At 38.4% G+C, this 72,089-nt stretch overlaps 1 protein-coding gene across 1 annotated transcript; it reads left to right on the top strand.

Moving 5' to 3' along the window:
- The first annotated feature begins 33,778 nt into the window (after positions 1-33,778).
- Positions 33,779-52,908, top strand: LOC145991183 (uncharacterized). The gene is made up of 2 exons (XM_083127050.1): positions 33,779-34,176; positions 51,151-52,908. The coding sequence occupies exons 1-2, from the start codon at positions 33,843-33,845 to the stop codon at positions 51,207-51,209; spliced, it is 393 nt and encodes a 130-aa protein (XP_082983176.1). The 5' UTR covers positions 33,779-33,842; the 3' UTR covers positions 51,210-52,908.
- Positions 52,909-72,089: the final 19,181 nt, after the last annotated feature.

The raw sequence follows: 72,089 nt of genomic DNA, 5'->3' as shown, positions 1-72,089 counted from the left end.
GAAGAGAACATCATCTTGCAATGTTCAAGCCTCTAGATATTTTCCATTAATAATGTCTAACCTAACCACAATAATAAGTTAGAAGAAATATCTCATTTTAACAACAACCAATATTCTCGTTTTTCTTCATCGCTTCGAAAATTATTTCTGGAAGATAGCTGCTATAAAAAAGTGGAACCACAAACAAGAAAACCTGCACAGAATCAAATCGCGCCGGCGGTTGTGGGAAAGAGCAGGGGGGAACGAACATTCAGCGCTGCTCACGTCAGTGTTGCCAGGTCTATTGATTTCTCGGGAGAATTCCTTAATAAACTATTGCTATGGAACCTCCAGCGGCCTGCTCAAAAACACGTTTCCTGCTCATCTTACTTGAACATGGAGGGGAGAGGTAGAGTGGAACTCCACTCAGCCATGAAAAGTGCTGTTTGAACTGTGAAATTATGCCAAACGCTACTCAATTATTGTGCTAGGGCATAATTATTATTATTATTATTATTATTATTATTTTATTACTTTTACTACATTACTATTTTTTAGATGGCTGTATTTTATCCCGCCCCAAAATCTATATATATTTTAGTTATTTTACGTCGCTTTTGTGCCTCTACGGGTAAGTACGACAACAAGGATGAATGAAGAAGTGATGAAATGGATGAAGTGACACAAACAGAGTGAAACGTCTATGCCTTACTAGGTAGAACCTCTGACTTCATAGCGTGGGCAAATTATTTTATACATATATAAGTGTGTGTGTGTGGGGGGAGGATAGATTGTTATCTTCAATTATTGAGGAAAACATGATGTATAATTCACCAATATATTTCACATACGTAATTCATTATCTCATTATGGTGCAGGACGCTTGCCAACCCCTAACGATACCTGTACGTGTACACCGAACACCAGCAGAAGGCAAATTCATTTGTTATTGTTAGCATTCGACTTGAAAGATTGTGGAAAATCGCCGACAAAGAAGGACGGCATGTTAGCTTCATTTGTGAACACAACTTTCTACGATTTACTGCCATAAATATTCTTTGCGAAAATAGAGCCATGGCAGACCCCTTGTGTCGGTGCTGAGAAAGGGCAAACTTGAGGGTTTTTTCCATGCAACGTTTTAGATTTTACCACCGGAAGATGCGGAAGAGATGAAAGACGTTGGTCGGGTTCCTCGGACGGTTTACTTTCTTTTGTTTGAAACACGTCCACTCCTGAAATGGAGATGTTCGTTCGGTTTCTTTTCGCCAAACACAGGGTGCTGGGTTTAGCACCATTGTTACAAAAGTATATGTGACGTTTACACTGTAAACAACGCCCGCCACTGCAGCAGGGGGCTTTTATTGTGACCCTTTGCTTGGCGACTCTAGGTTATTCACAACCTATATAGTTCACTTCCCTTCTGGAAAATGAATGTTGACATAAAAGTACCTATTATTTGAGACATATGAGTTGATTTCAGTCACATTAATTTACATCCATTATTATAATAGGAACGTGATAATTTCAAACTCACGTGGTGTTTTCTGAGAGGGCAACGCTATTACGGGTTAATATGCCTCATTTACCAGCCTGATAAAAAAGAAAAAAACATTGTTTCCCCCTCGCTGGAAAAAATCTGCGGACGTTCTCTTGCCCCCAGTGTGCACGCCTATGCCCCCCCCAAGGAAAGTTGTTCATCCGCTACTATTAGATCATTGGATTTTGTAGCAGATCTTCTGGTTTCCCAAGGAACAATCTTCCGATTTTTCAAGTCTGACCTGGCAACACTGCCCCGAGCACCGACAACGGCGGGAAGATGCGCGAACGCTTTTGACGGAAGGTTATTTCCTTGTGGTCGAACTATATACTACAAGAAAGCAATTCAAAACTAAAGTAACAGTTCAACTACATGTATACCCAACGACAGTTACAATATTTGAGGGATAGAATACTTAAAAATTGTTGTTACAACGGAAGGAAAGGGCGTGGTGTAGTGGTTAGAGTTCTCGATAGGGCTGCTAATGGTCCCAGGTTTGATTCTCCTTTCGAGGTGTTCTCTTTTTATTAATGAAGACCATGGTGACATTATTTGTAATAGCAGAGTAAAGTGGTTACATTGTTCTGCATTTATATATATATATATATATACATATAATTGAAACACGTTCAAAGAGATAAAGAGATATTTTTATATTTAAGATCGTGAATAATTATGATACTCTAACGATAATTGTGTACTTCTTTAAAGACACTGACAAATATTAATAAAATGGCTATTTATATTTGTGGCAATTCAGGACATACTAATTTTACCCATATTCTCACTCGAGTTCAATGCAAAGATTCCTCCACAAATATCGACTGAAAAGTTTTCATCATGTGTAATTTCTCCATTAAATGTTTTCGCCGATTCATACTACGCGTGCCTTCGTTTTCTTTGTTACAAACAAATAAGTATTCTTTGCATATTACATGTAGGAGGAGAGTTGCATCTACATTTCACATTAGGCAGCTCCTTCTACATGCTTTTAGGAGCGAAATCTTGTAGAGGAGTGGTTACCGTTATGGATTGTCAACCTGATGGTCGTATGTTCAAACCCCTCACGTGTCAGAAAATTTTCGTAAGTTTTAGACACATCTCATTTTGTCCATTGTCCACGCCGTGTGAAACGGAATAATTCAGTTTGAAATTTACGATGGGGGGGATATTAAATTACAAAATCTCCATTCAACTAACCTAGAAGTTTACAAAAATTGGATAATTATTATAATTAGTTAAATTACATTCATGTTTTTAGTGATATAATCGCAGGTAAAATCAAAGATCTTAAAAGCAAAATTTTTCTTGTTCTGAACTCAACCAAAAGGCATTTCGCACCAATCTAATACATTCTCTAATAAATTTCAAAATGTAATTGAATGTTTCATGTCGATAATTTGATCAATGCATCAATTCTTGACGCCGAGACGATATATTCTGCAACTACCTCTTCTCTTCTCTCGTCTCCAGCTCCTTCTGTTCTTCTCTTCTCTTTCTTCTTTCCCCTCCTTCTCCTCTGCTTTTATCTCATATCGCCTTCCCTAATTTTCTCGCATCTTGACTCCATCCCACTCTTCTACACTCCTCTTATCTCCTCTCCTGTCTTCGATTTCTAACTCCACTGCACTCTTCTCATCTTCTTCAATTTTCATAATCTCTCCTCGAATTTTTTCCTTTCTTCTCACTACTTCTCCTCTCCTCGTCCATCCTCTCTATTTCTTCTCACCTCTACTTTTCCTCTTCTCCTTTCGCTTTCTCTTTCTCCTTTCCTTTGTCACCTTTCATTTATTCTCACCTCTTTTCCTTTCTGTAGACTCACCAGCGATGAAATACTAGAAAACCTATTTTTTTTCTTTGAGAAAGAATTTTGTCATTTGCGATATAATAGTGATATTTTTATAATATTATACAATAATACTCGTTTTTATTTCTATCTCGCGTATTTCGTAAATATCTATTGTGCATGTGGCAACCCTGAAATTGAGCCTAACTCTACACACAACCCACTCACGCCTTGCGTAAATTGGGTTGCCTAGTTTAAAATGTCGTTGTCCTAAGACTTTTGAGAGACACTGTACAATGTTCTTCAGATGGACTAAACTGGACTGAAGCACTGAGCCCACAGTTTCAAAAGTGGGATCCGAACCTCTGTGCGGCAATGTGCCTCTACCAGGGATCGAACCAGGTACAAGGTAATAGCGAAATCACCACCCCATCGAGAGACCCTTTAAGGTCCACTTAGGAAACCATCTAAAAAATCATACTCATATTTTTGTCCTTTTGTTTAATGTTTATAAAAACTTACTACGTACATATTTTTGTGAGTAGCCAATGATATCGTAGATAAGCGTATTGTACGTTTATCTGTGATGATATGGTTTCCTATTCTTGATCTACGCCTCTATTTTAACACTTTTCCCTATTATAATTAGTGGGTAAGACATCTATTTTTTCCACCTTGTAAAAATGGTTGAGTAGAAGAAAAGGCTTATGTCTTTACTCCGCCATTATAAATAAGGAAATAAATGGAATCGTATAATTTGAATTCCATTTTTCGAAACACAAACAATAAATAAAACTATGAACTATCATAAATCTGATGCTAGGTATTGGGAGGAAATATTTTTCCCGGTATTTTGAAAACGCCTAATCTCCGTTGCGCAAGAACCCTTTGAAATACAGGGTCTTCCAAGCGGGTTTTCGTTGGGTGACGCATGGTCACCGCATCGAGTCCCGTTGCCGCTGTTTTGTTGCTTTTGAGAGTGGAGTCCGCTACTTTTGCGTTCAAGTAGTTCTCTCTACTGTCCTCAGAATGCTGTGTAAACACAGAAACTTTGGAGTTCCAACCGGGGATCGAACCCGGGACCGGTCGCACCAAAATCTAGAGCGTTATCCACTTTTTTTAATAAGGAAAATCTATAAGCGGCAGTTTCCCCTATCATTTTCTCTCTCATGTTTTCACATCAATTAGACTTATCTCCTTCTTCATTCAGGACAGACAAAGAGAAATATCCATGCCTTACAGGAGCTCCGGCATTTTGAACAAATTGTACATGAGCACAATAACAAGTATTACCCTTGCTATTAATCTCTTGGCCTGTCTAACTGAAAGATTTAACTGCTTATTTGATGAGATAACGTTATGTGCGAGAATCACGCATTGGTTGCCCTAAAATCCTCTGCAACGCTCTAGAGGTTCATCTTGATCACGAAATATGCAGGCTTCTGTGAACAGAGCGGTAAGTTAGCAAAGGAATAACACACTACACTTCTTCCCACGGAGACGTTTTCATGCCTCCGCGCATGCCTCTGCGCACAGGCCAGACTATGCTGGCCCAGAACAAGTGAGAGAACAGTTGGGGATGCGACGCAGGAATTGAGGCGGCAGTAAGCTCGAACGCTTACGAGATTCGAATCTCCTCGTTCGTGAATGTATTAATTTAACTTTATTTTGGCAAAGCAAGTGCTTTTTCTTTTTCTGAGGGTAGAGACATGGCACGGCGGCTCTCCCCGTAGAGCCGCCGCTGATACCACATGTACGCCACTGCTTCACGATTCATATAAATAACAAAGTCACAGAATGTACAGTCACTAGCAATAAAAATGGGGTACCTATATCCTGAAATACTCGCTTCCCTGCTAAGCCTTATGTGTGTTGCCTAACTGTAAGGCGATAAGTGGATTTTAATAGAAAATGTTCAATGGCAACTTCTACCAACGCCGTAGAGTTAGGCAACACACATAACACATTGTAAAGGAGCCAGTATGTGTCCCATTTTTATTGCCTGTGACTGTACCTCTTTGTTGAATTTTGGCCTCGCTTCCTAGATCATGTAGATAACTTTAATCCTGACAAAATCAAGCAGAAGACTTCTCTGGAATGAGGTCAAGTTGACTCAGCAACTTCAACAATTGACAAACGACCCTATTCCCATATTTTATGCGACTTCTGTTACCATTTTTTGGCATATTTCCATGGCACGTATCCTACTTTAAACTAGATTTGAAGCAGGAAAAATGTACTGTGACCATAAATATGGATTTGAACTCTACCAGTGGTGTTATCGTTCTCCACTTCCAGTGTTATTTGCTTTGAAAAGTCATTTACATTTGCTTTGCTTCAGCAAACACAACGAGGGTAGAAGGTTAATCTGTCTTACGTCACTGGCGCAGGGCAGCATGGGAATTCTTCGCCGAACAACACGAGAGCAAATATTAGTATAAACCTACATGACGTACATGTAATTCCATTTGAAAGAGAATGCATTTCTATGACAGGGGAACTGATAATTAAAAAGTAACTCTCTTCTCTGGAGAAAAGTGTTTAAACAATGTTGTTCTACACTACGAAGGACTACATTGTAAGAAATAACACACTCCATGTGCACTTTTGATACACTTTCTAGAAACTACTTTTATCACTTCTCGTATACTTTTCGAACAATTACAAACATTTACTGTGTACCAGAAGTGTTTATTTGATTTGGTGTTTCTTAAGTCCACTTTATGCACAGTAAGGCTAATCGGGACTGGACCTACAGTTTAAAGTGGGATCCGAACCACTTGTGCCTCCACCAGAAGTGTTTAAAAGAGCAATTTGTGTACACGTAGTGTGCAAAAGAAGTGCGCCAAGTGATTAAAGGAAGTGATAAAAAAATTGTGCAAAAATATTACTAATATAGATGTAGTCCAAAAAGGTGTGGAAAGTGCGCTTTACATTTTGTACAATTTCTGAACAGTTTTGAAGGATATTTGGGTCGTTTTGAAACCGAGGCATAGAAAAGAAATTACTTTTTCCAAGATTGTAAATAGCGTAGTAGCATTTTTTCCATATTTCCCATAACCACGTTACATTATTATTTAGTTTAGAATTTTGATTGAATTGATTTTTTTTCTATTAAGACAATTTTTTTGTACAGAGAGGTTAGTCGGGAATAGATACAGTTTAAAATATTTTTATGCACGAATTTTGCCAAACAATTTTCAACGAAAAGCTTTCCTCTATCATTAAGTTATTCGCAAGAAGGATCAATGATGGAAATAATTTCATAATAACTACAGTCCATACCAGCTAACTGTAGACCAGGCGAACGAGAAGAAGTCTCTGCGCAAGTAGTGACGCGAGACGGCTCCACCAATGAACAGTGAGAGAAACGGGATTGTGTAATGGGCGACGGGAGATACCCGATTTCTTTCCGATTTCCTCGTTCGCTATGCAGCGTTGCAAACTTTTGAAAAGGATAATACCGAACGGATATTGCAAACGGACCGTATTTTTGTCTCCAGGCCCGTACGATTCGTTTAAGAATTTCTTAGGGAAATATTAGGGATAAAACTGCAAGAGCAAATTCTGACAAGCCGTGCATTTAGCTTACGGACTAAGGTCTGGACCGTACGTCCGTACATGCCATGAAATTTCCTTACATGTACGGTTGGCAACGCTGCGCTTTCACCAGTCGATTTTCCTCCTCCTCCTCTGCTACTATGCGCGGCCCTGCTCTACAGTTAGCTGGGACGGGGTATATGTCAAGGTTGGTAGTCGATTACAGAAGACTCAGTCAGAACAGGATTCAGTTATTCATAAAATGCTTTGGATTGAGTTGAAAGCAAACATGTTTCTGGATTAAAGAGCATAAGTTTTTAAAACTAATACAGGACTTCAATTACAGTTTCTAGGAATTTCATTTTTCAAATTTAAATTTATCTTGTTGTGTGTAGAAAACGGGCTAATAAGGGAAATACAGGTCACAATCTTAAATTTATTAAGATAAGGTTTTCATGTTCTGTTTGTTAATGTTTCAGAATATTTAACATAATATGAATTTATTAACTAAAAATGTTGATCTTGTTACTGTAGTTTACTTCCAAACGTTGATCTCGTTAGGGCGTCTGAATATCATGCGAGAGATCCGGGTTCGATCCCCGGCGAGTGAGAACACCCACCTACGGCCGTGATCAAGAAAGTGTGGGGCCCTAACTAAACACCCCCTATACACCTTCATGGCGTGCTGCAAAGCACAGGGGAGCACTTTTTTATTTGCGTTGTTCTCGTGTATTACACTTTTAAATTAAGAAAGCTAATGGTTATGTGTGTGTGTATATTGTTACTTTCCAAACAATGAAATTTCAGAAAAAACACCGCAAGACAATGTCACTAGCTAAAGAGTATGAAACGGAAAAATGGTGAAAATATTTTGTTTTTTGTATGTGGTGCGGAGTGCTTTTCTCCTGATCACGTCAACGGTGCCTAGAATCTGCCCATATGGAACTGTGTATTCACCTGGAATAGTGTACACCACGAATGTGAACTTGTATCGTTGTTATTTAGTGTCACTTTTCTGCAACCTTTTCCTAATCGCGACGATGAGTGATTATTAGTGCTGGGACATTCCCACAGAACACCAATGGTCAGCCCGAGACCCGAACCCACGACTTCGGACTTCGGAGATGAGTGCGAGAGTCGGCTACCGAGTTGGCCACGAATGAAACTTCGAATTCATTTGCAAAAGTTGTCGATGAACGCATTCGCTCTTGATGTAGCATGAAGTCACTCTTCCAGGATGTACGCACCAAGGCTTTTCTAGACCCCACCCTCAGAGGTTGGCTTCGCTTTGCACGGCTTAGTCAATTTAGTCTGCTTCAGTGGCGTCCCATGGAGATCTGGTGGGGGGGGGGGGGTGAGGATAATTGATGTAGTAATTACAATCACATATTTGAAAGATAGGTTTTGTTTTCTAGATGAAATGTGTTTTAGAGGAACAGGGTCACAGATATTGAATTTAAGGAAGAGTTCTTTTATTGGACTAATTTCCGCAATCGGCCTCCCATTCAATATGTTCTTCCTCCTCTCTCAATTTTATGTTCCACTGTCTATTCCTTTCATCAGGCCTGGTTAACTCGCAGTATTTGTGGTACAGTGTTCTCCAATGCACGTGTGAACTGCAGAGCAAGCGTTGTAAGAGGGATGGAAAGAATGGATTGAGCTAGGCAGGAGGCTTCGTCGGTCGCGTTCGTGCAGTGGGAAACCTCTCGTCTGATTCGCGAGTAACAGTGCAGCGTGGAATTCTAATCCTCACAGAATGAACAGGAACAAGTGACTACATGAAATGGAGGGAAAGCGACAGAGAAACGAAGTAAAATAAATCAAGTCAAATTAAATGAAATGGAGGGAAAGTGGCAGAAAAAACTAAGTAAAATAAATCAAGTCAAATTAAATGAAATGGAAGGAAAGTGGCAGAAATAGTAAGTAAAATAAATCAAGACAATCCAAATGAAATGGAGGGAAAGTGGCAGAGAAACGAAGTAAAATAAATCAAGTCAAATTAAATGAAATGGAGGGAAAGTGGCAAAGAAACGAAGTAAAATAAATCAAGTCAAATTAAATTAAATGGAGGGAAAGTGGCAGAGAAACGAAGTAACATAAATCAAGTCAAACAAAATGAAATGGAGGGAAAGTGGCAGAAAAACGAAGTAAAATAAATCAAGTCAAACAAAATGAAATGGAGGGAAAGCGGAAGAGAAACGAAGTAAAATAAATGAAGTCAATCTAAATGAAATGGAGGGAAAGTGGCAGAAAAAACTAAGTAAAATAAATCAAGTCAAATTAAATGAAACGGAGGGAAAGTGGCAGAAATAGTAAGTAAAATAAATCAAGTCAAACTAAATGAAATGGAGGAAAAGTGGCAAAGAAACGAAGTAAAATAAATCAAGTCTATCGAAATGAAATGGAGGGCGTCATCCCCTGATATACTTTTTGCCTCTGCTCCCTGCCTTCAATTACAAATATTTCATATTTTTCCGAGAGAAAAATTAAAACCAGTGCATCGATCACCTTGAATTTGTGTCGTAAATTTAGTTACATACAGGATAAAGAATGCCATTTTGCCTATATATATATATATATATATATATATATATATGTATGTATGTATGTATGTATGTATGTGTGTGTATATATATATATATATATATATATACGTATATATATTATGCTGCCATGAGGTGCGGTGTACAGACGGGAAGCCTAAAATTCTCCTCACACCAACCTGTTGAATTATATTAGCTCTTGAGTAACCAAATGGATAGATCTCTTCTTGCCTTTTGGTGTTAGTGGTCTCGGTTTCGAACCTCGGGGGAGGCCCTTTGCACATGGGTTCGGTTCTTGCTTTAAACAGCAGGCCCATTCCGGATAAGCTTATATGAGAAGGAAATTGTATCTAAAAAGGAATTTTTCAGAACAAATGTTGCCGAAGAAATTTTGCTGGCGAATATTCAAAAAAGACCAGTGACATCTATGTTAAAACTTTTTCCCCATGCTACAGTGTGTTGTTGTTGGGTTTGTTGCTGAGTTGAGTTGTTGTTTAAAGTCCACGATATGTACTGATAGGCTAATCGAGACTAGACCTACAGTTTTTCATTTATATTAAAAGTGAGTTCTTCTTCAATCTTGTTTTTTCTGTTCATGAAATAATAACCCGTGGTGCAACAGCCCCTGAGGGCCAGGGATTACCATCCAACTGCCGGCCTCACTCTCACTAGAGATGGGACATCATCCAACCTGTTACGGGGTGACGTGTGGTCAGCACGACGAACCCTCACTTGGTGTTGTAGGTTTCCATAACCGGTTTACGCTACTCATTGGTAGCTCACCAATTTCCTCACAATGGTGGGTGGACACCGGTCCCATACACAGTCCGAAACCTCAGAAGGAAAGTTGTTACGCTTCCCATAGGAGACTCGAACCTGCGCTCGTTCCGTAGCTGGAGCCCGAAGTAGACCGCACAGCCACGGTGTGGGACTTCGGTTCATGTACATTGTGCAATTATATGAAGTAGCATGTCCCCTGAGTATTTGACAAAAGTATTACTTCGGTAAGTTCCGTTGCAAAATTTTACGAAGTGCATCAAATCACGTTTGATCCATTAACTGACACGGTTAAACTTGTAATTTTAGTTCCTTTGAAATAGTCGTGTCCGATCTTCTCAATCGATGCATTTTGAGTGCATCTCACAAAACAGCAGCTGACAAAAGTAAACTTTGATGCATTTCTTTGTGTATTTTGATGCGCCAAAAGTGAATTGTTAGCAAATTATGCACTGTATCCTGTTACTGGCCCATTTTGGATTGTTTGTGCATCTTCCGTGTGCCATCAGGTCATGCAAGCCTTCTTGTTCGCTTTCTTGGGCTCAGGAAATCCCCACATATACCAAACAAAGGTAATAGAAGTTCAGCAATTTTACGCGAAGCTTGTAAATTGTAGTGTTTCGTGTGTCCTTCCTCGGTCAGCACTTAGTAATGCTTTGGTCAGCAAACAGAATACCTTTAATAACACCTTCCGGTACAATGTTAATTTTTAGCTGACAATGCTGTAATTCTATGGAATTACAGGAAAGACCTTCACAAGTTTTAAAAACAAAATCTTACACGTTTTCAATGATTCTCGACGAAATATTTTCCACGCATGTTTCAGGCACCCATTGATAAACTAACTGCTGGTCACACCGTGAAATTAAGTCATAAAACTGTTGGGGGAAGTAGAGCTCCATATAATCTCAATCTCGGCAGTACTGGAGGTGTGATCGTCACCACGCTCTGCTCTCCTATCCCTCCCAGACCGGGGCTTCTGACTGGCCCGAACGTGTTCGTTAAATTTATTAGTTGCTTTTAACTTTTGCATTAGACATTTGTCATTAATTTCAATTTTTATTGTACGTATTTTGCGGAAATATTATGTTGATATAATTATGACCACATTCTGTTATAATTTCTGAATATTACAAAAAATATTTTAGATAATTAATAATAATAAAAATAATAACCCGTTGCTCTACAGCCCTAAAAGGGCCTTCGCCTATTACCCTACTGCCAGTTTCCCTTCCACAATCCAACCTATATGTGTGATCTTCAACCAGTAATGGGGTGACGTGGTGTCAGCACTCGAACGCTCAGCCGTTATAGATTTCCCAGACCGTGTTACGCTACTCACTCGTAGCTCCCCAATAATTTCCTCACAATAGTGGGTTGGCACCGGTCCCATACACAGGCCGAAGACCCAGAGACTGAACCCAGGCGGATTCGAACCCATGTCGCCCCGCAGTCGGAATCCAAAGCACGGTGCCTTAGAGCGCACGGCCACGGAGGAGGTCTGTAGATAAATAAGGTTATTTAATTAATGAAGTTTTATAATATTGGCATCTGAGGTTTTCAATTCAGGTAGCCTAATCACCCATGCCTGTAGCTAGCATGAAGTAGAAGGAACTTTTGAAAACTTGGGATTTGAACAGAGCTAACGAACATCTGTTTGATAAAGTTGAGGCAACGGTCGATGAGGATCCCCTTGTGTTTTTTTCAAAGGAATTCAAGCGTTGACGTCGGTTGTAATCCTTGTTTGCAGAGACCGTTGGCGGTGGGGGCGGTGGGATGTGCGATATGCTCGTCCGATACGCTTCGAATGGAAACCGTTGCAGGTGGCTGTGGTAGAGCGTGCACCTGTTTCTTCGGAGGATCGTTGGATTCACCTTCAAAAGAGATAAGCTTAATTGCTGGAGTGTGGAACGCTTCACGCCTGTTGCTATGTCGTTTCGGGATTTCGGTGCGCTAATTCTATTCTCCCAGTCTGATAGTTTATTTTTCGTAATCATTACGTAATAAGTTCGTAATAACAATAACCAGTGGTGTTTTTACGGCCTGCTTTTGGAAGCCTTCATGAAGAAATCTGAACCCTGAACCAGTGGTAGAAAAATTCAGAGTGCCCGGTCTCCATGGCGCCTGAATTTTCAATTCAATTCTAAATTATTATTTATTTAAATATTTCCTATTCGCTTATGCAAATTTCTCTTACTTTTTTTTCTTAAATAGAAAGTACAGTATGTGTTCTTCAATGTTTGAGTCTCTTCTGTATCAATGTGTTTCATGATGATAAACATGCCAATTTTTTAACTATTGGTAGCCGAATTTTGAAATCTGCGGCGATATGGTAGTGTTGCATAGTCAATCATGATGTTACGGTTTGATCCTCCTTTAGGAAGGCCACTCCGGTGCAAGAATTAATTACTTTTAATCCAATCTTGTATTAATTAACTAATTTGATGTTGTAAGATCATATTTCATATATGTAGCTTTATCTTCGTTGATTTTGTGACTTTCTTCTTAGCTCGTACAGGTGTGTTTCATCTACGTCACAAACTGCTGCATTGTGGCTTCGGGCAACCATGATGGAGGCCAGTTCTTTCAAACACACTGAATTCAAGCGAGCGAGCAGGAGATGTGAACATAGGCGTGCGCACGGGAGGGCAAGGGCGGCAGTTGCCCCTCCCTCACTTTGAAATTTAGTGTAGAGAAATCTTATTGCCGTTATTGAACAATATTATTATCTTTTCTTAAAAAAATAAAGTGTTTTAAAACGGAAGAAAGTTCCAAGCAACTATGGCGGGTTCATTTCCTATGTAATTGTACTATCTCACTTCGTTCTCCAGCAAATTACTTGTTATTAAGACTCACGCGTTTTATTAGTGGTGTTACACCTATGTGGTCGCAGAATAAATTGGTCACACATTGGAAATGAATAAATTATGTTTTGACTCTGCTACACGAAATCATGTTTACATATAAAGTAGTCTGAACAGCAGAGAAGGAAAAAAAAAGGGGGAATGGAACAGAGATAACTTATGTTACGGAAGCTGGAATTCTTCTAATAGAGTGATTTTCGGTGGATATGGACACACACTATATACGCCCCTGTTTAGTACACATCAATACAATAAAACAGTGAGATGGAATGAGGGTTTTCTTTCTCCGACTAAACTTTCATCAAAGCTTTTGTTGCGCACGCCTTTGGATATGGACCTTGTTTACGATGACACATTGTGCATATTCTGTTGTTAAAACAGAAGCTCACGTTATTTCACGATATTTCCGTGCACAAGACAAACAAAATTGGTCGCGAACATGGCGGGTGTGAGAATCCTGACGTCACTTGTAACCCACCTATTCGGGAAAAACAAAGCAAGCTGGCTCCTGAGAAAAAGGGGCTTGCCCCTGAATTACTTTTAGTTTTTTCTACCTCTACCCTGAACCATACCTTATGACTACTATGGGGGTGCCTTGAGGACATTTTTCAAAATATGCTTTATATATTTCAAAAATCACCAAAAACATAAAGAGAAATATTCAAAATCAAGGTAAAAAGTATTAAAAAAATAAAATAAAAATTTTGTTATATTTTGTCACTTTCTAGAGCAGTACAAAAAATAACCAAAAACATAAAGAGAAATATCCAAAATCAGGACAAAAATTTAAAAAAAAAAACAAGCTAAAAATTCTGGCCGATGAGGACACTTTTCAAAATATGTCTTATATAAGATAAAATTCACCAAAAACATAAAGAGAAATATGCAATATCGGGGTAAAAGTGTTAAAAAAACAAGGTGAAAATTCTGCTATATTTATGTCATTTTCTAGAGCAGGCGCCAATAAACGTAAAGTAAAAACCCAAAATCAGGGCAAAAAGTGTTAAAAAAACAAGGTAAAAATTCTGCTATATTTTTGTTATTTTCTAGAGAATTTTTATTTTTGGAGGAAACCGAAATATAAATGGCGTTGTTTATTATTGTATATTATCTGATTCCGTTTTGATCTTATTATGCATACAGCCATTTGTTACACATATCCGATAAAAAAGTAATTAATCATGGCTATATGTCCATCATATTTTATATAGTGTTTTTCAATTTCTGAGACAGGGTGTGACGAAGTAATTACAATTACACTCTCTATGTGCTCTTCATCATATCCACCAGTAATCTTATAAGGGATACGATGCTGTTTTAGATATTTTCTGTTAATTGGTTGTAATTTTGAGGATGTAATATGTTAACGCCTTAACGCGTGTTTGTGTTGGTGTTTGTGTTTGTGTTGGTGTTTGTGTTGGTGTTTGTGTTTGTGTTTGTGTTTGTGTTGGTGTTTGTGTTTGTGTTTGTGCAAGCTTTGCATCTGCAAGCTTCGCTTCTGCAAGCTTCGCATCTGCAAGCTTCGCTTCTGCATGCTTCGCTTCTGCATGCTTCGCATCTGTTACTGGAACAAGTGATGTGTTATCAACAACTTTTTTCAATTTTGATGGGAAATACAGAAATAAAATAAAGATTTTATCGATGTAAAAAAATCAAAGATGATTTTATCAATGTAGAAAAATCAAAGATGATTTATCACTTATATAAATAGAGTACATGGATTTTTCTAAAGCCTACTATGTAACAACCGCAAAAATACCTATTTATTGTTTTCGTTTTCCAATTTTATTTACTTCCTTTATGTAGTTACTCATACAGATAGAGATGGCCTATAAGACATAGTGTATTATTATATTTACGATTGCATCCGTCCATATTTTATGTTTGGAAAATATTATGTTTACAACTATATATAATAAACACTATCCAAAATATTATTTTAATTCCAAAAACATTCGATGTTGTATGTTTAAGCAACAAATACTAATCTTTCCTTATTTTTATTTGGAGTTGTTTAATTATATCCAATTTAATTTTTATCTTGTAATTTAAGTTCAATTTTCTTTCCTGTATTTCTTTTTCTAGCCAATAATTAGAAGCAAAACAGTTGGATAGATTTTCGAACATTAGTATATATCTTTCTTTACCTCTATAATTTACTGTAGATATTTTAGATATTACTAATTCTAAACCATCTTCTAAAGTTTCCAGTCTATTGCATTCTATAAATTTTACCTTCCCAACTATTTCTCCTATTTCTAAATTATTCAATTCTTCTTTAATCTCTTCCATATATTCTAAATCTTCTTTATTTTTAATAGCATCCAATACTACTAAAGGTTCTACTTTTGGAAATGTATGACCATTATATGCAGTTGTACCATTAGTTTTAAATTCCATAAATGGTTTGTCCATCGGGTAATATATAATATCTAAATTATCTCGATAAGTTAAAATTACAAATCCTTTTTTTCTTAACAACTCTCTATCCTTATTAAGAGAAATAAATATATTTTTGTTATATCCTTTAATAAAATAAACATTCTTAATTCCATTTTTTTCGGCTAATACCCCCACATAGATATATTTCCCCAAGTTATTAACAACAAACGCACACAATTTATAATGTCCACTTATATCCAATTCTAACCAACGATTACTAAAATACTTAATCAACTTCTTTTCTCTCTGTTTTATTTTTTGCTCTTTTTCTAACCAAATTTTATATTCCTCTTTTATTGCCGTAGTTTTACTTATGTAATCTAATCTTCTTTCTTCTGTTTTTAATGCTATTATCTCTTGTTCTCTTTTTTTGGCAGATTGCATATAAACAGGATTAATTGGTTTTATTTTTTTGACAGCATAAGGAACTAAATTATTAGTCTTATTTGTTCGTTTTCGCAAAACTTCTGGAATTATATTATTAGTATCTACTAAACCCAATTCTCCTAAATTAATTTCTTTAGTAATTGTAGAAAAAAGAGTATTGGATTTAGAGAAATAAGTTTTTCCAGTCTTAATATAACATTTTTGAGTTATACATAACTTATCTTTATTTTCTGTTTTCTCGTAAACTTCTACATAATTAATTGGTAAATAATTAAAACTAAAAGCAGACAAAACATAATTTATAAGTTTTTCTCTTGATTCTTTTTGTACTGGTAACTTAATTTGTAATCCAGTTAATTTTGTAGTATTTTTATTTCCCCAATATATATACTGTAATAAATCGTTAAATACAACACAACAACTATTTTGTAAATTTCCTGTCAACTTGGTCCACATTTTACTAAAGGAAACAGAATAAAACGGTGCATTTTCAAAATAAAAACTATTACTTTGTATTAATTCTAAACAATTTTTTAATGGATCAAACTTTTTTTTGTTCTGGAAATCTTCATTAACATAATTATAAATTGTTGCTTCCAATCTAGTAATACCATTCTCGTTAGCCAAAATGGATTTAAAAGTTTCCTTTAATCTCTTATCTGGACAATTTAAGAAATCTATAATGTGGTTTCCAAGTTGTTTATTAACACCTGGACTAGTTAACTGGCATATAAATTTGTTATATATTTTAACTCTAGAATTTTTATTAATCCAAGTTAGACAATCTTTTCCAACAGTTTTGTCATTATCCACAATAATATTATTACAATCTTTCTTATTCGCATTTTGTAGACAGAAATCAAAATTATCCACTAAATAACTAGACATTGCTGTTTTATTAAATATTCCTGCAAAATCTTGTGTTATGTCAAAATCCAATAAATAGTAATGTTCTTTAGAAAGTTGCATTAATAGCTCTGGTAATTCCTGTAGCAATGTTTCCAAGTTTACATCTGCAAGTTCTATTTTATAAGGAATGGCAATAGGATTTCTATATTTTTTATTAATAATGTCTAAATCCTTGTTTATAACTTGTTTTATACCATTTGTTGTATTGGTATTAGAATAAAGTAAGGTTGGTAATTTTGCCTTTACACCATGTCTTGCCAAACCAAAGTTAGAAAATTTACCTCTTAGATAACTATTAAAAGCTCCGCATATTTCTTTTTTTATTAATTTGCCTTCGCAATCTGTAATATCTGTTATTTTAACAACCATAATATTATCGCAGAATGGTTTAGTAATTTCTCTAAAACCTTTTAAAGTTTGTTCCCCATCTGTATAATCTATATCTCCAATATTTGTTACAAGATTATTATTATCCATATTTTCTTTAAGTAACCATAGTCCAAATCTTTCGTTAGTTGGTTTAACTTTATTACCAAGTAATTCTGTTATAGTATAGGTAGTAGTAGGAATATTATTTTCAACTTCCATTTATTTGGAAAAAAATTATTAAGGTTTTAAAAATAAATAAACAGAATAGGCGGGTCGGGGTTTACTATGCTTTTTCTTGCAAATTTGTCCAAAAAAGTGAAATTAAAAAACTTTGTTTTTAGCCTGTTTTCTTAAGTAAATAACAAATTTTGGGCAAAAAAAAGGGTGTTTTCGAAGGTAGTTGAAACTGGGTGGTTGAAAGCAAAGCAAGGTTCCAATCTTACCTATATGAATATTATGGAGAGAGCACTATGAAAAAATGCAGTAAATGCAACCCAGATGCGACTTGTAAACATTGGCATACAAGAAATCACTTTTTACAGTGGCATGATGAACGAGTAGAAGAGAATTACAAATTTGACTTTCAAAAAGAAATAAGTGAGTATTGTGAGTCAGATGTAGACATACTTACTCAAGCAGTTAGAAAACTTAGACAAACATTTCTAGATACGTGTAACATCGATCCATTTCAATATATAACAATCTCAAGTGTGGCAATGGCTGAGTTTAGATACCATCATATAAAATCCGATACCATAGCTGTATTAAAAGATAGCAACCATGAAACGTATAGTAGAAAGTCTATATCATGGTTAAGAACATTAGGTGATAATGTAAAACACGCTTTAAACGGTGGGGAAGAAGCTATACTAGGACGGAAGGTTGATGGCTTTGATAAAACAACCAACACAGTTTATCAGTTCCATGGGTGCTTCTGGCATGGTTGTCCCAACTGTTACAAAGATGATATAATTAACAACAAGAAGCAAGAAAGCATGGGTGACCTTCATGAAAAAACAAAACGGTTTACTCAGCAATTAAAAGATAAAAAGTACAATGTTATAGAAATGTGGGAGTGTGATTGGGAACCTACATACAAAAAACGTAAACATGAAATAAAAGATATAGTAACACCAATCACCCCTAGGGATGCTTATTTCGGTGGACGAACAAATGCAAGTAAATTACACGTTCGTGGAAAAAAATTAAAATATATAGATATTTGTAGTTTGTATCCAACAGTTATGTTCTATGACAAGTTTCCTGTTGGCCATCCAGTAAAAATATTACATCCTCAAAATTACAACCCGAATTGGTTTGGATTAATTAAATGCAAAATACAGCCACCAAGAAAGTTATATCATCCTGTACTACCTATTAAAGAAGAAAAATTAATATTTCCATTATGCGGTATATGTTCTCATTCAAAAAATCGTGAATGCAATCACTCAGACATTGAAAAAAGATTTACTGGTACATGGAGCACACCTGAAATTAATAAAGCACTTGAAATGGGGTACAAAATAACAAAGATATATGAAGTTTGGCATTTTGAAGAAACTAGCACCAACATGTTTAAAAGCTATATTTCTAAATTTTTAAAAATAAAATTAGAAACAAGTGAATGGGAAAATGATTACAACACTAAAGAATTGTATGTCGAAGATGTAAAAAATAGATTAGGTATCGAATTGGATATTAATAACATTAAACCTAATCCAGTTTTACGTGCAATGGCTAAACTACTTTTGAACGCATTCTACGGTAAGTTTGGTCAACGTAGAAAAATGGAAACAACAGATTATATCAACTCAGCAAAAGATCTGTATGATATATTATTGAATCCTAAACTGGAATGTATTAACCTTTCATTAATCAACGATGACATGATTGAGGTTAGGTATCAAACAAAAGATGAGTGGTTGGAAGATCCTACAAAAACAAACATATTGATTGCATTATTTACAACCTCATATTCTAGATTGAGATTATATGATATGCTTCACAAACTAGGTGACAAAGTAGTTTATTACGATACTGACTCTATTATATACATTGATGATGGTACAAACACTGTAAAAACTGGTTGCATGCTTGGAGAATGGACAGATGAGTTAAGCGGTGATTACATAATAGAATTCATATCTACAGGACCAAAGAGCTATGCATATAAAACATCAAAAGGTAAAATTGTGTGCAAAATTAAAGGATTCACATTAAACTACATAAACTCTCAGAAATTAAATATGGCTGAAATGATAAAGATTTTAAATAAAGAAATTGATAAAATTATTTTAGAATATAACCAAATTACAAAAAGCAGAAAAACCCATACTTTGGTTAACAAAACAATTCAAAAAAAATTTAAATTGGAATACGATAAACGGGTGATCTTACCGGAAAAAGATGGTGTTATTGACACGATTCCTTATGGTTATTAAATAAAATAAACTTGTACATTTATTATTTATAATTTTTTTATCTTATAAATGAATCAGTCATCACACAAATACCTAGGCGCTAAATCATTAGAAAAATGTTAAATTCGTCGTTCGAGTATATCAAGATGCAAAATTTAGAAATAGGTAAACCGTATGAAATCACCAATGGTGAAATTGTAAATACAGTGCATGGTCTAAAAGCACGCGTTACATTAGATAACAAAAACAAATTGTTTTTACCAGATCGATATGGCAAAACCTTAACTAATGAATTGATGCAAGAACTTGTTGACGATAAATTTAAAATTATATATAAAGGTAAAAAAAAGCTCTTTGATAAGCAAACAAAGCATGACATTGAATTTGTTAAACCATGAACTAACAGAAAATATCTAAAACAGCATCGTATCCCTTATAAGATTACTGGTGGATATGATGAAGAAAATAAAATTCACGTAGAAAGTGTAATTGTAATATCCCCGTCACACCCTGTCTCAGAAATTGAAAAACACTATATAAAATATGATGGAATGCTCTTGTTGTGACTGTAAGCATGAATTAATTACTTTTTTATCGGATATGTGTAACAAATGGCTGTATGCATAATAAGATCAAAACGGAATCAGATAATATACAATAATAAACAACGCCATTTATATTTCGGTTTCCTCCAAAAATAAAAATTCTCTAGAAAATAACAAAAATATAGCAGAATTTTTACCTTGTATTTCTTAACACTTTTTGCCCTGATTTTGGGTTTTTACTTTACGTTTATTGGTGCCTGCTCTAGAAAATAACAAAAATATAGCAGAATTTTCACCTTGTTTTTTTAACACTTTTACCCCGATATTGCATATTTCTCTTTATGTTTTTGGTGAATTTTATCTTATATAAGACATATTTTGAAAAGTGTCCTCATCGGCCAGAATTTTTAGCTTGTTTTTTTTTAAAATTTTTGTCCTGATTTTGGATATTTCTCTTTATGTTTTTGGTTATTTTTTGTACTGCTCTAGAAAGTGACAAAATATAACAAAATTTTTATTTTATTTTTTTAATACTTTTTACCTTGATTTTGAATATTTCTCTTTATGTTTTTGGTGATTTTTGAAATATATAAAGCATATTTTGAAAAGTGTCCACAAGTACCCCCTATAGTAGTCTTATGCATCCTATGTAGAGCAGCTCAACTTTCGTGAAACCATTCATTGAGAACCAGGGGCGCCGACTTGTCAAAATTATTGGGGGGGCTCTGATCACTGAAATAAATGAATGAATGGCTCTCTCCCTCCCTTTTTCAAAAATAAAAATTACGTCTTCGTATAGCAGTTTTTAAGCAGCTATTATATTCCTCATGCAAATGAAATGTAACATGAAAAACGTGTGTCTGCTCATTTGTTTTTAAGATAACAATTAACATTTTTATTTAAAAGTAGGCTATGTATTTACATTAAGAGGCCAACATAACAGTTTTATGCCGGCCTCGGTAGCCGAGCGTGTTGGGTGGTCGTCTCAACTCGCTTTGATCAGGAGGTCTCTGGTTCGAGTCCCGGAGAGGGGATGGGTGTATTTTAATGTCTGCAACAGACTTGTAGAGAAAGGATATGTGACGGATACAAAGAACCTTAGTGTTGACGTACCCATACAAATAACAAATATTTACAATATTTAACAGTTTTATTTAATTATTTACATAAATGCTAACACAAATCGCAGGCAAATAGTTTTACTTTTTTGTTCTTGCTACAATACAGGGTGTATATAAACATGTGTCAGAAACTTTAGGGATTTATTCGTGACATCAAAACATAACAAAAAGTTCATGTGAACATGGGTCCGCAAATCCTTCGTTAGGGAGGTATGAAAGGAATTCCCTGTAGTGACTCCTGGTTGTGTAATGTACCTCAAATGTGCATTTGTACTCACTTTCTTGTGTACAGTTGGGCATGGCATTTGTTTTTGTTTTTTTTTGGTCTGATTGTCTGGTTCTGTTTTACAGTAACTTCCATCACAACACATCACAACGATGTATTCAGTGTCTAAAATGATAGATATGCACTACATGTACGGCCTAGCAGATGGGAATGCGGACGCAGCACGTCAGCGTTATGCTGAATGTTACCTTGGGAGGCAGTTACCTTGTGCACGAACATTTGTACGACTACACCAACGCTTGCGAAAGACAGGCACATTTGAGAAGAGAGTTGCAGATGGTGGGAGACCACTCGATGTACGAACGAACGCCTGAGCTTGAAGAACGGGTTCTTCGGACTGCGGATGAAACTCCATCAACCAGTACAAGGAGAATTGCGAGAAGGGAAAGCTGACGATTCTGGAACATTCTGCATGAAAATCTTCTCTAACCGTATCACCTTCAACGGGTGCAAGGATTAAATGAGGCAGACTTTCAGCCACAAATAAATTTCTGTCAATGCATGTTAGGACAGTGTGCTGTGTTTCTGCAGTTCTTAGCATGTACCTTATTCACTGATGAGACAGGTTTTTCATGTGATGGGATCTTCAATTATCATAACAATCACATCTGGGCTTATGAAAACCCTCATGCAGTGCGACAAGACAAACATCAACAGAGATTCAGCCTCAACGTGTGGGGTGGAATCATACATGATCATCTCATTGGCCCCTACTTCTTTCCGCAACGCCTGACTGGACAAACGTATCTACAGTTTCTCAGACATGAGTTGCTGCATTTACTTGATGATGTAGGCTACCTCTAGACGTCATCCAACGAATGTGGTTTGTTCACGATGGTGCTCCACCGCATTTTACACGGATAGTTCGCCAGTTTCTCGATAACCAGTTTCCGAACAGATGGATTGGTCGCGGGGGATCCATTGCATGGCCTGCCCGATCGCCAGATTTAAACCCCATGGATTTTTTCCTTTGGGGGACATTTATAATCCTTGGTGTATTCAATTCTCGTACCCAATGTTGATGTTCTGAGGGAGCGTGTCCAACATGGATTTAACCAAATACGGAACACACCAGGAGTTTTCCACAACGTACGGCAAAGTATGGAATGCAGGCTCAGGGGATGCATGAAAGCAGGAGGTGGTCACTTCCAGCAATTTTTGTAAATGGCAATGCGTTTAGTAAATGTATCATTTTTATGTCATGAATATTAAATCCTTTCATACATGTAAATGTGTTTGGTCAATGTCTCATTTTTGTGCCATGAATATTATTTCCATTCATACCTCCCTAACGAAGGATTTTCGTTCTACATATGGACTTTTTGTTATGTTTTGATGTCAAGAATAAATCCCTAAAATTTCTGACACATGTTTTTATACACACTGTATTTTACTTTTTAAATTTAATTTTGCAATAATAAAAGAACACACAGCACGCCGTGCTTTAGCAATAATGCCTTTGATCATAGCCGTTTCCGCTTTCCAATACAGACTTTTCATAAGCTTTCCTTACGTACTTTACTGCAAGCCAGTGTTAAATAAACTCAAAGACTTTAGAATTATTTTCCCCTTATTCTTTGAACCAGAGGAAGAGATTTCGAGGATAACTAAATATCGTACATATCAATATTGTCTGAAAGTCGTGTTTACGACCTCAAATTGTTCAGAATTCACTAAACAACATACTGGTATAATTGTTATATCACCTCGTTATTTTGAAACTCTTTTTAGCACAAAAGTTACCAATACTCATAATTATATAGGTACTTAGTATATAGTAATAAGTCATGTGTTTTGCTGTCTCCCTTCATAGCCCCCCCCCCCAAAGTTGATGGTTTAGCGGTCTCAGCCCCCCAAATTTGATGGTCTAGAACATTTCAAATGTGTATTTAAAGTTAAGTTCATGTTGCACAATTCAGAGTAAACTTTACAAGAGAAGCAAAATAATACATTAGATCCTCTTAAGCAAAATTATTTGAGGGACTCTGCCCCCACATGATTAACATTGGGGGGCTCGAGTCCCGCCAAGCCCCATGGAGTCGGCGCCTATGTTGAGAACATTTCTTATCATGAAAATACAATAAATTAAAGGAAGGTACTAAGGATATAACATAAATCCTGGAGGGAGAGAATACGAGGTCACAATTAAGGCAACACTGTTCTACTACAGTATCGAACTCTGCGTCTGGGAGGGAGTGGAAACATTAAACTCCATACAATCTACGTTTCTGAGACAAAGAGGTTTGGCGAAGTGTAGGGAAAATGAGAAAATTTACAAAGGACATGGAGCATTAAGTACTGGGCAAAATTTTGGAAAGGAAAAGGAGTATGGTATAGAGACTTAATGTAGAATCTCAGATAAATCGGAGAATGATGGGTAATAGGTAGCAAAAGTAAAGAAAACATTATGTAGCGTAAGGCTCGTGTGGATCTGGAAGGGGAAATTGATATGCAGAGTATAGGAGTTATACGTGGCATAATGTGGCGAAAAAATATATTTAACATAGGCAAAGATATGGAGCGGGAATGGAGAAGGAGGAACATTGTGGACCTATGTGAGGAAAAGCGTAGACCAGGATTGGCCTGGTTCAGACCGGGGGATGGTCGCAATTCAAATGCAAACGAGAGGACCGCAGCTCAGAATGCCCGTTATGCTTGAAAAAGAGACGAAATTTCACACTCTTCTCCAGTGCAAATAATCAGGGATGGCAAGACGCAAATTTATTAGGGAAATAAAATAATATATCATGGAGAAGATAAAGAAAACTGTTACGATGGAGAGGGGGACGAGACGCAAACCTGGGAACTTTCTCTCATGAGGTATGTCTGGACAAAGGGGGGAGGGGGAAGTTGGAACCAGAATGAAAAGGAATGGAAGGGGTTCATGATACTTTCTAGGATCGTCTTAATTTATAAATTAATGGTGATAGTAAAATGTGGTGAAAGGGAGGAAAGTATAAAACGGTAGTTACCAAAGCACAATAAACGAAGAAGGGAAAATGGGAAATAGTTGTATTTTCATGATAAGAAATTTTCTCAGTGAATAGCAAAATACATTGCTTTCGTACGATATGTACAGCTGAAAAGGTTCGCACTTGAAATAAATTCAATTCTATGGGGAAAGTTAAACCGAACGAAGGACACAAGTTGGCGGTTCTTGTCAAACAACTGCGCAGTGTTGCCAAGTTTATGCTTTAACCCTCCCTTGAAAAGAAAATAGACTGTTGTCATCCCTGGTCTTGCCAACAAATATTAATACCATTTTTGCATTGTCGTGACGTGTGTGACAAAGCTGTATGAAAAGCTGAAACATGCATAGTTGCTAACCTCAGGCAAATGAATTAATGTTGAAACATTTAGCAACGGCTCAAATTCTGTCAGCCGCCATATTTTGTTGTCCCAGAGTGTAGGCAGCAGCGTGTGGCGTACCCCGGTAGGGTACATTTGTTTTTAGTGTGTTATAAGATCATTAATTAATTTAAAATTGTACATCACCTTCCTAATCGGTGTTTACCTAGTTTATTTCAGGTGAAGCATTTAGAACAGCAATGAGGTTGCAGAAGTACTGTGAGTCGGTGCCTGACGATTTCTATGGCAAGTAAGTACACACTTCATCAATTCTGTTCTCACACTTTGCTAACAAATTTGTCCGCTGCGTTGGAAAAATATCACTCAACACCTATAGATAATTTTTTTTTAAATTTAGGGAGCGTCTTATCCTAGCTACCGCATGCAAACGTAATTTAATTCAAAGACATTTTGCAATTATATTCTGTTGTTTTGTGTTGTGCATAAACCGAAAAGAATGAAGAAAATTCTGTTACAAACTTTATTGAATGTTGAGGTTATTTTGTCTTATTCGTTAGTATGGTGATTGTAGTTAAAAGTTTGTCTCATACTGGGGACAGTTGTGCATATCCCACATAATTCACACTAATTGGGTTACTTTTGACTTCTCTTCCCGTAATTGGCAGCCCTCCGCGGGGGAGTGGTTATCACACTGTGCTACGACGCCAGAGGTTTCGGGTTCGAATCCCGTCTTGGGTATTGGTGTTCTTTGTGTATCCCTTCATTAATTCCACCACATGATCACTCATCGTCACGATTAGCCAAAAGTGGAAGAAATGCGAGGAAAATAAACCAAATCAATCATGGTCTTCTGACAATTCCAGCACAAACATGGTAATTTCCTGGCACTTCTTTTTTACAGTCTGATATTGTAATTTCGATAATATTTAAGAATATTTACACCACAGGAGCATCAAAGCAGTATGTCTTACATTATTTGCAAACATATGTGTTTACTTTGTACCAGGGTGGCTGCTCAGGACGCTACGGACGCCATACTGCCGTGTTTAACAGCAAGTGAACAAACATTACATTAACATCTGTACATTCTTTTCACATTGAATTGCAAATATTTCGTTGCTTACAGACCCTTGGTTAGTCGGTTTTATAATTTCTCTTCCCCAATAATTTTGAAGTTTGTAGGCCACGGTGCAGGAAAACGAAATTTGGCTTTAACAGAGAGAGAAGTCTGGCAGAAGTGTTTGCAAGCATTCTTTGACGAGGAATATAGGAAGAATAACACGCATGGTAGAGCGAACGGTTTTGTCGTCCGAAATCCAAACCTCTAGCCGAAGCTGGCAGGGGGTCCGGACCCCCCCCCCCCGAAAGGCTTATCAAATACTAAGATTAAATAATTAAAAATATATTCGTTTAGCCTTTGTTGTATAATTTCCTCTGAACTTATTGGAAAACAAAGGTTCTTATAGTGGGATCATACGGCTTTGAATGACATTATAAAGAAGATTTATGTACACTACTACTCAAAATAATATGCATAAGATATTAACCAGAAACTTACTTTTCTCCAACTACATTTAACATCATATTTGTTATTCGATAAATATTCAATTATTCATCTATTTGACATACATTTCATTGCCAGGGCATTGGTTTTTATGTAAATTATTCCGTATTTATGTATTTATGTACTCTAATTAGCATTAATTGATTTAATATAATTATTTTAATGTAAACATTATTATTATTATTATTCCTGAGACACTTGGTTCGGAACCCCCCGGAAACATATTTCTACGCGTAGATACGTGCCTGCTTATGACAAACGTAGAGCAATAAATAACGTAATTTTCAATGAGGAAGAAATAATCGGTAACTGGAAAAATATAGACTCTTGTTACTTTCAAAGTTATCACACTGTTTTTATTGTGTGTGTGTGTGTGTCAAGTAGAAAGTACAGTCTCGGACACTTCTGAGTTGTAACGACCCTATTGAGAGAGCATTGAAGTAAGCCCTGGATGTCTAACCAGTAAGCGCCTTGTGAATAGACAACCCAACCAATATTGAAATTTTGCTGCTTGTATACCATTCACGGGTATACATCTCGGTAGATTGAGCAGATTGCCAAAGAGAAATGCCAGATGGACATTGTCGGACGTAAATTATCGCGTTCTCGACATAGAGTAATACTCGGTCAACGGTGTGTTTGTGCATTTAATCCTGCCTGATGAATTTCCTTTATAGTATTTACACTCCACATATTAGTGCAAACTTACAATTGTATTAATGTATTGAAGGAAAATAATTCCCAGAGCAATGTCCAACACACCTGCACACTACTCCTTTCTCTACACACGTACATGAAAACGATTACGTGTTGCGAGCGCACGGTATTTGGAGCGCACACAGAAGAGAAGCCGTTCATCGAGCGCACGTGAAGGTTACATAACTAAGTCACCAAGGTGCAGGTAGTGCAGGCGAGGAGGAGATTGAAATTTGTAAAGTGGGTTCATTGTTGCACAGTATTTGTAGTGAGAAAGTCGTGGTTCAGAACGCTTTGTTTTTGTGTAGTTTTTCAAATGGAAGTAATCAGCACTTACAAGAGTAAACCTAGTCTTCTGTTCGACGGATATCGGTGTCATTGTTGGCCGTCAAACTGAGAACATTATCCACTGGCGGTGTGTGAAGGAGCGTCAACTCAAGTGCAAGGGTTCAGTGAAAATGTAATCGAACAACGATGTTTTGGAATCGACACCTCATCAATGTGTGCTCACATTGATCAAGACTTGGTGGGAATCCAAAGCAGGAAGAGGAGACGCAATTACATTGAAACGGACGGACGTATACAAGCCATTCTAGAAAAAAACATGCTGAAACTGAAGACTTGCTTCACTGCCTGAGAGCTCTATCGTATGTGTCCAAGTTTGGTTGAAAGCCGTTAACCTTATGTGACGAGGCTATTGCCGATTGAAAATATTATTGTGAAAGGGTTTGACGAAGCTTACTGCTGAATCAAAAAGTATTAATCCTAAAAAATCTGACGAAGCCGTTGCTAATAGACAACAACCTTTAAACCACAATTGTGTATTAGATTACACATCGTCCAGTCCCAAGTCTGGAAAAAAGTGTGAGAGAATGTTGACATTTAATCATAAGGGTAGAAAAATATGTGTGCGCTCGTTATACGGTCCTTTAAAGGTCAGCAGGAATTGTGCGCTCGATGCAAAATATTTCCTTTTGCGCTAGTCGCACGACACCCATGAAAACAAACACACACAACTAAGTTTTAATTTTCCAAATGAATGTCCCTTGATCATTAAATGGAAAGCACGATGTGTAAAATATGGGATGATTCCTGTTAATAGACAATGACCTAGTTATGAGGGAATTGAAGATACATTTTGATCTCCAGGTATTTAGGACAAATTCAGTAAGGAAATAAACTGGCTAGAACTGTACCCTTTAGTCGTAACTAAACGTCTAATGTTGTACCCCCACCATAGATTTTCTCTGAATAGTGGGTTTTGGCGACTTTTTTGGCTGCCGTTGTGGCGTTTTTGATATGTTGGAGGCTTGTATCTCCAATAGAGCAAAATGGCATTCCGGGTGTATGTGAAAGATGGTAAACAAATAAAATAAGCATTTGAATCCTCTTATTATTATATTGGGTGTACCTAAGTTTTCAATCTTTATGATTGAAAATGTGAAACACGTGTATGCTAAGAAGTACGTAAAAAACTTTAATTTTCATATATTTTTCCAGAGTTATTGAAAAAAAGCAAAGAACAAAAATAAGTTTGTAGAGAAACTGTCGAGCACAATTTTGGAGTTTTTATTGTAAATCCTCAGAGTTTCTAGTGAGATGGATATGCCTGCATAGCCTGACACGGTTTCATGATGTCTGAAACTTTCAAGCGGACATTCAAAACATATAACACAAAGATAAGTGTGTCAGTGGCAAAAACAGCCTCATTTTCCTGTTGAGTGTTAAAGCTATGAAGTCTGCTCTACACACCTGCAGCAAAAATGTTGTTTTGTCGGTATTCTCGCCATTTCTCTTCCGAGCTGATCGCGTCGTTGATTTACCCCTGGAGGTACACGTACCACAGTTTGAGAACCACTGGACTAGAAGATGGAGAATGTAGTGTTATTAGTAAAGTGTTGGTTAGCGTACAGAGATTTTATCAGCGAGACCTAGTTTCGATCCCGAACAAGAGCAATGTTTTTTTTCCTCTTTTCCAAAAAAAAGTTTGTAACACTGATCTTTTAAACTGCCTTTTTATTTTTCTAATAGGTTTTGTATCATAAGAGGATATACAGATTTTCTAGCGGAAAGAAGTATATCTTCTCAAGAGGTCCCATAGCTATACTTCTCCACTCCCTTCCATCCGTCTGCTTTATTTACTTTGTCCGTTCAAATAAACAGACGAAACAGCATGATCTAAAGAAAACACACTCGCAAAGGGGAACATTATCTCTCTGATAGTGAGAACAAGAAACATACCTCACACCTCGCCCCAGTCTCAAGTTCTGTACTTTTTGAGTGGATGTTTATTTTTGTAAATCACTTCATCATCTTTATCTAAACAGCATTCATCATCTTCATCGAGTTAACCTAAGAAGAAACCAAAGTAACTTAAAAGACAAAAATGCATAAAATGCAAGACAATCCCATTCTTACATGTTGCCTCAAATAGAGGGAATTGCCAATAAATATCAACAGCACCAAATACACTGTAGAGAAGTATTATTACATTTACGAGGCAAAGAAACAAACATAGACTGCCAAACAAAGACCTCAATCAAGGAACAGCTAAGAGTAAGAGAATGGGGGAAAGCGAAATATATCCAGGTTGTGGGAAAACAATTAAAGAGGCGCGCTGATGTGGTTCAGATTGGGGGATGGAAACAACTAAGAAAGCGAAACGAAGTGAGGGAAACGATATGTCCTTTGTTCGATGGGGAGGAGACGGACAAGCATATCCTACTGAACTGCCATCTACACGTGACCTAAGGGACAAATGGATGAAAAACTTAACAGGGAGGGAGGTGATAGAAGTGGTTGACGACAGAATAAAGATTAAAAAAACGGGGCAGCAAGTGGGGTAATACCTGGGGGAAGTAAGAGAACGGCGGGGTAAAGCTATTGGAGAAGGCAGCGAAATGAGTGATCATGCTTCAGTCAAGCCATCTTTATAGTGTAAGTGTGTGTAAAGTAAAATGTATGCGTTTTTTGGTGAGAGTGCAGGAAAAGAGAAGTGGGGCGAGGAAGAAGGAAGAAAGACTGGAAGAAGAACTGTTGAGGGAGGAGAGGAATGTGTATATAGGGGACAAAGTAAGAGACAGCTTAAAAAAAAACTAAATGTAACAAAATATTGTAGAAAAATCAAAACTGTGTAGTGCGTACAGTCTATGGCTCGCACAATAAAGAAAATAAATCTAAATCTAAAATGAGGACATAAGTACAATTCTACGTTGACAATGCATTTCTGTAAATGTTAAAACAACACAATAATTTGGTAGCGACAATTATGCTAGCATGATTGGAAACCCCTTCCTAGCTGTTGGTTCTAACATCAAAGCGAAAACGTCATCATTAATGACGTCACTTCACTTTGAGAATTACGGTAGATACATTCATTTTTCAACTTAAGCCTGAATCACACCGAACTGGATTTCCAGTAGGAATGCCCTAGTTGGCGCTGGACTGGCTACCCATTTGCTAGTTTTCGCCTCACGCAATACTTGTTACCGAACTTGTCGATAGACTTTTGTTCCCATGAGACATTGCGCACAGCAGACAATCTGTATTGTAACGATGGACGAGCAATTTGAAGAATGTTGTAGGACAATTACTGCTTTGTGCTTTTATTAAAAACTAAAAAAGAAAAGTGTGGACTAGAGATTGGCTCTAAACAATATGGTAATCAATGCGTACCGAACAAGCTTTTTAATTAACTCGGGTATGCAAATTCATACAGGAGTTTCGCAGGATTCGTTCACAATTTTTTTAAAAAAATCAAACATTTAATTTAATACACTTGTAATAATAGATAAGGATTTTCATTTTCGGCAAATTTTATTTGTCACGTACACACATCTCATCACTTTGCATAAGTACCTAAATATTAATGAACTGAACACGAATGCACTGCACGTCATCTCTCTACTTCTTTTTTTTTTATCGAGAAACTAACAAAAACAGCCAAAACTCGGAAACCACAGACAAAAATCTCCCCTTCGCAAACTCACAGATTATCTTTACATGGCCAAACTTTGCTCTGATTGGCTGTTCCACAGAATCCAGTCGAGGAAAGTCAGTAGTAGAACATGCCTATTCCTCCAAACCAGTCAAGCAATCAGCCAGGCTACCATCACATCCCGACAGGTAGCCAGTTCAGCGCCAACTAACTGGAAATCCAGTTCAGTGTGATTCGGCCTTTACACCAAATTTCACACACGTTCCCGAGAACTGGACAGGAATTTTGAATTCGAGACCAGACCAAGAATGGGACAGTCATTTTCAACCCCAGACGAGACCTAGACTTCCAACTCTCATCTCGTCTCAATAATATCTCTAATTTTGACCCCTCTCTCCAATGTAGAAAATTATATCCGGCTGTCCATGGAGTAATAGGCGTCCATTGTTTCATCTGCCTTGTTTGAAATCAAGAAGTAATATTTACCCCCACACACACATTGTTGTTTCGGACAAGCCAGTTATTAATCATATCACGTTAGTAATCGATTTAACACAAAATAAATATGCACGGTGCATTACGAAGGAAAAGTTTACTATGCATACACTGTAAAGCAAGGAAACGCATAGGCTATGTATTTTAATTCAAATTCGAACTTGATGGTCCAGAAAACGCGTGAATTTCGCGAGACAAAATTTGCACTCTCGGAATAAATACACGTGCAATATCATGAGCAGATTATGTTTGCTGTTTGGGAAGGTAGACAAAGCAGGGCTGCTTACGTCATCAAACATGTAGCCAATCAGATCGTTTAGAGCAGCGTATTGGTCGTCAAAGAACCGAGAAGTTCGAGAGGAAGGGAAAATCAGTGTTGTCAACCTAGCAAAATATTGCTGAGCATGTCACAATTTCTTGGTTTGCCAGAAAGCGAACCACGCCTGTAGTGTACCATAAATTCAACACATCGCGGCCATCCGGATCATCGTACCAGTTATACACGAAGTAACGAAAATATAATTATTTTTATTAACAGGGAAGCAGAACACGTCACGTAGTGTCACTGATCCAAGTATGAGCCAGTGCTGGTCATAAAATGGACTGATGTTCGCTCCTGAGAGTAGTACATTTGTATTCTGATAGTTGGTTCGCATCGGAATTGTACCTTCAAAATCAAAACAGTTAGTTGCATAATTGTTTTTCTCTAACCAGGGGAACCTGTTACGGTATGCATTTTAATAATTTCTTGTCCAATCATTCTCTTTCCATTTCCCTAGTCATTGATATAACCAATACATAGAATAATAACTAATGTACATGGACGTCCGGAAGGGGGGCAAGGGGAGGCCGTGGCCCCCCTGGAAAATAAAAGTCAACCAAAAATTATATATTTTTGACATATCATTTAATTTCAGCCACAACAATATTTATTAATTATTGTATGAATATGATAAATTCAAATTTAAGCAAAGTTTTTTGAGGGAACAATACTATTGCCCCCTTGAAAAAAATACCTTCCTTGCCCCTCCCTGGAAAAAATCCTGTGGACGTCCATGCTAATGTATTGAAAATTAAGGTTAAAAATAACCATTTGTATTTTAGATCAGATTGATTGGTGATGTAAAATTAATTCTGAGTGGTTTTATTAGCTACATAGGAGGAATCGTGCACTTCTTAAATGCTTGTTGACACTCGAACTATTCGTGATGAAAAAGATCTAAAAAGGACCTAGGCGCTTATACAAGATTTTTCAGGAATGGAATGTTGTAGTTTTGAGTTATAACGTCCTATGAAAACGGATGGTTTGCTACTTACTTCCTCGCATACTTGGGGGGGGGGGTTGCTACCCCCGCATCCCGTCTATGCTCAGCCGCTTTAGCCTGCTTGTGTCACCATTATAATTCAAATGTTCAGAATTTATTTAACATGTAGATACCATTTTCGTGCCTAGGATTTTCGAAAAAGGGGGGGGGGGTGGCACACATACTTTTCTTTAGCAGTCTGCCCTCATTTTGCAATATTTTCCTAGCTTTGCCATTCATTTTTTAGGAATAGGGCCAAAGAGGGGTTATAACCCCAACCACTCCTCCTGGCACGCCACTTTCAGAAACATGCTTCGATGCGTTATTTTAAACTTATACATGTAAAGTTGCACTGGAAACATATGTGATACTTGTGAAATCAGTCATTCAAAAGCGGTAGTGGATCTATATACAGGGTGTGCACAAAGTCGCTTTCCCCAATAAATGAAGAAATCAAATATTTGGGGAAAGCGACTTTGTGCCCACCCTGTATATTGTTGTATGACAAAATATTGGGAACGTCATAAACATAACTTGGTGGGTATAAGGGGAGGGCATTTGCTCTCCAAAATTTTCGGGTTGTAGCCTACTTTTGGTAGCCTCCCGGAACCTGAGGAGCCAAGTAAAAAATGGTAATATTTATTTCGCAAATGTAACAGTAGCAACTAATGGTAGACGTTATTTTTATGAAATAAGAAACTTTTCGATTCTTGTCTGAAGTTCGATTCTGCTCCCCAAAGTTAGATCTCAAGTCACGCCCATGGGTAGCATGTTACTTTTCTTTAGTGACTTTCCTAACTCTGCTTACAAAGCACGCTCACCGTTGGGCTGCCATCAGTAACTTTTTCACCTCCGACGCCACTTTTTAGTTACTTTCAGTTGGCAACACTGGGCGGCATGGCCTTGTGGAGAAATCGTACAGCACCAAGCCGCCGCGACCAGGCGGCACGCACGCGGAACTTCATCAGTTCACCATCTGGCCTTCGGGAGAGAACACCGCATTTCAGTTGTCTGCCGGATAGACCGCTCGCCATGTACTCCAACGGTCCGGACGCCGAGTCCACCCCGAAACCCCGCCGCATCAACCGGTGCCTCTTCGGCAGGCCCGACCCAAACGAAATCCGCACTTTATGCGACGAGGAACAAAATACGAAATGGGACAATTTCTGGGGCAGTTACGTCGTCATCGGAGCGAGGTTGTGCGACGAACTCCACCAGTCGAGAGATCTTGGTTCGATGCTCGATCGACTCGACGTGACGGAGACTCAACCGCTCAGCAGGACGGAAGTGTCAACGTCACGCAGTTCAACGCACAGAAGAGGTTCCAAACTTCGCCCAACTCCCTACGCATCACGCTTGATTACAGGTAAGTCTGATTATTAATTTATTAACTAATTTAAGTGTGATTTTTTAAAATTTATTTACTTATTTAAGTATGATTGTTGCTTTAAAATTCCCACTGGTTTTTGCACAGTGTGAGCAGAAGGTTTTCAAGAAAAGCATCGTTTCGAAGTTTCGTAGATTTTCTAAGCTTCAAAAAATAACCATGTTTTTAAGTAATTGTCATGGCATATCCAAGAGAAGATTAGTTTCGTGGTGCCGTTTCCTTAGTGATTGCTACCACATGATTTTCCACACTGCTGTAGCATAAATTCTAATCATTTTTCTTCAAAATAAAACATTTTCGAAAAACAATAACAAAGTGATTGCAATCTACATGATTTTCCACACTGTTGTAGCATAAATTCTAATCATTTTTCCTGAAAAATGAAGCATTTTCAAAAAACAATAATTTTGAGAATAGTGGTTGCCAGCCAACCACGTGAATTTCCACACTGCTGTAGCAGAAATCCTAATTAGTTAAGTTCGGTTTTCTTAAAAAATGAAGCATTTTTGAAACAATAATAATTTGAAGAATGTTGAGCTGTGCTATCCTGAATTCTGCAATACTTTTGTCGGAAAAGTTTCTGTTAGAGAGCTACCACGGGGACATTATACATGTTCTTTTCTTCTTACAACTTTCATGATCGATTCATCACGATACGATATAACAGTGGGAGGCATTCAAATTTGCCATCTATAGATGTCATCACCACACTACAGATAAATCCACCAGTAACACTATTAGCATTTGAATTTCATTGGCACGAAGAGATGCATTAAACCATCACTGAATTTCTTCCATTCTTTGTGGCCCTTGTAACATAGTTTGAACTTGAAGATTCGTTTTTTCATTTTGAAATGTTCGCAGGCTGATACTTAGTGACGTGCAGTCAAAAATTGAAGTAATTGTTAATGTTATTGAACTTACTGATTATTTGGCGATTGTTGTGAAGTTTCGTTTCCTTGACATCTATTGGTGCTGACTGGTTCACTGGTGTTTTTCATACAGTTCTCTGGGATCCCTGATCCTATCGTTTGAGTCCGCTTTGCGTTAATTTAATGGAATAAAGAAGAAGTCAGTAATTTTGATAAATCTAGATTGTGTATATTGAAGAAATGTATGAAAGACGTAACGTACTATGCAACAAATTTCCATTATCTTTTTAACTTTTATTAAGCTCTCATAAATAGATTGAAAATGATATCTTAAAATATTTACATAAATTTATTCGTTTCTTGTACAGAGAGGAAACGCACTAGCTCCATCTTTGTTTATACTTTTCATTTTTCATACTAACATGGGCAGAGCAAAATATATTCCAAAGCTTTTGCTCTGAACTTGGATAAACTTTAAAAATGTGTTATCATGTTTTTAGTTCATAGAAGGATAAGTAGGACTAAGCAATTTTTCCATATTCTTCAATGCAAGCAAGGCTTCTCCAAGTTTCTTCCTTCACTTCAATGGTGATTGTTGCCTGTTTTACCAGACAAAATATCTCCTACGTTTCACCGAGATACTAAATTTCTGGAATTGCTGTCAATTCATGTTTTTAATCCTCCTTGAGATGCTTTGAAGCTGCTAACTTGTTTCAGTGATAAATTATATTAGGAGAATCTGATGTACATCGTAACACACGAACTAACACACTCTGAGGTTTTCTTATGCGCATAGATTCGACTCCAAAATCTATAAATTTATATCTCGCATATTTCTTCTATTGACAAAACTTTTGAGATGTAATTCGTCTTTCGATTTGATGTTTTAAGTCCACTTTATACACAGTAAGGTTAATCGGGACCGGACCTACAATTTAAAGTAGGATCCGAACCACTTGTGCCTCCACCAGGTATCGAACCCGAGACCCCTTAATTACAAGGCAATGATGCTACCACAGCCCCATCGGGGAGGCCCGTAATTCGTCTTTCGTTTGCCAGATTGACCCAGAAATATATCTTTGTTGTGCGACTGTTAGCAAAACCAGAGCTATTGCAATATTATTTGACAGCGGTGTTCGTAACCAAGTTTATGCAGAATTTTCATCTGGGGGTTCATTTAGCAACAAATGTTTGAAAAGATTTTGGGATAAAATTTAGGGGAGGGGTGTTGAGGGTGTGAGGGTGCCCGAACTGTCAACTCACGAAGTCGCGACTAATGTTTCCAGGTTCGAATCCTGTTCTGGGCATTTGTGAATGTCCCTTCATGAATTTAATCTAATCATTATTCATTCTCATTGTTGCGATTACCCAAAAGTGTCATATAAGGGACGTGATTAATAAGACGTATAAGTGCCAGCCTTTGTGGCGAATGGTTAGCGTATCGCGCTACGACGTTAGCGGTCCTGTTCCGAAATGTGGCTAAGACATCGATAAGCTAATCATCATCCAAGTCACGTGAGACAACCAAAAATAGTATGCAATATATGCGCAGCTAAATACACTCAAAGAGTTTTAAAGAAACTTCCCTTCCGAACTGCTGTAAAGAAACTGACAAATATTCAGTGGGACAATAAAATATAAAAGTATCCTGAGTTTTTATTTTCTGAAATAGTCAGTTTTCAGGACATTGACTATGTATAACACACGAAAAATAAATATATTTTCACATTTTCATCGCCTAAAATTCTGGGCCACTGATATAAGGAGGTCATAGGATTTACAAAATAACCATACTCACTTTGCAACTTATTCTTGTTTCTTGATTTAAATCCACACCCTTGATTTCATTTTAATGAAGGCAGTCTGTTTCATGGTTTGCAATCGTGTGAGTAGTCATAGACTGACCTGTTACTACAAAATTCAGGACAAAAATATATATACACCCTCCCTCCCTACACAAATGTTTAGAATAACTAAAAAAAAAAGTTTCTCGTGACCAAATATTTGTTCACCAGTTCCAAATTATTTTAGTAATCGTCCACCCCACATTTACTTAGATTTACCAAAATATTTAGTCAAAATTATCAATTTTAGTAAAGGCTATCAATTTGTTTCTTTACAATTACCAAAATCTTAGCCAAATGTGTTTTGTTCATTCAAATGAATCCGTTTTTTACTGTGAATCTATTTAAAAAAAACAGTAATGATACTTCTCAAAATTTAATTCTCTCAAAAATTCGTTTCTTGGAAAACTTGCAACTAGTGTTGCCCACGAGACGAGACTTTGGCCTGTCTCGTCTCGTGGAAGTCTCGTATCGAAAATATTCGTTTGTCTCATGACACATGGTCAATCTCGTCTCGTCTCGAATTTTTAAAAGCCTGTCCCGTCTCGTCCCGTGGACAACACTACTTGCGACCCACTTTATTGTTATTAAAGGGAAGTTGCTGTATGTAATTATACATTTTTATACAGGGTTTAACGAAAATACGTGCCAAAACTTGAGAAGTGTATTCGTCACGTATGCAGGAAACAACAATAATGTTTTCAATATGTGTCCGGGCCCATGAGAAAGGCAGAGAAAATAAATACACTTGTGTTCATAATATTTATTGTGCATGCAATTGAGAGAGGGGGTGATTGTCAAATAAGGGGGCCGCGTCAAGGGTACATTGCAAAGACTCGGCTCCCACTTGATGCTCTGCCTCTGACCAAGTTTGCTTATGTCCTCCTTCCACTTTTGAACTCTTGGGCAACTTTTTCTCCTATTTTTCTTCCGAATTCTTATCTTTCTCTTCCCTCTCCCGGTTTTTCTAGCAATGTTTCTTCGCATTAACCGATGTGGTCACTATTCGTTCCTGCTCTCGAGTCTATTTCTATAGCTGACTGACGCCTAATTTATAAAATAAGGGTTTAATGCTTCATATATGGAAATAATTAATATGTACGAACATTCGGGAATGTATTCGAACTACATACGACAGACAATCCTGAGAATATACTTCCAGAGGAATATCTCTGCAGAAAGTAGAGCATATGCGAGCCACGTCAGACGAGGTTGCATAATCCATATCATCCTATTCGAACGTTGGAATGTCAACGTTAAAAAAAATAGCACCAGCGAATGTATCTCGTCAGATAGAACGACTCGCAGCCTCCGATGTGGAGCCAAGGTCAAGCGCTGTCATCGCGGTCTGCCAAAATCCCCTCAGCCCCCCACCACCTCCCCCTCTGCCACAAGAAGGCTCGATATTACTGGCCAACCTTTTTTTCTTCTATCCCCCTGACCTCCAAGATAAGCTGCTTCTGAAGGTTTTCGAATAAGGCACGTGATTTTACTCCCATTACGAAGCGAATTGTAATTGGTTGGGAGGATCTTTCGTTTTCCCGCCTTCTGCCTTTCACCATTTCTAGGAAGTGCCGCCTTACCCGTACACCAGAGGAATGGAGCGGGGGGGGGAAGTCTTAAAGAGGAAAAATGTTAATTATGCCTGGCGGCCTGGTAAGGTGTTCGCAGAGCCGCATTTTCGAGAATGGTTGGAATCCTCGAATCTCGATTCTTGCTAATTATGACTGCAAATCAATACGTGTTGCAATGAAATTTTGCCAATATTAGCGCAATATCGCGAAACAATTTACCAAACTTCATATGCCAGTCTTCTGTCTGTAAATTACACGGTATCCAGGTTTTGTATTGTTGACTAGATTTGTTCGGTTTAGGTTTGTAGTAAACAGTGGACGTTACTCCAGAATTTCACTACCAAATAAACACATACAGTGCTTATTATCTTCGGAGCATTTTCAGTATGAATGATGTTTCATATTCAGTTTCATGTATGCATAACTAGAAACTAGTTTTCCAGACATAGAAATTTAATTTTCACTTTGTCATTTCCGTTTTCTCGATCAAAGTGACGATTTGAATCTTTCACCGTAAGGTTTAGTTCTATTATTTTATTTTATTTTTCATTTTTCCGTTCAAGTGTTTACGAAGTCGATCTTGGCGGGAAAATAAATTAAATTCTCTATGATGACTACCCTATTCTCCGCCATGTTCCCCATCCCATTTCATCAGCGTACTCGAAACTTGCAGACTTAGAAGAGCACTGTACGAACTAAACTAAACTTCATGCGCAACAGGGCTGCTAGGTAGCTTTATATTGAGTGACGCGTAGTCAGCGCATGTAATCCCATCGGCGCTATTTTCTGACTTTCGAGACAGTATAAAGACAGGGGTCTTAAACCTATGGCCCGTGCCTGTTTGAAAAATTAAGCACTTACCATTAAAAACCGTATTAAGTAAGTGGCAGAATCGTACAGTTCCGTCATTGAAATTGTTAATGTGGGCCGCACTGTGTGACGAGTTGAAGATCCCTGCGGGTAGGGTATCTGAATGGCACCCCGGAGACCTAGATTCGAATCGTCGGGTGGGTGATTTCAGGCGGGAATCGTTTCCAGCAAAGTTCCTGAATTGACTGGCTCTGGGGCTTATCCAGCCTCTAACAACTGCGTAGCGGAGCGTAACGCTGGGTGTGAAGGTGGCGGGAACATAGTGTTGAGCCCATTACCTCCACATCTGGACGATATTGTGAATATGTGGGACCCTATTCCACATCCACCTATCCCAACATAGAGTGTTACCGCACGACACGACAAATCAAGGCAAATAACTTTTCTTGTCTTGATGACCATTCTTTGGCCACCCTGTACTGTGTGCCCCAAGGTGCCGACCTCCATTGCGTAGTGGTTACCAAAGCGCGCAAACGGCGCCAGGGATCCCGGGTTCGAATCCCAGCCTGTGCATGTGAGTATCCCTTCATCAATTTCCTCATATCATCATCACTCATCCTCATATTCGCGATTAGCCGAAAGTGGTAGAACGAGGAAGTAAAATAAAGGAAATCAGTCAATCAATGCTTATGGACAAAACTTAAACGATACCCCTCCTTAAAATTTCGAGACTGGAGTGACATAAATTTGCAGGAAACAAAATAGCTCCTTCACAGAAATCAGGAATTATTTGAGCAGGTTCCGTCCAAAGCTCTTCTACCCCTTCACTCCCAGAACACAGCGGTCGGCATCGTTTGCGTGAGCCAGCATCCCAAGACCTCAAAATACGAGATCTCCAGCGCCACGTAAACGCCGCTGTTGAATATGTAAAAGCTCATTACTAACTATAGAGGAAAATGAAAATAGGTTAAAGATATGTGACCTTCCATTTGGCGGGCGCGGAACTCAAACAAACACATTACGTAAGCCTGTGTGAGACGCACACGAAGCTATGCGTGAGTCGAGGCTTGTTTCTGCTATTAGGCTCTTGACATAGGGACCCAGAGGGGACGGGGATGCGCACCGACAATGTTGCCATGGCTTAGTTTCGGAAAATGAGGAGTAATGCTGCAGTTTTGTTATTGAGAAGAATGCATGGGAAAACAAGGCAACGTCTAAATCATATGTAGGATTGTAACGTAGTATCTCTCGCTTCCTATCCTTATGTTGGCCATTCCTCCAAGGAGGTGAGTTGATTATAATAATCGGTGCCTTCTCTTTCCACGTCTTTCTATAATTTTGCAAATACGATGTCATACTTCTAACATCGTCGTGTTGTAATCAAGTGTCCCTTCATTACTTTCGTCTTCATAGTCAAAATTAGCCTAATTACGGCGAGAAATGAGATTAGAAATTAAAATAAAATGCAAATACCATACACAGTTTCAAATGCAATTGATCGAGAAATGTATACGTATTAATAGGATTGCGACAATTTACATTGTACGTCGGTTACTGTATACTCTATCCCCGGAGTCTGTGGACCAGGGCTGCACATAGCGACAGAGAAGGGGGGAAATCGAGTGGGCAGAGCGAAGCAGTACTCGCTGCTGCAAGGCTGATAACTGCAGTCGCTTTCCCCCTCCACGCAATCCCATTCCCACTCACGTATTAATTGGCGGAGCAGTTTCGCGTCACAGAGACTTGTTTCCGTTCGCTTGCTCCAGACAGAGTATAGATATCTCCACTCTGTTGATTTTGTGATTGATTAATTGGTGATTGATTTGGTGTTTTAAGTCCACTTTATGCACAGTAAGGCTAATCGGGACCGGACCTACAGTTTAAAGTGAGATCCGAACCACTTGTGCCTCCACCGGGTATCGAACCCGGGACTGTTGATTTGGTTGAAAAGACTTTTTTACGTCGCTTGTCTTCCACTTTCGGCTAATCGCGACTTGAGGGTGATTAGATGAAATTGATGAAATTACACAAAGAACACCCAAGGCCAGGTCGAGACTCGAACCCAGGAACTTGGCTGGTTGTGTACATATAGGCTAATCGGGACTGCGCCTACAGTTTGAAGTAGGATCTTCCGCCGGGTATCGAGCCCTGGACCCCTTGATTACAAGGCGAGGACGTTTCCACTACGTCATCGGGGAGGCCAGGAATTTACGGTGCTTAGAGATCGAAATCACGAAGATCACAAAACTGCCCCAACCATGATTTGTCTGTTTAGTACCTTTATGTTGTTTATTTACACTAGCTTTTCACCTCTCAAGATTAATCGCGACGATAAGGGTGAAGGATGGACTGATGAAATTGATGATACCAATATTGAGACATGATTAGTATTCATTCATGGCACTTAAGATTAACAAGATGTCTACGAACAACATAACAATACTGTTTCTCCACTGTCGCAAACTGAACTCGCTAGAGGTAGCACGAATATATATAAATAATTCAAAAATCAAAATCGTGAAACTAGCGGTTAAATTTCAAGAGCTGGCAACGCTGCTAGAGTTTACTTTTGGCAACGCAGCCGTGGCGTGGGTGCCCGTAAGCTTCCTGCTTCTCTCTCTGCGAAATCTCTGTTGTGAAGGTCAGTCGTACACGATGCACTTCCTGGAGAGAGGAATGCGTGCAGCAGAGACGCTACTCTTTCGTTTTTTCGGCAGCTGCGCTCGATTATATGCACATGCACTTTCTAATTACTTTTTTAACGATACTTTTGATTTGACTATGTCATTTAACATGAAGAAATGAACACATTTTCTGGGGTAATGTTCGACCATGGAAGAAGTGCTTAGCTCGGGCGAACGAATCCAGATACCAAAGGGAGAAGCAGGGCCATAAGTTTTAGGTCAGTGTTTCATTTGTGTGCGTCCAGTTGTTGTTTACTGTCCCTCTATTTTTATGCTGACGATTTGTGATACTTGTAACTGCTCTCAACAAAGTGAAACAAATGCGAATTTAGCGTTGCATCAGCAGCCACCCCTATTTTGCCAGTGGACTCTTCCAGCTAGCGCATGCGCACTTGCGTCGATGGTCTCGATCAACGCAGACGGACTGTAGAATAAACGGGCACAAGAGGAAACAGTGGGTTAACCTGGAAGCTGATTGAAATTATACCACCGCCCAGTAGGGTCAACTTCCCTAACAAAACACAATGTAAAACACGGATTGGGTCGCTTTGAATTTAGCCCATTACCGATCAGCCTGTCTATATCAAAACGAAAGTAAAACTACAACTCCAAGGCACAACAGCCCTCTGATTGCCAGAGCCACATCACCGCTGCTTTCTGGCGTTCCAGATCGGAGTTCCCTAATTATTCTTATTCGAGCCCAGTTATCCTTATGATGTTTGATCAACACAAAAATTGTGAACCCGGTACCGCTCGCACCAAATGCGAGGAGATTAACAACTTCGCTATTCGGGATCCCCCCCACCCATGGTCAAACCGGCATACGGATCTACACTCCGTCCCATCTATCTCCGGAACAAGCGAACGAAAACAAATCTGCAGAAGTAGTGACGCGAGGCGGCTCCACCAATGAACACGTGCGAGAGGGAATTGCATTGCGTGGAGGGGAGAAAGTGACTGCAGTTACCAGCCTTCGAAGCTAAACACTGTACCGCCGCAGCCGACAATAACAGAAGCTTGGATCTCGTAATAGTCCAATAAATATATCATAATTATTTTACAAAAGTCTAATCACTTTGTCCGTATCAGTAGCGTACGCAGGATTTCGTCAAGGGGGGTGTTATTTCTAAAACTTTTTTCCAAATTCACATTACCATTGTTTTATTATACTTTAATTAAATAATAATAATCACAATTAGTTAATAATACTTATAATTAATTAATTAGCTAAATTAATACTAATGATACTACTAATACCACTACTACTACTTTTAAGTAGTAGAGATCTACATAAATATAGTACTTATTTATGAAAACATTAAAACCAAATTACTTTCTAGTCATTCGATTTTTATCAAATCCTGGGAGCATTTTTTTGTTTCTTTGTTACGAAATAATTGTCTGGTCAACGAGGTGAGACATTTCAAGGGTGAAGATCCATAAATACAAGAAAATATATTAAAATAAATTGAAATAATCAAAGTATGGAACTCATCCAAGGAGTGGCGGTGATCTAGTCGGTAGAGCGTCTATAAGTGACAATCACGCGGGAGATCCGGATTCGATTCCCGGAATTGGTTGGAATTTTTCCGGCTTCTTACCCGCATAAATGTCCCCAATAATTCACATCTGGATTGTCTCCCTGTTCTTACCAATAAATCATTTTACAATAGTTAAGCTTATTGTCGTTTGAATGATTGTCTGTCTAGTCAACAAGGTGACACATTTTAAAGAGAGCAAATTTGTGACTGTATTCTTGTCCGCCTAGCCTTTGTCTATACATTAGCCTCTTTCAACGTACCAACAACTTTATTTAGTTAATTCTCATTGTTCACACACAAAAATAAATACATGTTCGTTGAACACTGGAGTACGTAGAGGGGTGGCCGATGGTGTTCCAGCTCCTACCGAAATTTTGAGAAAATCAGAATTTTCAAATAAAAATCCGCTAAGAACTTTAAAATATCAAAATGTGTAAATGTGAAACCGCATTTAAAGTGAATCCCGATGACCATTTTTCTGTTTGAATACAATTTTAATAGACTGAAAAGCTCCAAAAATACGAAATATTTTATTCTGCATCCTGCCCTACAAAACGAAGCCATGTGCTATCCACATTTACTATTCCAGCCCCTCCCGGAAAAAAAAAGTCCTGCGTACGGCAGTGCAACTGAGATACAAAACAACTTTTTTTCTCTTTTAAATCATAGTTACTCTAACCTAACCTCATAAACTCGTGTTTATTTTCAAGGCATCACTCTGAAAGACGCGTGTGTTTGGAATGCGGTGCTTTTCTCCATGCTGCATGGAAATAATAATTAAAATTATTATTATTATTATTATTAGTAGTAGTAGTAGTAGTAGAAGTAGTAATAGTAATATTATTGTCCCAGATCCTTGACTGTAAAAAATTGGCCATTTCATTTTTTTTCACATCATTTTTCATATTTCACAAGCTCAAGGGAGGGGTTTAAACCCCGTAACACCCCCCTTGCGTACGCCACTGGTCCGTATACGCAAAGTTGAAATTCGTACTACTTTGAGACAGTTTCCTTTGTAATTAATGACTACCTAAGTATAGTTAGCATATTTTTATTCTGGCTAAAATAGTCCTATAGAATCTAGCACTGTTTCCAGCTTGAAGAAATACACGAATTTTGTGGGCGGAAGAAATTATCAATTGTTTTTGCCTTCTGCGACTACCGCCAAGTCACTCTAAGTTATCTCTGTTCCCCTTCCCTCTCTCCTAACTGCCAAGGCGTTATGACTAAATAAACGTCAGGGTCACAGCTCAATGTTTCGACCAATGACGTTTCGCCTCCACGTCCTTGAGGTTTTCGCGCCCAATTTCTTCTGGGACTTGACTCATGGGCTGTGCGTAAACGTGGAAGCACACACAACCTTCAAGAGCACGCGAGTGGAAGGGGGGGACACTTCGTGTAAAATGGCGGGAAAATGCTGTCGCTGTGAGCAGGGTTGGCACTGTGCTTGTATATATCTGACCTTTACCAAGGACATGCTGGTGTAGTGGCGTGAGTGCATTGACGATTACATGGCTTAAGAAGCATGGGGCAAAGAATACTTCCATAACAAGACCAGACTATCAGAACTAAAACTTGCCTCCTATTAGAACAATAAATAAAATTTGTTGCTATGAGAACGTGAAAATAAGACTTGCCTGCCTGGAGAACGATGATAAGACTTTCGTGCTCTTATGTTGTGTTGCCATGAACACAAGAAAAGAAAATTTTGGCTGCTATTAGATCGAAAAAAAATAGAATTATACGTTCTATTATATTGAAAACGAAATGGTGTCAACACATCGGATTGGATGCAGGAGGCTCCTTCCCCCCCCCCCACATAAAAATAAGAGTAAATCGTAAGAGTATAAAAAGTCGACTTTGACTTCTAGAATTATTCGATTCTCCCTCCCCTCCTGTTTAATCAAACGCGCACGGAGACAACGTCTTTAACATCCATCTCCTACAGCCACGGGCGAAGGTTGTTAATCCATCGCCCAGACAATGTTTAATCAGGTTTTATGGGTTAATAAAAGTCACGAGGCCAGTGTCACACCGTGCATCATATGCTCAGCAATGTTTTTTTTTCTTTCGGCAATCTCCCTCGCTTTGAACATTCAATTGCATTCACCATTTATCTACATATTAGTGACAAAATCAGGGCCTCCCCGATGGCGCAGTGGTAACGTCGTCGCCTTGTAATCAATGGGTCCCGAGTTCGATAGCGTTGGAGGTACATAGTGGTTCGGATCCCACTTTAAACTGTAGGGCCAGTCCCGATTAGCCTTACTGTGTACAAAGTGAACTTATAACACCAAATCAATCAATCAATCGTGACAAAATCAGGCTTACGCTGCCACAAAAGTATTGCACATATGTAAGAACAGCCAATGAAATCTGCATTTAGATTCCATAAATTGCAAGATTTTTAAATATGTTTTTATTTAGATAAATTAGAATATAGTAGTGGATCTTCGAAAGTACATTTCTGAAATTGTAAAATGCTTTTGTTGCTGTCGAGAACGTCATTAGGGCACTGATGTTGCTAAATGTCAGGACTAGTCCGTGTTTTCAACTTCGATATGGAAAAAATAGATGTGGAAAAAATAATTAGATTGGAGGAGAAATATTTGGAACGATTATCGAACTGCATGTGAAAGCCAATGAAAAGAACAGCAACAGGGAGAAGGCACGGCTTCAGTCAATAGACTTGTCGGAGAAAACATTACGACCAAACCATGTTTCAACTCTAGTTGATAACTTTCTCTCTCTCTCTCTCTCTCTCTCTCTCTATCTATCTCTCTATATCCCCATCACCCTTTCTTTCATCTGTTTTTATTTATCTTTATCTCATTTTTTTTCCGTCTTCTTGTATTTGTTTCTTTCCTCCCCTTTCTTTCTTTGTCTATTTATCTATTTCTTTCTCTTTCTTCTATTTATCCCTCTTCATTTCTTACTCTCTCTTCCTCTATTTATCTCTCCTTGTTCCTATTTCTTTCTGTCTCTGTCTTTTATCTCTATTTCTTCCTGTGTGTATTCCTATTTCTATCTCTTTCTTCCTGTATTTATTCCTATTTATTTTTCTTCCTCTATTTATCAGTTCTTGTTTCTTGCTCTTTCATCTTGTATTTTTCTCTCCTTATTTCTTTCTTTCTTGCAAATAAAAAGATCGATAAAGTGAAGACGCCAATCCCTTTCAAAACTTTTAAGTTCGTGCTTCTGGCAACACTGTCAGGAACTAAGGAAGAGCACAGATGCGAGCAAGGATTGGAATGGGGAAGCAGCTACGTCTCATTTCTGTGCCGGTCACGTGAAGATGTGGAAGCAAAAAGGAGGAAGAGGAAACCGGCACATGCCCAGTCCGCAGATGCTTAATCACTAAATCTCACTTTTGGAGGGAAAAATTGTCTCTGTTCAGGGTTAACCGGTAGTGAGCCCTACTTTACAGACAGTCCTCTGTTCTCTGTCCACTGTAAGAACCAAGTCATTGTAAACAAATACACGTGACTTCTGAGAAATCCTATTGGCTGTTCGAATGGGAACTACGTAGAAATATAGTGCAAGCGATAAAGCCACATACAATATAGCTGCTACAGGTATATTGAAGGTGTGAGACTAAGTTATACAGCTACGAGCAGTATATTCGAGGGCAAAATAACATGAGAAGTGGAAATATTCCTCATAAGTCATGGTAGTGTGCCTGCCGATAGCAAGGGAGCTGGAGCGTGGTGCTCATCACGCATCTTCCATCTATTACTGATATGTAATAATTTTGAAGTTACTGCCAAGTCTGTCAGTTATGGCGTGCACAGGATTTTCGAAAGGGAGGGGTGGTACGCATACTTTTTGTAGTAGACTAATGAAGGGTTCGATACCCGGTGGGGCACAAGTTGTTCGGGTCCCACTTTAAACTGTAGATCCAGTCCCGATTAGCCTTCTCGTGCACAAAGTTGACTTAAAACAAAAACTCGAACTCAAAAACTCAATTTTTGTATTAGACAGTCCTCGTTTTGCCATCTCTTCTTGCCTTTTGACGTTCTTTCCTTTAAGAATGCTGGGCCATTGGGCGGTTACGACCTCCACCAACCCGTGAATACTGTCCCATGTTCCATGTTGATTGTATATGAAATGCATATGCTTGCTTCAAAAAATGGACCCATGACGTATAAGCAGCAAATTATACCGTAATTAGTGTGTATGTGTTTGTGTAAGAGGTCTTGTACAGTCACGGACACTTCTGGGTTGTAATGATCTCATTGTAAGTCAATGAGGTTGTAACACGCCAGAAGTGTCCGTGACTGTACACTAAACAATTCTAGCTGTCGGTATGCTCATATGATGCAACATGGTGACAGTAAAGACAACTGGGAATGGTAGATAATTTTGTGTAGCATTTTGCTATCTTGGGTGGATTCCATTCAAGTTATACTGTATTTGTTATTTAGCGTCGCTTATCTGCTATTTTTGACTTATTGCAACGATGACGACATGGTGTAATTGATTGAAGGGAATCCCGCAAGGAACACCCAGGGCGGGGTTATCTTGACTATCCTGCGAGCCGCCCCGGGTTCGATTCCCGGTGGGAGTCCTCCATTATTTTGGCTCTTGGAGAACAGGAGTAGCGGGATCCGGCTACGAAAGCCAGAAAAGAGCGTCGATGAAGCTAGATCCGCTGACCAGGCGTCACCTAATGAAAAAGCCACTCTAGCAGGCCTTAGAGGGGCTGTTGTTGCTTCGTGGAGTTCCATTTACTTTAGTTATATAGCGATTTCAGATGCCAGATCCTTCCTAAACTCCAAGGAAGGAAAGGGGGGGGGGGGGGGGTTATCCGAAGAAGTTCAACTTTGAACTTATTTGTTCAGCACTGACGTACTCACACAGCGGTTGATGGTCCCCAGATTTTCTTAAACACACACACAAAGCCATTATATACATGAAAAGATAAAGAAATAAATCGCCGAAAAGCTAAAAATAATCCCTTTGCTAACCAAAATCCTGTCAACTGTGTAGAATGTAGGCAAATAAGTTTTCCCTTCGAGGACATATTTTTTTTCCGTTTGCATTTGTCACGTGGCTGTGTACTGACTGCTCTTTTCCTTCCCGCCAAAAGTTCCGACCGGTACGTCATTCATTCCCACATGTTGTCCGTGGCGATTAGGTAATACGCCTTAACAGTAACCTTGTTACCACATTCCATCCCGGCCTGCGTCTCTCTCCCGCTCAGCTGTTTACCAACCGCCTTCTGCTACCGGCTTTCGCACAAGGTCGGCTACATCCGTGCTGGTTATACATATGCAAGGCATTCACTATCATTTTATTTGTTGTTCTTTTTACCTAGGGAAACATTAAGAATTGGCACTAGCATGAACAGTATTTTCATGTTTCAAAATCTACTTTCACAATATTCCTTCATTAACTTGTCAAGTTATGCCATGTACTGATCCAGAGCAATGAATACAGAAGCGGAATTTTACTTGTTTTAAAATATTATAAATAAAATTTTAAGGCATATGTAAAATTTATACAAGATCTGTATTTTACAGATTGCTTTAAATCTTATCTTTAAATGTAGAACTAATTAATGAATACCTGTGTGCTTATTAAAAGATAATGTAGATTTTCTTGTAAAATGTAGATCTTAATGTGCACTGTCACCTATTCCCTCAATATATTCAATAAGTGACCAATGGTTGTATCTCTATACAATATTGCCGGACCCTGTGGCCGAGTGGTTAGCACATCGCGCTGCAACGCCAAGGGTTCCGGGTTCGAATCACGCTCGGGTTTGGTTGTTTGTGAATGTCCATTCATTGATTTCATCACTCATCCCCATCTTCGCAAATTAGCCAAGGGGCACAAAACGCGAAGTAAAATAAACTAAATCAATCAATCAATCTATCTATTCAATATTGTTGACAATTCTTCTTCCCTGTTCGCAGATCAGGGTACTCTCATTTCAAACAACCACACCGAAAAAGATGTTTCATAACTAGTGGTATGTCACAGCAAGCATGAACTATGAAGTCATAATTTCATTTCCCCTGTATGTTCCTGTCATGCGTGGCACTTGCGTGTACCTCCCAGATGTTCCGATGAACCGGAACGACGCACGCAACAACAACCCGCATGCGTGGCTTCACACAATGCCGACGCTTCTTCTGCCCTTAGGACACCGTTTAAGTTATCCTGCCATCTTCATAATTGGTTTAACACCTGTCATCAAGCGTGGCTCCGATCTTCTAGCGTCCACATTAGTGTATTCTTTCGATACTACAATGCTCTGTACAAATACGCAAAACTGGGGGGAAATATGCATTACATAACCAGAATGAGCTTAAAAGGAAAAGAGTGAGAAAGAGGGGACCAGTCTCATTTTCTTCTTTATTCTCTCTCTCTTTCTCCGTTTTCCTTCCCGCTTTTCCTCTCTATCTCTCTCTTACTGTTCCTTTCTTTCACTGGCCGTGTTCCTATCTCTTTTTCTTGCACTGCCCCTTCCTGTCCACCCTGTTCTCTCTCATCTCTTGTTACTCTCTTTCTCTCCTTTTCCTTTCTCTGAGTAGCGAGGGAGAAGAAGGAGTGAAAGGAAAAGATAGAGAGAAGAGGGAGTGAAAGGGAAAGATAGAGAGAAGAGAGAGTGAAAGGGAAAGATAGAGAGATGAGGGAGTGAAAGGGAGAGATAGAGAGAAGAGGGAGTGAAAGGGAAAGATAGGGAGAAGAGGGAGTGAAAGGGAAAGATAGAGAGAAGAGGGAGTGAAAGGGAAAGATAGAGAGATGAGGGAGTGAAAGGGAGAGATAGAGGGAAGAGGGAGTGAAAGGGAAAGATAGGGAGAAGAGGGAGTGAAAGGGAAAGATAGAGAGAAGAGGGAGTGAAAGGGAAAGATAGAGAGAAGAGGAAGTCAAAGGGAAAGATAGAGCGAAGAGGGAAGGAAAGCTAAATAATAGAGAGGCGGAGAAAAGAGGGAGTGAAAGAGAGAGAAAAGGAAGGGATGGGGAAATAGAGAAGCAAGAGGGAAAGAGGAGGTAAAAGAGAAAGAGGGAGAAGAGGAAGGTAAATAGAGAAGCGAGAGGAAATAGGGAGTGATACTAAAAGAGAGAGAAGAGGAATGGAAATAGAGAAAGGAGAGGTAATAGGGAGTAAAAGAAAGAGGGAGAAGAGGAAGGGAAAGGGAAACAGAGAAGCGAGAAGGAAAGAGGTAGTGAAAGGGAAATATAGAATTGAGAGGGAAAGAGAGAAGAGGAAGGGAAATAGAGTAGAGAGAGGGAAATAGGGACTGAAAGGGAAAGGAGAGAGAGAGAGAGAGAGAAGATATTAAATGGTTCGAAGACAAGAGCTATTCAACTTATTTAGTTCGATTTCTAAGGGTCCTGGGTTGAATTTCAAGCGGGTATACATTTCATTGTTTTGAACCCCACTATCAACTGATCGTCAAGTACCGATTAACTTAATTACACTTCCATTCTTATTTGTCCTTAGATTTGCCTCCTTATAGATCCTCTCTTACCCGCACAAAAATAGGTTCTCACGTTTGTTCAGTTCGAAATTTCCGCAACACATTTTCTTAATGTATATAACATGTATATTTCTTAACTGTAATGAATGCATTGTGTGGGATATGTGCCTTATATCTCTTCTGTTTTGTGTCTTTCAGATTACATGAGGGTTCGTAAGCGAGAGGCAACAGTGACAAGCAAAGGACAAGGGAAATAGCCGAACATTTCCTGTGTAAATATTTGGACTCGTTTGTGTATCATATTCATGTATAGAGAAAAAAACATGTCCTACGGATTTAATTGTAAATCACATATGCGCTTACCAGCTGGTTTGTCTTGTAGCTAGTCAGTGAAGCCTGTGAGCTGTTGAAGATGGAACACCGAAAGAAAAGAATGCGCAGAGTGATGAGCAGTAGCCAACTACGCATGCGCCTGAAGATCAGAGACTCGCGCAGAGGATGGTCATAATTTACTGTGTTTGCTGTACCTCTCGTCGTAGGAAGATAATACATTTTGCAGCATAAAGGAATCGTTATGAAAATAGTGTCCAATATATGAATTACCTATAGTACCCGTGGAAGATGTAGAAGCTAATATACCAAAGGAATATGTATAGAAGTATATAAATGTACGCACTTGCCGTTACCTTCCTCACCAATGCAGATTTACTCAACTGCTATTCTCTTTTTCGAAAAGAAGAAAAAGTACTTCTTCAATTTATGTCTTTCTTTTTACTTTTGACCCTTCTGTATTACTGTCCATTCCAAACTGAAGCCGAAAAAATACTTAATCTTTTTGTTTGAATAGTGTGTTTTCTTTATATTATTTGTAACGTCAAGCTGAAGTGCTAATATATATACGCATCACTTTATATATCAATTTATACAAAAAAGGTTCGATGTAATACATTATTATGTATAGTGCTAGACCAAGTTTTGTTGAGCTCCGTCACATTTTCAATTATCAACTTTCGTTGTTATGCTAGCATAACGTGACAAATTGTAACTAAAGTAATATGTTTTGTGATTACTATGTTGCTATTCAGTAAAGAATGTGACTAAATCAAAATTTTTAGTACTAAACTCGAAATATACACAAAAAACAAGAAATTGTTCTATTCCGTATGACACATTTTAAACTTATTTTGGTCAAGCAACAAAAATTACATTGAATAATATTTAAACGATTTGTAAAATATTTATTCTCAAAGAATCTATACCGTTTGAAATGTATATTCTCATAGTTTTCCGTTTCGTATTCAAGTAATTGATAATACCAGTGTAACTTGTAAATTTGTAAGATTGTAATATTGAACCTTTGCTGTGTGTAGTTATTAATTTGTAAAGGACAGAGTGCAATAACTATAATAATTTGTTTGGACTGCAAACATAAAGTTCATCACAATATGGTCATTGAGACTGATAAGGTAGTAAGGCATCCTCTTTTCCAAATGATAAAAATACAATTTGATGGGTGTTATGTAACAATTATTTTGATTTTGTGTGATTTTGTATAATACACTTAGTTTGTCAGATAGTAAACTAGTCTGTGGTAAAATACAAGTGTAACGAGAATGCATAAATGATAGACCAACAAGAAAGAATGAACTAAGATAAACGTGTAGAGTTGGTGAAAATATCATCAATATTCGAAAGGTAACTTTTATATGCACAATGAAATTCAACACCTATAACATTAAAATTTTAACGAATATAAAAATATTATTAGAATAATAATTAGATTTACATAAACTGAAATAAAATTTAAAAGTAATGTACTCTCTATACCTACAGCATAATATATAACTTTTCTCCTTTAAATCTAGTCCCTTGATCTCGTTATAAAGAGCATTTTTGTTAATGACATTATTGCTTAGTAGGTATTAATTTTGTCAATGTGTTCAACTATATTAATAAACCTTGAAGGAAATATACATGGCATTTTATTCATGAATTTATTTTTCTATGTAGCTAGCTACCTTTACACCCCTTTTCAACTTTCAGGTAAGGATTTTAGATAAGAGATTTTTTGAATTGATGGTAATACGTCATTTAATGGTAAAACTTCCAAACACAGTTGGACTTGAAAGGGATGAAACAACAGATGAACGAGCACCGTTCCGTGAACTACATAATCCATTCAACTGACGTTATAATAGTTAACTCAAGCCCGACCCTGTGGTCGAGTGGTTAGCACATCGCGCTGCGACGCCAAGGGTCACGGGTTCGAATCCCGGTCGGGCTTGGTTGTTTGTGAATGTCCATTCATTAATTTCATCATTTCATCACTCATCCCCATCTTCGCAAATTAGCCAAGAGGCACAAAACGCGAAGTAAAATAAACTAAATCAAATCAAAATCAAATCAAATAGTTAACTCAAGAAGACTTATGTTGATAGGCCAGGTAGTACGCAGAGTAGAGGAATGAAAAAAAAAATATTGGTTCCTTGTTTGTAAACCTAATGGTAAGGGACCTGTAGGGCACGTAAAACAAAGACGGAATGAAAATATTAAGATGAACCTGATATAAAGGGTTGTGAATGGTCAGGAGTGGACTGATCTTTCAGAAGAAAGGGCAGAATAAAGACTTATGTTACTGCGGTAATAAACCTTCGGGTTTATGAATGCCAGAGAGTTTATTATTGATGGTAATAAAATTGATAACGTAAGGTTAGGTAAATCCAAGTCCTTTTTTTTGTACATTGTCAAGGAGGAAATCTATCTGAGACAAAGAGTCTTACATGCATATCGAAATATGTCTTACGCATTACAGTCCATTGGACACAAGTAGCACGAAAAATAGTATCTGTGCTATTGGTGTATTTTTTTTCTTTGGGGCTGGTTCAAAATATTTCTTGAGAAATAAATATGCCAAAAAAATAATTGCCGTGTACACCGAACACATACATTTTTAAAATAAACTGTTTCTATTATATTCGAAAAACAGGACGTTAATACGTATACATCTTCTTATGTCATTTCAAATCCCATAATAATGGAAAATTTGGCCTCAAGTTATCATTAGCAAAATAAACCTATGAACAACATTAGATATTTGTGGGTTCAAATGTGTTACCCAATCCCACCACTGACTGACTCACTGACATAAATGTTCTCCATGAAGGAAGCCCCGGAGGCCAAAAATGCCCGATTACGACCCCCCATGAAATCGTCCCAAAAGGCCGAGAAAATTCAAAAATCGCTCAATCGGCCCTTCCTTAAGGGTGAAAATGCCCTTTTTTCACGTCCTTAGCAACCGTTGCCACGGGCATTTCTTTTGCACACATTGTTTCCTTCAATTCTTAATTGTCGAGATACATTATATTTCTCACAGATTAATAGCACACAGATGAATGAACTCCTGGTTTTGAAAAGGTGCCTGAAACAAGGGTGACATCTACATAAGAAGAAGATTCAGTCCAGATACAATTACGTATATATTGTTACACTCAATGCGTAAATATCTACATCGTGCTTGTTTTAACTAAATGTTTAGGGGGTATAATGACATGCAATTCCTTAGAAAGTTTGCCGTGCCTGTTGTTGTCCATGGAAACGGACGTTGCTAGGAACTTAAAGAAAGTTTATTTTCACCCCGGAAACTACTGTAAGGGAATTATGCTAGACTTTTCGAATTTCAAAATACGAGCATCAGAATTTATTACAGAGGCAAGGTAGGAATTTGAGGGGAATGACGGAAAACAGTTATTATCCAATTACGTTCCAAAATGTGAAAATAACAAAATACGTAAATATTGCATTTTCAATTTAGTCGCTTTTCAATTCGTTTAAGCAAAACATCCAACTACTTATCTTGAAACGGTTATTACTTACTCAGTTCATTATTAAGAAAATAGACAATAATAGTTTGAATATTTATACCTTATTAGAGCCCATACACATATAAAGTTACTTTCTAAACTTTTCAAACTTAAACATATGTTCCCCATGATCCAATACAACATGCAGACATTTTCAAAGTCATTAAGATCTATGAAGAACCCCATCTATAACATGATTGCGTCCACAACGTGGCCGAAGGTCACGCATGCGAGCGTACAAGACGTGGCCAAAGTACGCGGGTCTTAATATAATATGCATTTAGGACTATATTCAATTTATATAGATTGATTGATTGGTTAAGTTTATTTTACTTCGCGTTTTGTTCCTCTTGTCTAATTTGCGAAGATGGGGATGAGTGATGAAATTATGAAATTGATGAATGGACATTCACAAACAACCAAGCCCGAGCGGGATTCGAACCCGGGACCCTTGGCGTCGCAGCTCGATGTGTTAACCACTCGGCCACAGGGTCCGGCAATTTAAATAGATAGATTCACTCCAACATTATTTGGAAAAGTAACTGGTGGTAGTTCTCCCCAGCTCACTCCCGAGAACTATTCAAACAAACAATTTCAGAGTAAGATTTCGATTGATTTTCTGGAATTTAGCAAGGAGAATTCATACGAAGTGATTATTTCAATATTCAATTAATTCATTCTAATTATTTTAATATCTTTTTATATTTTTATTTTAATAGTAAGTTTGTTATTAATTTATTAAATATATGGTTATAGTTTATTTATAAAACATGACATTGAAGTTTTGGGAAAAGTAGTTAAACTTTGTCGAAGTCTGCGTGAAATATTACTCTTAAGAGTACTGTTAGAAGTTTCCCCAAATTTTACAGTATTCTATCGTTATAATACCGGCTGTCCCAGAAGTCTTTCCCTGATTACAAACCTTATTCATATCCGCTATATGCAATGTAGAGATGTGAAAGTGGTGCCAAAATGTTGGAAAACTAACCAAGTTTCTTTGTTGCAGGTTTGAGGAACGTGGCTGTAGTGTAGCAGTGTCAGTGCCCAGAAAACCGGAAATGTTCACAAATCAGGAAAAAGCTCAGCATGTCCTCTGGTATCACGAGACCCGGTCACCAATAACAGTGCAGAGGAACTTTCAAATGTACAGAATTCTTTCGTCTAGAATATCTGCCATCAATAAGTTGGTATTTAAAAAAATGGAATTTATCTTCATTCCCAAATCCTGTCAAGTCCAAGAAACATTGTATGGAAAGATGCCACCCGATGTCAAGAGCATTAATTCTGGATTCCTTGGCACTGACACTGCTACACTACAGCCACATTACTGAAACCTGCAACAAATAAACTTGGTTAGTTTTCCAACATTTTGGCACCACTTTCACATCTCTACATTGCATATAGCGGATATGAATAAAGTTTGTAATCAGGGCAAGACTTCTGGGACACCCGTTATAACAGTCTGCGTGTCACTACAAAAAAATGGATGCAGCAGTTCTTTTTTTTAAAAAAAAAAACACTTTGAATATTTTATAATGCACAAAAATTAAGATAGTGATTCATAAGCAAACAGTTGCATGCACCTTATTCGCATAAGATCTGATAAAAACCTTGATAGGCCAATTGAATCGATACTATTACCTAAATATCCCAACTTTCAGACAAATAGGTATATTTAGGTATAGGCGTTAACCTCTTATAAGTAAATTATAAGGAAAAATGTTTCGTTCCTTTTTTTTTCTTTGAGGCATATTCCCCCCAATCGAAAGACGACTGGCAATAAGCTTGAAAACACTGCAAGGGAGGGAATGCCTGTGTGAAGATTATGAAAGTACAAATCAATTTTGAAAAATATGACTCGAAGAAATGGAAAACAGTCTTGAATACTGTTGGTATACTCACGGCCCAGCTGTCCCATTTTCACCATGGAGTATCCGGATGGCGTAATGGTATCGTTGTCGTCTTGGAATCAAAGATTCCCGGGTTCGAAACCCGTCCCAATCACAATGTGGTTTGGATCCCACTGTAAGTACTACACTCAGAGAACTAAATGCATCATACCGATTGATGCACCAGAACGCATAGACTGATGCACCAGAACGCATAGACTGATGCACTAAAGTGTGTTTTATGACATCTGCGAAGAATCAGATTCACATTTCATGCATTTTGGTGCATTTTTATATGTCGTGAAACAAACAACAAAGTGCATCATGTGATGCAAGTAAAGAATTATTTCATTCGAGATGCACTTTATTGCATCAGTTCATGCGCCTTGATGCACCTTCCTGCATCTTTTTCGATGATGCACTTAAACGTAGCTCAGACGAAACCTTGAAGTGCATCATCGAAAAAAGATGCAGGAAGGTGCATTAAAATGAATCAAGGTGCATCAAAATGCATCAACTGATGCATTAAAGTGCATCTAGACTGAAATAACCCCTCACTTGCATTATTATGATTCATTTTGGTATTTAATTTACGATATACAAAAATGCATCAAATGTGAGTCTGATTCTTCGCAGAGGCCATAAAACACACTTTAGTGCATCAATCGATATGATGCATTTAGTTTTCTGTGTGTATATATAGTCCCAGTTAGCTTTTCTCTGCATAAAGTCGACTAAAGCCAAACTCATAGCTAACGTCGTCGCCTTGTTGTCAAGGGATCCCAGGTTCGATACCCGGAGGGGAGACATCGCACAGCTCGACCAGTCCCCTCAGTTAACAAGTTCTACTTCAAGTTCAGCTAGAAAACTGACATTCTAAACACGTTTTTATGTATAAACTCCATGACGCAACTAAGGGCCGTGGCCTGCCAGATGGCATTTTTTATTGGCTTACGCATGGTCGGCGCATAAGAGTCTCAACCCCTCTCTTTTCCGCTCTTCGAGGCCGAAACGCGCTACTTTTCTTTCCAAGTAGCTCCTCAATTGTTCTCCTCGCGACGCAAGAAAAATATGGAACTCCCACGGAGAATCGAGCTTGGGACCTCTTGCACAAAGGGCGGAAGCGCTAACCACTTGACTCCGATGAGCCCATTTTTATGTACGTAGTAAGTTACGAGAAATATGAGTTGGGTTTTTAGGTGATTTTCAGCGTTTCTCGTGAATGTGAAAAGTCCGAAAGTCCTAAATTTGAAACTCCGCTAGTATTCTGTGAATAAATATTAATCTAACAAGGAACTGTAGTGGTGCAATGGTCTGGAGTTGCAAGTAAGGTAAAGTTTCCCCCCGTGCCAGTGGCTGCGATTAGACGGGGCGAGGGGGTCCCCCACTTTACGTCACTTTTGCCCCCGCACTATGTTAAACTTTATTTACAAAGAGAAATACACTGTCTTTATCCCCCCAGTTTTGGCGCCTTCCCACCCCCCCCGGTTTTGAACCCAATCGCCGCCATTCCCCGTGCATAGAGCACCGTGCTATGAAGGCCCATTTAGAGGATGTGAGGATAGGGCCCAAAACATTCTCGATCTCGGCCATTGTGAAGGTGATGTGATCAGCACCACAAACTCGGGTCTCCCGCGTGGAGATTCAGATACTCTACTGACTAGACCACCGCGGCTGCCATAGTGCCATGTTGAAGTTGGCATACTTTCTTCAAAAAATCTTTCAATTGATAGATTTTATTTTTAAAAAAACACAATGAAGTGCGTGTTCCACAGCCTATGAGGCCCAAGACTTGCCAGTGACTGTTCATTCATTGTAAGTTAATATATGTAGCTATTGTGTTCCATCATCCATGTTTTCGGTTTTTCAGACCGATGCCTGTACTCCCTTTCAAGTAGCTACACCAATTGTTCGTACAATATGAAATTAACATCAATATTTTAGAATCTGCTAGAGCTCGAATCCAGGATTCGTGATTTGATTTCATTCATTCAACTATCGTTTTCATAGCCATTAATATTGCAGTAAAGAGAGGAAAAAGGCGCTTTTATCATTTTCTGTTAACAATACTGGCTTAAAGTCCCAATGCAGTTCGTTATACGTTGATTTATTGATGATTTTGTCATTCTGTTTCTGTAGCGAGTACAATAGGCTGAGAAAAGATTGGATGATTATTATTATTATTTTACCATTTTGATGATGATGATGACAAACAAAACAAATAGCACTGGGTTGGATGCAAGATTGCCAGTCGTAGATGTCCCAACACACAGAAAACTAAAAGCATCAAATCTAGGGTGGGAACAAACAGAACTTGGGTTCTATGATGCCAGCGTCCTTGGAAAAAAATCGTATTTTCCCCCTCAAACTCAAAAGTAGGACATTAAGTGGTTTCGCATTCAGCGCATACAACGTACCCAGAAAAAAAGGAGGAAAGAAACTTTTCATTGCTTTTTATCTTTTCTCAGAAGATCAAGCTCTTTCAAAAGTCTTGCTTCCATTATGTAACTGGCCACGGGTGCACATAAAGATGGAATTTGAGGTAGACGTGACGTCATTTCCTGCTCCTTTTCCCCCTGAAGTATAATAAAAAGTTCCAAGTTACTACCCTATCTTTAGTCCTCGGGAGAGGGGGGAGGGCTACCGGGGGTGGCAAAATAGGGCAGGTGCATTGCCTGCAGAAGGCTCGCTCCCATTTCATCATTCTCCCATAGCTTGAGGTCGAGTCACTGAAACCAGTTTTCTTGTGTCCAGAAGCTCAGCGAAGACGTTGCTCCAGATTTTACAACGCAGTACGATGTAATTCACCAAGAAAATGGCGCGAAATGGTCTTGATATGGTTAACATCTGTATGGAGTGGGTAAAAAGAAAGCAAAACTAGGGCGTCATCTTTGACAACGATTTTACATACAGTGATGTAATGCACGGAATTACTGCTATGTTATCACAATCTGCGTCACGATTTTACTTTTCAACGATAGCGTGGTGGTAACAGTGGCGTATGCTGGTTGTAACAAGTGGGTAATCTCCGACCCTTGATCCTCAAACTCCAAAAGTTTCCGTGCAATTTATGTCAGGATCCATATTGGATTTAGGAATATTGTGTCGGAATGTTTGTCTTATTGCTACGACCACAATCAATTACTTCTCGTTATTGCAGTTTAATATACGTGTAGAATTTCAAATAATAAAACAAGACAGTATTATAAAGCTATAAAAAAACAACCTGTGAAATATAAAATGAAAGATGTGCACTAGTGAAATAAAAACCCGCAATATTAATGTAAGTGCAAAATTCAACTTACTCCAGGACCTGATTACTTGTGCTGTACCACATCCAAAGCACGCTGTTTGTCCAGTTGCACGTCATTACGTGTCTGAGCGAAAGATTGCAGCTTAACAAAGGAAGTTATGTGACTTTTGGATTTTTCATGTTTGGCACAAGCGTTGCAAAGATTACAGTATCCGCCACGCGTCCATACATTCTTTTCAGCCCCGAAAAGTAAGCACGGCCAACAAAAAAGCAAAGCTTATGAACACTTATACTTCCTGTCAGTCATGGTGTTTTGTCATAATTTCCTTGCGAAAATGTCTCACATATTCCCGATTTTTGTCTTTGTGTGTAGAAATAACTTCAAGCGATGACACTGGCCTACCTGTATTAACAATTTGCAACTTCTCCTGAAAAGATCTTGTTCCAAAAGGTTTCACCAGCATATCTTGTATCACATCCATTACCCTTTAACACAGCACTATCACGACAAACACTAACCCCTAAATAAATAATAAACACGAAGCACAGCACGAAGCCAACGACTACACGCATTCAGTTTCACGCGCCAAACTTCTGTTGTTGTGTTCCTGGCTCAGAATTAAATTCCCGATGAATGATAAAAAAAAATCCCTTTCCGAGCTCGAAATGACAGGTTTTAAAAGTTCGAATCATTGCAGGCCAGAGCCAGAATTTTATTTCGGGATGGGGATCATCCCTTATTAGCAGCCGCCGTCACATAAAGTTGAAACAGTGGGGTTAGAAGTCCTGAAGATGAATCTCAGATTATTACAACGTATTATGCAAGGTGTTTAATCCTGCTAATGAAGTAAAATTAATTACCACCATACACTTTTTAAATTAGATATTTGTAGGATTTCGGGGAGGGGGGTTTCAGCCCACCTAGTCCTCCACCTGGCTACGTGCCTGATGTGTTTTTTTTTTCGTTTTATGTTTAATTCGTTCATCTTCATCACTATTAATTTAAAGAGGCGGAATATATCAGCTTAAATTAACTAATATATATATATAATTTATTTTTGATATCTTTCCCTTTAAAAAATATTCAGTTCCGTGAAAGAAGTATTCTCGCTGCTTTTGAAGATTAGGGTGTAAATACAAGGATGGGGGGAGTCAGCATATAGGTGCTTTCATTGCTTAAGCTTTGAATTTTAATTTAGTTTGTTTCATCTTCAATATTTAAGCTTTTTCCTTTTGATAAATTTATGTTCAAGTAACAGAAATCAGCGAGACAGAAGCAAACGTAAAGTGAAAATTAGCGTAGAATTGGTTTGCCCATGTTATTCAATTTTCCTGTTCTTCGCACTCTACCGGGTATGTTTCCCCTAGTTCAGCGGAGGGAACGGTAAAGGCTCGGAAGGTTGAGAGTGCGACCGGTGGACTCTCACAAGAAGGAGCTTACCCTGGGCACGGAATCACCGCGCCTGAGCAGCAGTGTTTCCTCCCCCTCTTTCCTCTCTCCTCCCTCCTCGCCAAGGGTTGTTAGGGAAGCGGGAGGAATGACGTCAGGGTGAGATTCCCTGAAGTCATTCCACCGGCTGGAGAAAGGTTCCCAGACATTCAGCGGCAAACGGTTGGAAGCATTCGCGCGCTGGAAGCAAAGAAATGTATGAATCGAAATTGGTTTGGAGGAATATTGTGAAGAAATGTGTGTATATATTTATTAAAAAAAGAAATACAGCCGGGTCATCTGCGATTACCTAAATGACCCAGAGTATACGCCGCTGGGTGGTAACGTCTTCGCCTTGCAAGAGCATGTGTCTTCGATTCAAAAACCGGTAAGCTGCTTACCGTAAGCATATACTGGTTTGGATCCAACTTTAAGATGTAGGTCCAGTCCTGATTACCCTATCTGTGCATTAAGTGAACTTAAAGACTCCAACTCATGGTATGGAATGGCTCCTGCTAAATAGTTGGAGATCTCGCCTTTGGTGCGAGTGGTCCCGGGCTCGATTGCCGGTGGGGCTCCCAAAATTTTCTGTGTTGTTGACCCAGCATCGTGAGGTCAATTGGGGAGCTACTTGAAAGGAAGAAATTGTTGGCTATGTAAGTCAGAACACAACGGCGATACACTCTTCAATAATTTAATGTTAACTTATGTTTGTTTTCTTTTTATTTAAGCAGATATTTTCCCCTTCTACTTTCGTGTTATTATTTTCTTTTTTGTTACAACACTTTCAAAATTTGTAAATAAGATCGCCCTAATGTTGCGAGCCGTGAAACAGATGATAAGATGCTATTTTAACAGCTGTTCTTGTCGATAAATGTATATATAAAACAGAGAATCATTTTTACTAACTATGCAAGTTTAAATTTGATTTTAACATTTTAGTTACGAAATATTTTATAAGAATATCCCCCCTCCACAATGCAGTTAATATTTATCTTTACAATTTCAAGCCAATGGCCTCCCCGATGGCGCAGTGGTATCGTCGTCGAATTGCAATCAAGGGGTCCCGGGTTCGATACCCGGTGGAGGCACATAGTGGTACGGATTCCACTTTAAATTGTAGGTCCAGTCCCGATTAGCCTTACCGTGCATAAAGTGGACTTAAAACACTAAATCAATCAATCAAACCGAAATTCCTGTTCCACTATTCAGTTTCCAAAGGAGCAAGCCCCGCTGTAAAATTCCTGGCGACGCCGCTGGCCATCACGACTTTCCCACGGATGTTGCTCGGTATAGATGCATTATTTTCAAGCAGTGAATCCACGGCTATACCAGTTCTCATAGATATGAAGATGAAAAACGTTTTCCTTTCCCAAAAAGAGCAACTTGGACCACCGGAAGCTTCCTTTGTACACCTTGAGATGGAAATATTCCTTTCATCCAAAAAGCCCTGTTTCTGCAACTGAGTCGTATCGCGTTTCGATCTTGCAGGAAGTCGTCGAATGCGGGAGCCCAAAAGGGGGGCGTCGGAAGCCTTTTCCTGGCTGCCAGATTTTCCGCGCGTCCTTGGGGGGGGGGGGGGGGAGGGGGGGCAGGTCATCGCTTCCGCCAGGTCTGGAAGACCTTACTTCCGGCAACAGAAGGAAACATGTGGTAAAAAAAAAGTTAACCGTACGCTAAGATTCTCAAGGAAGGAAATTCCCATTCATTCGTTCCACGAGCAACTGTCTCGCTCTGAGAAAGGGGTTGTTATTCTGCCAAGCCTTTCGTGCGAAGTAAATTTCAAGTGGAATAGTGTTGAATTGCTCATCAATAAATATTCGTGTTGCCTCAATTGTAAATATTAAATTCATTGATTGTGATTGATTTGGATCTTCTTACTTAACTTTTCCTGCACTTTTGGCTAACTGCAACGATGAGGATGAGTGATGATATGTTGAAATTGATGAACTGTACACACAAAGAACACTCACGCCCAGGCCGGGATTCGAACCTACTATCCGTGTGAGTTGCATTAAGGTATTTACTAAATAGGGAGCTAAGGTCCTACAGAATAAGGTGATAATATGTATGTATATTATCTTATGCTTTTCAGCTTCTCTCTTCACTACTTCACTAAACATCCATTTCCATTTACTCAAAAAATATAACAAAATCAATTTTAAGTTTATTAAGATAAATCTGTTGTAGCGCAGTTGAATTAATTACCTCACTACAACTGTTAAAGATATTTTTAAAGGAAGTTAAATATCTCAGAGAATACCTTTCTTTGAGGCATGCTCAATTAGAGTAGTACCTGGACAATGAATTTGAGCCTAACATTTTTTTATACGTATAATTTCATGGCATTTTTTAAAATATCTGATATTTATAAATAAGAGTGACACAGAGCATTGCAGGAACACGATGACTTCAAACTGAAACAGTGTTTAGGATGGAAATACTTTGCTTTCCTCCCCTGGGAAAAATCCTCGAGGACACCCATGCCTCAAGGGGCTAAAAATTCGCAACCGGGAGGGGACGGAGCATCCAAAGGGGGCAATTCCCCTCATCCCCCTACAAATAGCACCCTGTTTTAACTTTTAGTTCGGTACGTTCGGATTGAACTTCTTTGCATTGAAGTTTCGTTTGAAGGCACATCACTGGGACACAAAGTTGTGATTCTATCAAAAGATAAATCATACGAACTCATAAGAACATTATATAAAATATGTAAATACGCTTGCTAAAACAAGTTTATGGGACTGTATTCCTTTTCCGATGTCTTTCCACCTGTCTCTGGTCATAAATTATAGAGATCATCGCTTATCGAATGTGCAATCCTCAGTACAGTACCTCGTTGGGGCGTAGAGCTTGGGGGGAGACTGAACCAGGCCCGTACTCGGAATTTTTTTTGAGTGGGCGGGGGGAGGGGGAATCCGAAAATGGTGGAACACATAAAAGATCCAAAATGCTTTGGATTGATTGAGTTATGTTATTCTACTTATACTTCGTTTTTTCTGCAATTTTTGACTAATCGCAACGATGAGGATGAGTGATGATAAGATGAAACTGATGAAGGAACATTCACAAAGAATACCCATGCCCAGACCAGGATTCGACCAATGGCGTTGTAGAGCGTTGCGGTAACCACTCCGCTACGGTTGTCAGCGAAATGCCGTTGAGTATTAGATGTGACCACCAATGTTATGGTAGTATTGCAGTTAGAGCTAAGCGTACACATAACGGCAAAAGTAATATGTCCATTACTATTTTCATTCAGTCTGCTTTACAGTGTGATGATCATGAATTGAAATAAAAATGCCACTTGATTCATATCAACACAATTCCATCCTTTAAAACAACACAAAATGCAGTAAAAAAATGACTTAAAATAGTGATGAATAGGGAGCGGAAGTTGATGAAATGTCATCTTTTTTCTGACATCTCAGACAAGATGCCCATTAGATACACACAAAATTACACTTCGTCCAGAACCCGAAAACGGTAATTTTAAAGTGCATTTTTATTTTGCATTTTTTGCCAATTTTCAGGTTTTAGGTCATTTTCTCCGATTTTCGGCATTTTTCGCAATATTCGGTGTATTGTTTCGTCATATTTTGTCACTTCTCTCATTTTGGAAATATTCATGATTCAGTGTATACGACTTTTTCCTTAAATTGTTTTAAAATTATTCGGTTGTTTCTATTGGAAATCCTCGTTGCATATTTTAATTGAATGTGCATGGGGTATCATTTCGTGCCCTTTTCTTTAAAGCAAGATTGCATTTTTTAAAAATTTCCTTTTCATTTCAATTTTTAACCTGAAACTCACAAATTTAATGGTCATTTTTTGCATTTTTACGTCATTTTTTCCCATTTTTTAGGACATTCTATAGGTCATATACCTATATTTTTTAGGTCATCAACTTCCGCTCCCTAGTGATGAACAATTTGCCTACTATTATCTTTGCCGTTGGCTGTACAATTGTGGATTTGCAATGTTATTGTCCAAAGTAACGGAAAAAATTCAACTCACCGATAGACCGCCCTCCCCACAGGTTATAAAACTAAAGTTACTCAATGTTGCAGACTCTGCAGCCTCTCTCTCCACAAAGGACCCAGTAATTTATGCAAGGACGAAGTAGAAATTCTTTCCAAATCTGAAAAATCGTCAATGTTATATTCGTAGGTTTTTAAAGGTTCACATTATAATATTTCAGGGTTCGAGGAGGGGCATGGCCCCCATGGCCCTTCCCCTGGGTACGGGCTTGGACTGGACACCTGGGTTTCTCTTGCATTGCTAAATCTAGAAGTGCGCAGCTTGGTATTGCCAATTTCCTAATCGCTATTATACATAATCTGGAAATAAAGACTGCGAAATGCTGCGAAAAAAATACGCTGCAGACTTCGAATATTATAGTAATTGCATAATAATACGAAAAGTTCCCAGTGACAAGTATACATCAATCGCAGCATAAATGTTTCCTCTAGTGAACTATTATGTTGGATTTTTAATATTCTTCTTGTGAAATAAGAAAATTAAGTGGAAAGGCATGTCAGCTGCATTTTGTCAGTTTTTTATTATTTTGCTCTCAATATAATTATAAAATTTATGCTTCGAAGTATTAGAACACAGGGGACGGTTACGAAGAACAAGGCCCTACAAGCAGATGGTCGAAGTTCCATTTCAGAGCAACGCAATTATGGTAACAATTTACCATGTAAATGAATGGGACGAATTTTCAAGATGGCGGCCGTAGTCCATCCCGTTAACCTACTACTTGTGCAAATTCCAATACCGTACAACTGAGCTGCCTTAGCATAATCAACAACATTTTGTCTCTCGTAGAAACCAAGTAAATACATACTTTAAGAAAACATGAAACACATAAAACCGCCCAATGTTACCATTCTTGCCTAGTGTTAGGAAGGGAGGAATTGTGGGATTCCCCCTTTTTTCTTGTAAATTTATAACTCATATATTCAAGCCCACCCAATGGCCCTGGTCAAAAAACAGCTAGCGGACGCCTCTTCATGCAAATAGAACAACATTCAGATCCTGGAAATAAAATGAGGATATTGGCTCGTCATTAAAACACGTGTAATTGTACTGGAGGAGAGGAAATGGTATGATTCTAATCAGCCAATCCTGTGGCTTTCCTTGATCACATGACAAGGTGGTGTGATGGTTCTCATTATTATCTCCGCTGCGGCGACATCTGAGTATTTGTGATAGCGGAAACAATAGAAGAGATCGCAGTTTTACAACAGGATGAAATTGTTTATTGAGGCCCCTTTTTAGCAGGCGTTTTGTGCTGTCAACGTCACGACAGTAAAAGTAGTTGAGGGTTTAGTTGATGCAAGCAGCATTTGCCGTTTGTAAGAAGACAATAATAGTGGAGGTAGACAAATAGTAGCAGTGTTGCCATCCCATCTCTTTTCGCATGGAGTGAAGGATGGATGTATGTGTGATATATTTTATGATTTCAAAAAGTGCATTTTGAGCTGTTTTCGTGGAAGAGAAGTTTACATTTTTCTGCCTTAAACGTGTGTTTGAAAATATATTTTAAGTTAGCAGATAACATTTTTCCGCTCTCTCTCTTTCTACCCTATTTTTCTCTCTTCTGTCTCTTTATACCCTCTCTTTTTATACTCTCTCTTTTTCTTTCCTCTCTCTCTTCATATCCTCTCTTTTTAGCTCCTCTCTCTCTCTTCATATCCTCTCTTTTTAGCTCCTCTCTCTCTCTTTCTACCCTCTCTTTTCTCTTCTCTGTCTCTTTCTACCCTCTCTTTTTATCTCCTCTCTCTCTCTTTCTACCCTCTCTTTTTATCTCATCTATCTCTTTATACCATCTCTTTCTATCTCCTCTATCTCCCTTAATACCCTCTCTTTTTATCTTCTATCTCTCTCTTTCTACCCTCTCTTTTTATCTCATCTATCTCTTTATACCATCTCTTTCTATCTTCTCTACCTCCCTTAATACCCTCTCTTTTTATCTTGTATCTCTCTCTTTCTACCCTCTCTTTTTATCTCATCTATCTCTTTATACCATCTCTTTCTATCTCCTCTATCTCCCTTAATACCCTCTCTTTTTATCTTCTCTCTCTCTCTTTCTACCCTCTCTTTTTATCTCCTCTATCTCCCTTAATACCCTCTCTTTTTATCTTCTATCTCTCTCTTTCTACCTTCTCTTTTTATCTCATCTCTCTCTTTATACCATCTCTATCTATCTCCTCTATCTCCCTTAATACCCTCTCTTTTATCTTCTCTCTCTCTCTCTTTCTACCCTCTCTTTTTATCTCATCTATCTCTTTCTACCCTCTCTTTCTATCTCCTCTACCTCCCTTAATACCCTCTCTTTTTATCTTCTATCTCTCTCTTTCTACCCTCTCTTTTTATCTCATCTATCTCTTTATACCATCTCTTTCTATCTCCTCTATCTCCCTTAATACCCTCTCTTTTTATCTTCTCTCTCTCTCTCTTTCTACCCTCTCTTTTTATCTCATCTATCTCTTTCTACCCTCTCTTTTTATCTCCTCTATCTCCCTTAATACCCTCTCTTTTTATCTTCTATCTCTCTCTTTCTACCCTCTCTTTTTATCTCATCTATCTCTTTATACCATCTCTCTCTATCTCCTCTATCTCCCTTAATACCCTCTCTTTTTATCTTCTCTCTCTCTCTCTTTCTACCCTGTCTTTTTATCTCATCTATCTCTTTCTACCCTATCTTTTTATCTCCTCTACCTCCCTTAATACCCTCTCTTTTTATCTTCTATCTCTCTCTTTCTACCCTCTCTTTTTATCTCATCTATCTCTTTATACCATCTCTTTCTATCTCCTCTATCTCCCTTAATACCCTCTCTTTTATCTTCTCTCTCTCTCTTTCTACCCTCTCTTTTTATCTCATCTATCTCTTTCTACCCTCTCTTTCTATCTCCTCTACCTCCCTTAATACCCTCTCTTTTTATCTTCTATCTCTCTCTTTCTACCCTCTCTTTTTATCTCATCTATCTCTTTATACCATCTCTTTCTATCTCCTCTATCTCCCTTAATACCCTCTCTTTTTATCTTCTCTCTCTCTCTTTCTACCCTCTCTTTTTATCTCATCTATCTCTTTCTACCCTCTCTTTTTCTCTCCTCTATCTCCCTTAATACCCTCTCTTTTTATCTTCTATCTCTCTCTTTCTACCCTCTCTTTTTATCTCATCTATCTCTTTATACCATCTCTTTCTATCTCCTCTATCTCCCTTAATACCCTCTCTTTTTATCTTCTCTCTCTCTCTCTTTCTACCCTCTCTTTTTATCTCATCCATCTCTTTCTACCCTCTCTTTTTATCTCCTCTATCTCCCTTAATACCCTCTCTTTTTATCTTCTCTCTCTCTCTTTCTACCCTCTCTTTTTATCTCATCTCTGTCTTTATACCATCTCTTTCTATCTCCTCTATCTCCCTTAATACCCTCTCTTTTTATCTTCTCTCTCTCTCTCTTTCTACCCTCTCTTTTTATCTTCTCTCTCTCTCTTTCTACCCTCTCTTTTTATCTCATCTATCTCTTTATACCCTCTCTTTTTATCTCCTCTATCTAACTTAATACGTCTCTTTATTTCTCCTCTCTCTCTTCCTCTCTCCTCTATCTCTCTATCACTCGTTTTCTCCTCTCTTTCTTCTTCTCTCGTCTTCTCCCCCTCTCTTTCTGTTTCCCTCTTCTAGTAAGAGGAAAGTTGAGAGTGAAAGATTTTACTCTCACACACACACACACCGCTGCAACGCCAAGGCTCCCGGGTTCGAATCCCGCTCGGGCTTGGTTGTTTGTGAATGTCCATTCATCAATTTCATCATTTCATCACTCATCCTCATCTTCGCAAATTAGCCAAGAGGCACAAAACGCGAAGTAAAATAAACTAAATCAATCAATCAATCAATCTCTCTCACACACACACGCCATTTATTAGAAAAGACATGATTTCAAAAGTATATTTATTTCTCGTCGGGTTGCCGAGAGAAAACGGAAAATAATATGGGCTGTTTATCCCATCAACTCTGCTAGATATGTAGATGGGGGGGGGAGGGGGCATTTCGTAACCTCTACGGAAAGTTAAGAAACGAAAAATGGTAATCGGGGGCCATTTAAAGGAAACTTTGCATTTTCCCCTAGTTCTTTACCATTTTCATTTGATAATTTTGAATTTCTCAAACATTCAGACGGAGTTGTAGCCAATCAGTAACACATACGTACGCTAGCGATTGCAGGTGACGTTACATACTTCGAACTCAAAATCTTCAAAATGTCAGTTACAATGTTATTCTTTGGATCCATAATAAATGCGGTCTAAATCAGGGTTGTTAAAGGTTCAGGATCCCATAAATTCTAATGGGTTCTATTGGGTTCCGTAACAGGACCGGAACCTGTTTACTCGCACAATTTAAATTCGGTCCAAGTTGGGTATTTCATTTCAATACAGAACTTGGACCCTATTTAAACTAATCCGGAAAAAAGCAGTTACTGGGCCGTATTTAAATTCATCCGGAAAAAAGGTTCCAGACCGTATTTAAATTCATCCGGAAAAAAGGTTCCAGACCGTATTTAAATTCATCCGGAAAAAAGGTTCCAGACCGTATTTAAAATCATCCGGAAAAAAGGTTCCGGACCGTATTTAAAATCATCCGGAAAAAAGGTTCCGGACCGTATTTAAAATCATCCGGAAAAAAGGTTCCGGACCGTATTTAAATTCATCCGGAAAAAAGGTTCCAGACCGTATTTAAATTCATCCGGAAAAAAGGTTCCAGACCGTATTTAAATTCATCCGGAAAAAAGGTTCCGGACCGTATTTAAATTCATCCGGAAAAAAGGTTCCGGACCGTATTTAAAATCATCCGGAAAAAAGGTTCCGGACAGTATTTAAAATCATCCGGAAAAAAGGTTCCGGACCGTATTTAAAATCATCCGGAAAAAGTTCCTGGACCGAACTGAAATATTTAACAGATAGAGAGGTTCTTTACGGTCCAGAAGCCATTTACGCTTGCTGATTTTCTCTCCTGGACCGGAATTAAATTTATTTCAAATTCCTGGTCCTTTAACAACCTACATAAACATTGTTGTATCTATTGCTTCGAGATTGGATGAGACCTCCAACTACTACCCGCTTTCGAGTCTCGATGAAGACTTGCACAGAGGTTGGGGTTCGAATTTAAACTGTAGGGCCAGTCTCGATTAACCCATCAGAGCATACTCAAAACAAACTTTAGGTACTTATAGCTCGAGTCGAGAACGAGACAGTGTTCATACGAGACGAGATCATGCCACTTGTCGAGTCTCGTGTTTGTATTGTCCCCAGACAGAGCTACGAGTTTCCCGTTACCTCCCACTATTTGGAAAGAAACAGATAATATATTCCGAGAAGTTCATTGTCCCGGTGTGAGATTTACATTCTGTTATCGTAAGTCACTTCCTGAAAAGACAGTCTTGTCTACCTGCGTCCTAGATGGGAGTGGAATGATTCACGCCAGAGCTTGTGGAGGCAGGTCAAGTTAGAACTTGCCTCAGCGGTGAGTCATCGTTGTTTCCAGCTTTGGAACAACCGCGATTCCTCCTTCGGGCACCGATATATTTGTTTCCAGGGCGTCAAACTTTTTTATCTTGTTGGAACAGGTAGAAACAAGTTCCTAGCATGGTATGCATCGAGTCTGGCGGTAAGAAATAGATAAAGATGGGATTTCCTTGGCGGCAACTTTTTCGTCTTCTGCGCAGGTAGGGACATGATACTTGTTATTCTTGTGACCATGAGAAACTGCTTGCAACCATAAAAAAAGAGGGTTTATTTTTTCCCCATACGAATAAGTAAAGGCTCGGATGTAATTACATCTATTTATCTGTTAACACTTTTAGATCAAATCGGTGAAATGTCGGCGTTTCGTGCAAAAGCATGCATTTTAAAGTAAAGTTGGAGTCCTGATTCGAACGCCAGTTCGGTATCTTTGACACAGATCGAGAGGAAACCGACAGGACGCGTATCTGGTTTTGAGCCACCACCTGTTTTTCTGAAAAGTGCTGTTGTCACTTTTACCTGCAGTGTTTGGACATCCATTCAATCACGGCCACGTTATACTCCCAAGGTCTCCACACTGTATAAGAAAGTAACACAACCTAGCAAAGATAACCCAACCGCAACGTCACGTTAAGAAATCTCTAAAGAAACCGAATTGTCAACGTCTCATTTACTCCACGTGGACTCGAGAAATATTATCAGTTAATAAAACGGACGCTATTGGTGGGAAAGGTTTTAGGGGAGGATATACTGGGCCCTAGGTGGACTTGGCGTATGGTTGTCATATAGAAAGTAATTTTTCGGTACTTTCTTAAGTGGCGTTTCAATCAGGACTTGAACCATACATATATGGTGGCCGTGCTTTGGGCTCCGGCCATAGATTTGAGTCTTTTCTCCCAAGATTTTGGCCTGTGTTTGGGACCAGTGGTGAGGAATATGGGGTTAGGTACGAACGAGTTGGGCGTAACCCGGTCACGGAAACCTGCAACGACTGGGGGGTTCGTCGTGCTAATCACACGTCGCCCCGTAACTGATTGGATGATCTCTCACCTCTGGTGGGAGTGAGGCCGGTAGTCGATAGGTAGGCACTATCCCTCACGGCAGGGGTACCCACAGGGGGTTTTCATGACGCGCCTGCGTCATGGGATTTTTTGGGGGGACAAAATTTTATACCAATTCT

Source organism: Lepisma saccharinum, chromosome 1, assembly GCF_977018435.1.
Source record: "Lepisma saccharinum chromosome 1, izLepSacc3.1, whole genome shotgun sequence".
Lineage (NCBI taxonomy): Eukaryota > Metazoa > Arthropoda > Insecta > Zygentoma > Lepismatidae > Lepisma > Lepisma saccharinum.
This window is presented reverse-complemented; position numbering and strand designations above follow the sequence as displayed.

Coding starts and splice junctions, on each gene's coding strand:
- LOC145991183 (XM_083127050.1), top strand. CDS start 33,843: ATGTACTCCAACGGTCCGGACGCCGAGTCCACCCCGAAACCCCGCCGC. Junction 34,177..51,150: donor CGCATCACGCTTGATTACAG/GTAAGTCTGATT, acceptor TGTGTCTTTCAG/ATTACATGAGGGTTCGTAAG.